The following is a 72,089-nucleotide window of genomic DNA, read 5'->3' on the forward strand; positions in this document are numbered from 1 at the left end:
TGCAGAGAAAAGTAGTGAAAGAAAATTCTTATTGATTTTGGGATTACAATGGAATAGAACCCTCTATTTATAGGGAGAGATTGACTTAGCCACCAAGCAATAAACCCTAGAATCTCTCTAAATATAGACATTTACCTTAAATAGAATTCTATTTATAACACTCCCCCTTGAATGTCTATTCAACAGATAATGTGTCTCATTAAAATCTTAACTAAATAAAACCCAATGGGAAAAAAATTGTAGAAAAGGAAAAAGAGTACACATATCTAACAATACGCCTTTTGGTTGCCTCGTTAAAAACCTTGCAAGGAAAACCCAATGGGAAAAAATCTTGTAAGGGAAAAAGAGTGCAACGCACATTAACTCCCCCTGATGAGAGCATCAATTCACATCTTTAAGCATTTGCATTCCAATCTTGTGCACCATCTTCAAAACGATCTTTGGTATAGACGTGATAAACAAATCAACCACATTAACTAGAATGAATATATTGCATCTTGAAATCATCATTCTTGATAGAGATGTAATGTCTTCATAAACTTCCATAGAATGGCCTTTTCAATATCTCCATAGAGGTATTCTCACTATCACATTATCATGCTTATAGTTATAGCAGGATGCATATGTGCACAAATTGCACTTAGGATGTGGTACTTCAAGACCAAGAATTGTATATGCTTTAAGCTACTTAAATCCTTCATGGATTGTCATATAAGTTAAGTCATATAAGCCATATAATAGACTTTAGATGCATATCAAGTTTTTATGTCATGCTAGACATATAAGATATCAGAAACAGATTGCACATACCATTGACTTTATACTTTCAAGTATTTGAACTACATGTCCAAAACTACATGTCTTTCATATTAAACCAATTCTATTTGAATTGTGTATCGTCTATTTGGCCAATATTTTTGTATTTGTCTCGACAGCCTTAAGATCCCCATCTATACTTAGCGCTATGATAGATGTTGTCGACGAACATTTTATATCGGTTCCAATAATTTTTCATAAAGACATAACATAGAGATCTCTTCATTCATATATTCAGGTACCTGAATCTCTCATGAGATTTTATGAAGTGTTATGTCATGTGATCTTCTAGATCACTTGCCTCCTTATTATGATCAGTTTGATCATTTGCTCATCTTCTTTATCAAGAAGTTTTATTTGAAACCGATTTGTCTATACGTTTTAAGCGTACCATAGACTTTGTCCTTCTAGGACTTAATATGAGCATTTGCAATGAGAATATAGTTACTTTCTTTGGGTCAGCAAATGCGTATGGCATGCTTTGAAATATATTGCAAACGAATTATCTTTTTTATGAACTTCAAGTTCATATTATGATATTTGAGGATCTATATATACAAATGATAATCCGTTCCACGTAACTTTTTCTCAAGTGTTTATCATGTTTGTCCCTCATGTTAGAAAAACTAACTTGTTTCCTCAACTTTGAGAGCCCATCTTTGTGTGTCATGGTGCTAATCAAAATATACACCGCACATCAATAATAATAAGATGGAATTATTTGGTTCCTGACCCCGAACCACTTGTGAGGGGAGAATGTAATATACAAACTGATATAGGAAACTTTGTTCTTATAAACAATAGTTTAGCTATTAAGTGGAGGCACTCAATAAATTATTTTGCTAAACCAACTGTGATGTAAACCAACTTATCAAGATAAACTTTCTTGAGTAGAAAATATGGAAATTATGCTCGAAATTAAATTATTGAGCAAGTTACCTCGCAAAACATCATATTGAGGGTTAATAATAATCGCACATGTAACCATCCCATAGATGCATCTTATGTGGTATACATGACAAGTGAATGAGCCTATATTCACTTTTGATATTTCCAGCGTTTATGGGATTCAATCCCAATTTTAGTTGGTCTACTAATTAATGAGAACAAGCAATCTAGGAGAATTAGTAAAGAGCTTTCTAGTTATTTAATGTTTATTCATTTGAATTCTCTTTTATTTTTGCACATCATACTTAAATTGATATGACTAAACCAGCTATGCCAACTGGATATCAATAAACTCCAAGTTTATTATGATATGAGTTTTATATCAATAAAATTCTACTTTATTGTGGCATTCTTTTATTTGTGTAGTACAAACTGAAGAATAAAACGGGTAACTTTTCACATATATATTACCCCGCTACAAGTTGTAGTAATAGAAGATATTAGATCTTTCCTTTATTTATAGTCTCAATATAATCAACTGCTTTCGTGTGTACTTTGGAAACTGAATAAGTTTCTTTGAGACTTACTACAACACAATACCTTATTGGTAATCAATTGTGTTTCTCCAAAATAGTATAATTGGCTCTTGCAGAGTTCTCAATTAATTTTGTACTACCACATATTCATCAACATCAATATGGTGAATATCTCTTTTAAAGAGAAAGTTATACCATTATGGTTATGGTCAAAATTATATGAAGATATGTTTCTTGCATTAATGTTATTCTTTAATAATCGCATTACCAAAATATTTTGGTGTGCAATAGGTACATGATCAATGACCATTCATGCTATAATAATGACATTATTTTCTTATATCATCTCAAACCTCCTTCTAGAGGTGAGTGTGGTATATTCACTACCACTAGCACGTTCATATTCTTCCAAGAATGAATATATATACATAAATTAGATGTTGTCATATTCACATCATGAATGAACCATAATCATCTATATGTATTTTATAAAATCTCATGTCAAATCGATGACGATTATTACTTTCACAAAGTGAATGATTATTTTGAGAATCCTTATTGTTCTCGTTACCACAATGATGACGATTATATTTTTATCTATTGTCACGTCCACATCCATTGATACATTCATAGTAATAATTTTTTTGTCTTCTTTCAGACTCATCACATACTGCTATCACATTCTCTAAAGGGAATGAGAATGGAGCAAATTCAATGGGACGGATTTTCAATTCTTTGCCCACAATCATACATAAATTTGATCATGGCAAGGCATAGAAATTTTACCAGTTTGGGTGGTTATAATATCTTTCAAACTCCATTAGAGTTGCAATCAAAATTTATCGTCTTTTCTTGTATTTAAAATCAAATTATAGAATGTCAAGAATTTGAAAGAGAAAAGTAAAATACTTACCTTAAATCCAGAATTTAATCATAAATGAAGTTCATAGAATAATTGGCAATCATTATGCTCAATCCCAAATCTTCTACTCAATTGGTTGGAGTCTCGTGCTGATAACGTGTTATGAAACAATAAAAGAAGAAGAAGAGTATTGCAGAGAAAAGTAAGAAAAAAGAATTCTTATTGATTTTGGGATGAATTACAATGGAATAGAACCCTCTATTTATAGGGAGAGATTGATTTAGCCACCAAGTAATAAACCCTAAAATCTCTCTAAATATAAATATTCACCTTAAATAGAATTCTATTTATATCAAACGGAAGATAATAAAACAAAAACAAAGAATTGGTCAAATGCATTACTCCACATGCGCAAATTAAGGGAGAGGAAGAAACATACGCTTTTGGCAATTCTAGATAATCACAACACCTAGTATGAAACATATTTTAACTAGCCAACAGAACGAGAATGATATATGGACAGCTACCCTGAAAGAGAGAGAGGGGAAATAAAAAGTAGAACAAAAACAAGAAAGAAAAGCAGTGCATTGAATTGCATTTGCATTGTTTAGCCCAAAAAAGGCAAAATGGCATGAAAGGGAATTAATCAAGAGAATTTTTCCAAAGCAACATCTTTTAGTCCTAATTATCAATTAATAGAAACCCTTTGCTATATTACGTCCTATAGATATCTTTTATGCAATTATATAATGTATTTAATGTATTTAAGGTAGTGTATTTAATAATACAACAAAAATTAGCGGCGTACAAAAAGGAAATCCGGCAATTTCTGAAATGTATTTACCTGTATTCAAACGTATGTAGCGCTAAATACGTAACGTATCTGCGCAATATCTGGGTCGACGAAGATGTTAAAAACGGAAGGAAATCAAATCAATTCTGATTTCCCTAATTTTACTCAACAAACTTAAAAGTTATCCCATCAATCTGTATTCTTCTCAAAGTCAAAAATACAGAAACGTGAAAGAAGCGAAGAAACAGAGCAGCTTGCTTCTATATTGTGCGATTTTCTTCTCCTCCTTATCGATTGCGACAAATTATATACAGAAGAAGGTATAACTCTTCTATATATATGGCAAGCTTGACAGTTTTGTTGCGTCATTCTGGAAAGTGGAACGATGAGGGCAATTATATCGACTTTTCAATTGAGGGAATACTGATTAAGGAGTATGCTTCCTTTAATGATCTAGTTTGTTCAATTTCTAATCAACTGGGTATAGATTTGAGCACAAATACCATTAAAATACAATACAATGTTGAAGGCAATCGCACGCCAATGGAAATACACAATGATATGGGTTACAGAGTGTATGTAAAATTGAAAAAAGAGAACAGAGAATTTGGGATGTATCCTCTGTGCATTACAACTATGGAAAAAGAGCTTATCTCTGGAGATGGTTTAAATCAAGGCGACATTGTGCAGATAGACGAAGCAGTTCAAATGTACGATTCCAATACAGATTATACACTAGCTATAGAACTTGCCAATTCAGGAGAAGCGATTGGAGTGTTCGAACTCCACAAGGATTTGATAATTTCAAAAACTAATCAAAAGGAGGTTATGGCTGGACAAGTGTATAAGGATAAGGCTACATTGAAAGAGGTGATGAATAATTATGCTATAGCTCAAAGGTTTCAATTCCGTGTTGATCGCTCTAATGTTGTCAGGTTTGATGTTTGTTTAACTTTATTGTATTTAGTTGTAGTTGTGTGTTTCCTCCAGATGATGAACACCTTTGAAAATTTATATTTGTTTAGTGTTCTTAATAATATGTATTCAGGTGTATTTTACTATTGAAAAAATACAACAGTGGCTATGATTATTTTCATATTATGTCTATAATGTTACTAAGTGTTTGATTATTCATACGAATGTATTTAGTTGTATTTATTGTATTTAATCACATCTAAAAATATTGGAATTCGTTAGTATACAAAATTACATATACACAGATATCAATTTGGTACTTTATGAATAGGAAGTATATATGTCAGATTCGTTAAGTTGTCTGATGTATGAACTTTTCTGTCCAGCTATGCATTAATATGTATTTCAGAAGATTGTGATTGGAGGTTTAAGGCTTCAAGCATTAACAAATCGGAATTATTCAAGGTGAGAGAATTCAATGACAACCATACATGTCCGCTGAAGGATAAAGTGTACGAGCAGCAGCAAGCTAGTAGCAGCCTTATAAGTGGTATTATAAGGACAAAGCTTACAAACCATAAGAGGAAATACACTCTGAGGGACATTATTGATGACGTGAAATCAGATCTAGGTGTTGATGTTAGCTATATGTTGGCGTGGAGGGCTAAAGAAAAGGCAATGAATTTTCTTAGAGGTGAACCGGCTGATTCATACAAAAAATTACCAGGATACTTATATACAATGGATAAGACATATCCAGGTTCTCACATAAGAATGGAAAAATCGTCAAAGAATGAATTCATGTACGTGTATATATCATTGTATGCATTTATAAGGGGGTTTGATCATTGTAGACCAATTGTTGTAGTGGACGGAAGTCATCTAAAATCCTACTACACCGGGACATTCGTTTCTGCAAGCACGTTGGATGGGGCAGGTGAGTACCTCAATAATAATACAATTTGTTAATATTTAAAGCATTGGAAAACATGTATTTAAAAACAATTATATTCAATTGTATTAAACAGGTCATATATTGCCACTAGCATACGGTGTTATTGATTCAGAGAACGATGCTGCTTGGACGTGGTTCTTTGAGCAATTCAAGATAGCGTACGATGTAAGGGAAAACATGTGCATTGTTTCGGATAGAAATGAGAGCATCATTAAATCTGTATCGAGAGTATATCCGGATTTACCGCATTGTGCTTGCATATGGTATCTATGGAATAACGTATACAAGAAATTCAAAAAGAGTCATGCCAAGTTGAGTGAGATATACTTCTCGATGGCAAAAACATACACACAAACTGAATTTGATAGTCTGATGGAGAAGGTTGAGAAGGTAGATATTAGGGTAAAAGAATACTTAGAGTTAGCTGGTTACAAAAAGTGGGCTAGGTTGTATGCACCTGGTAACAGGGGATGGACAATGACGTCAAATATCGCTGAGTCAATCAATGCAGCACTAGTTTCAGCAAGGGAATTGCCAATATATGACTTCCTCGAAGAAGTTAGGAAGATGTTTGGTTGTTGGAATTGTAGTAACCGTAAAGAAGCTACTCAGACATACAAGACGCTTGGGAAAAAATACCAGGAAATGCTGGAGTTGAATGAGACCATGTGTACCCGTATGACTGTAAGTTAATTTTTTATGGCATTGTTGTATACAACTGAATACATTTTTTTTAGGCAGAACTACTGGTATGCATTTTTATGAATAGTTGCTTGAACTAGTAAATAATATAGATGAATACAGGTAAATACATGTTATTATTAAGACTGTATGCATGTGATAATGATTACAATGGAATTCAGGTGATTCATACAATTTAAATTGATTGGAAATAACTGAAAACATCTGCTAAAAAAAGGTTGAATACAAATGCATACAAATGTAGACTGTAGATAAATACAGTTGCATACAGTTGCTGGAATCAGCTGAATTTAATTGAAATTGAATGAAGTTGCAATTTTTGAAGTTGATAGTAACCATTTAACTCAGTAGTATATATTTGTTAATTCATGTAAATGTGTTCAAAACGTATATTTATGTTTTTAAATGTAGGTGGTACCATCAACTGAATACTTACATACTGTTAACGATGGTGGGAGGAATTACACAGTCTGTCTGCTCGAGAGAAAATGTGTTTGTGGGAGATTCCAAATTGATGAATTGCCATGCCCACATGCCTGGGCTGTATTGAAGAGCAAGTTTTTAATGCCTGAAGAATATTGCTCTAGCTATTACAAGCAAGTACAATTGTAATGACATACGATGTGCCAGTGTACCCGCTACCGGACAAAAATGACTGGAATATACCAGAGCATGTTGCAGAGGAGGTTGTACTACCACCCAAATGGAAAAGACCTCCTGGAAGGCCAAAGAAGAAGCGCGACAAAAATTTAAGTGAATTGTTGTTGCCGAAAAATCAACATTCATGTAGCATATGTGGGCAGGGAGGACATAACAAGCGAACTTGTAGGAATGCTCCACGTAATAAATAGTTGTATTCTGACATGTATTGGTGACTCGACATTATCAGCTATAATGAATTCTTTTTTCGAAGTAATATATTGTGGAATGACTTTCGTTAATATTTTATGAATTTATTTAGTTGAAGTATTTTTATATATATAAATATATATGATTTGGCTGTGAGAATATCTTAGTATAGTTGAATACAACTCATTCAATTCCTTAATATAGGTGAATACAACATGTAGAATAGAGTTGAATATAGGTTAATAACACAGTTTAATTCAACTGACTTTGGTGAAATACACTGTAATATAGTTGAATACAGATCTGGACATCTGGTTGAAATAGTTGAATTTAACTGACATTGGATGAATATAGGTAATTCAATTGTTCAATACATTTGAATACAACATGTTCAATAATGTTGACTATAGGTTAATACTACAGTTCAATTAAATTGACTATAGCTGAATACATATGAAATCAGAGAAAAATACAGCTGAATACAGTTGAATAATACAACTAAATACAAGTTAATCAATATAACTTGTATTGTTTCTAGTCAATTCAAAGTTACATCTGAATGGATGCAGCTGAATATACTTGCATACCAACTGTAGACAACTGATAAATACACTTTAATACAACTGAATTGAACTGAATAATATAGATTAATACAATAAGCTAAACAGAATAATACAACTAAATACAACTGCTTAATACTGCAAGATAAAGCTATTCTTATGCAGCTGAATACAATTCAAAAATTGGCATTAACAAAAATCATTCAGCATACATAAAGTTTCAGAAATTTTAACTAACATGTGCGTTAGCTAAAACCTGTTCAAGCAAACTTAACCAAATTTCAGCATGTAAGTAAATAGCATCTACGACCAAAACCACTACAATCAGTATCATTGTTCAAGCTAAACTCAAAAAAAAAATCTAAAGCTATTCTAAAATTATCTGCATCTTTGCCTCCGACTCAGAGATTTGCCTTTCAATCTTTGAAGGTGCTTCCCTCTCGCTTATTGCATCAGCATCTATCTTGCGCATAGCATAGTCCCATAACAGAGCACCATATCTTTGACGGAGAAGAGTGGTATCAAATGGTGTTTTTTGTGTAATCTCTCCAATAGTGCTCAGAAACTTCGCGAAGGCTGCAACATGCACTCCACAATCCCTAAACAATAATTGATTGAAACAGAATATAAATTAATTAATACATATACTGTGTATAAAACATATAAGAATGATGATTGGATACTTACATGCTGCCCTCTTTCTGTTGAGGCAGATTTGGAACGAAGATAACTTCAAAAGGTTCGTTATGATCCTTGTTTATGTATGCGGGATAAGAATACCAGTGAATGCCTTGACTATCTCTGTAAAAGCCACTAATTGACAGATACAGAGGTAATAGCTTAGCTAGCTTTACAATCTCAGAGACTACGTATGCATCATGACCGGAAGACGTGTACGAGTCGTACACTTTGATACATCTATCTTTGAAAGTCACAACAACCAACACCCAATGAAGTTTTTCCTTCAAGTTCACTGGTATCAAGACATTATCCACTGTATGCCAGGGTACATTAGCATGTAATCTGTAGCCCCTAATATACTCACATACAACGTCTTCTTGTTTTGCTACATTAGCATTACTATCTGTATCTTCATACCTGTCATATATTTCATCTATTCTTGTCTTGAATATACAATCAACAGTAGTAAACGTGAAGTCCCTATGCTGATTGTACTTGCCCATCTTTCGCAAATAGTAGAATATGACATCCATATGCTATAAACAAAAGAGGTTGGTAGATAGTGTGAGTTTATTTGCTTGAACTAAGAAATAATATATAAGAATACCTCAATACAGATGCTAAAAAAAGTTGAATACAACTGAATACAGAAAATAGAGGAATATACTGTAATACAGGTGAATACAACTGTATACAGATTATGGACTACAGTTGAATTCAACTGACATTGAATGAATACAACTAATTCAATTCCTTAATATAGGTGAATACAACATGTAGAATAGAGTTGAATATAGGTTAATAATACAGTTCAATTCAACTGACTTTGGTGGAATACACTGTAATACAGTTGAATACAGATCTGGACAGCTGGTTGAAACAGTTGAATTTAACTGCCATTGGATGAATACAGGTAATTCAATTGTTCAATACAGTTGAATACCACAGTATCAATAAAGTTAATTCAACTGTAATACAGGTGAATACAACTGTATTCAGCTTATGGACTACAATTGAATTCAACTAACATTGAATGAATACAACTAATTCAATTCCTTAATATAGGTGAATACAACATGTAGAATAGAGTTAAATATAGGTTAATAACACAGTTCAATTCAACTGACTTGGTGGAATACACTGTAATACAGTTGAATACAGATCTAGACAGCTGGTTGAAACAGTTGAATTTAACTGCCATTGGATGAATACAGGTAATTCAATTGATAAATATGGTTGAATACAACAGTATCAATAAATTTAATTATATGTTAATAATACAGTTCAATTCAAATTGACTATAGCTGAATACATAGGAAATAAGAGAAATATACAGCTTAATAATACAACTAAATACAAGTTAATAAAACAGCATGTTATTATTTAAAGATAAGATTATCATTTTTGGGAAAGACTCACATTGTCATCCCATAACTTCCCGTAAATGGATAGAAGGTAAAACCAGTTTTTGGAATCAACTTGATCAACTCCAAAATCCAATGGAATGTGAAGTATAGACTTGTTTTTCTTGTAATGGTCGTCGAGATTACCTCTACAAGTATGATATAAAACTCATTATGTACATACCTTAAAAAATGAAAACATAATACAATGAACGGGGGAGAACTCACTTCTGATCATGTCTTGCTAGAAGACCTTCACGAACCCACTTGTCATATTCTTGAATGAGTAACATAGGATGTGGACCCGTTATTGGATCTTCCTCAAACGGGTGTCTTTTTTCAAAGATGGGTGTCAACTTTACAGAGGAACATGCTGTAAATAAAACATGCTGTAAATAATCACGATGAATGCTGATTATTACGTTTGTAAAATCACTTACCTCCTGAGTCGAAGTTAGACTGATAAGGCGAAGAGTTCCATCTACTTGGTCGCCTATTTCGTTGAGGTTGCACTGGTGTGGCTTCATCTTTTTTTGCACTTGCGTGAACAACTATTCTAGTTTCTGGAATTTGACTGGGTAGAAACTTATCGTCCAGTTCAAATTGAGAAACATAGAATTCTTTAGATACATCCTCTTGGTTTGTGGTAGATGGTATGATGGACGGTACCTCTGAAATAGTTTTCTGGTAGATGTATGTATCATTGTTAGCATGGTAACTTAATGTTAGAAAAAAGATTAAATACATATAATTAGCTAGTATACATTATAGAAAATGCAGATTAACCAAGCAGAATACATGTAAATACAATTGAAATAAAAATAAATACGGCAGTTTAAAGTGAAATTACAGATTAAGTGTAACACAGTTATGAATACATTTAAAAAAATATGCTCTATATGTTAAGATTTAAAAGTCAGAATACATATATATAGAGCTGAATAACATTTAAATACATCAGTAAAATGGCTAGATTAAAACATATATGAATACAGCTAAATACATATGTTCAATATGATAACTGCTTTTATACCTCATTATTATCTCCGATATCTGTGTCAATGCCACCATCATGTCTCACTATGGGTTCAGTTTGCTGATTTTGTTGAAGTTGGTCTGAAAGCATCTTGAAGTTATCATGATCAATGTCCTTAGAGACTTGAACTCTCCAACAACCTTAACAGTACAAAATAGTTAGAAAAATACTAAAACACATAGCTATCAAACTTTATTGATTAATCGGTGGGTAAATACTCACGTATTCTTTGAATGATTTTAGGTCTTTCCTCAAAGAAGATGGGTCCTCATATTGGCCTTCTGGGAGATGATGGTCATGCACAACTTTATGTCCAATGTCAGAAAGACAAACAGGAGGGACTTTGGGCTGATATTCTGGTTCTTTTGTAGGAATCTTGGGTTGTTCCTTGACCTTCTTATGTGGCGGTGATGAAGATGGACCAACACTTTCAACATGTTTCTTCTTAGATTGAAGATTGTGTGTAGGAGAAAAGTCATCTGTATCCTGTCCCGATTTGTCTAAATGCGCAGGAGTAGGTATTTTCTCAATATCGGCGCACACTTGAGGAATCTGAAAAACAGCAAGCTCTATATCTAGAGGAGTGATGTCCTTGAACACAATCTATGAACAAAAATAAGTTATGACTTACAAAAAACATATTAATGCATAACTGTATAATGTTATATTCAGGTGTATTTAACTCTGTTGTATTCTGAATGTATTAAAATGTATTAATATGTATGCAAGTATTCATGTATATAAGCTTATGAATCCAATGAATACAATAGTAGGCTTCCCCTCTAACTGAATGCAAATATATGCAAATTATAGATGTATTTGTGTTCAATTATCTTCAGAATATTGATAACATTTGTATATTATCGTGTTTCCGGTGTCTTTGAACATGCCGTTCATCAGATAAGAAAATGTTGGTTGATTTCCGGTGGTTCTCCAATTGAGTATTCTGGGGACCACGTCGTAGACTCGGACTGCAATTTTGGAATCAACAGAAGAACAACACTCATAAAACCACACCTGCATAGCTAGGGGCATCCCAGCTATCCTGTAATACTTCTTCAAAGCATCCATCTTCTTGCTAATCGAGTTTATCAACAGCTCAAATGCTTTAATACCCCAATGATATTCAGAATAGCGCCCACTCTCTACTAAGTCAAAATCTAGCCTTGGTATAGTTGCACTATTCTTCTCAGATGAAAATATAAAGGTGTGGATGAAATACAACAAAGATATCTTCAAAGCATCCTCATCATTGTCGGGGCCCCATGCCTTGTCATTGAAGCATTGTCTCAAGTGTTTCTTCTTTACAATATTAGCACTTCCAAAATAAGTCGCAATAAGCCGGTTAGGAGGAGTTTCACTAAACTCAAAATCTTCATCTTTACCTACACATTTGAGGCCAGTCACAAGCGCAAACTCCCTTAATGTGAAATGTAATTCAGTACCATTGACGTATATTACAAATACATTGTTTGGAGTGCCGTTTAACTATCGAGCCATGAAGCATCTGAAGAGTTGATGTTGAACATCAAATCGCTTCATTTGAAGAAATGAGCCAAAGCATGTATTGCCGAATTGTTGGAACTGATCGGGAGTAAGCTTATCTTTTAGCTGGGATACTATATCAGTGTTAGTGTAACTACTAATATGGGGTGCTAATTTTGGCTGGTGTTTCACAAACAAATCAATTCCCTGCAATGAACATTGAAAGATACATGTTAATACAGATGAATACATTGCAAAAATACATATTAAGATTTTTTGGAATACATGTAAGACATGATACAGTGACAAAGCCAAATGCATGTCAGACAACTACAAACACTTACAGAAGACTAGATACAGTGACAAGGCTAAATATATGCTAACATACTTTGTAACATACAGATATAATACAAAATATTTCAGATGAATACAACTGAATACATATGAATGCATATGAATAAATTTGAGGTCAAACTGGATAATTGAATTATCACAAATATATATTAGCAAATGCTAAATACACATGAATACATATGAATACAGGTAAGATTACATTAAAAATGAACTGTTGGAAACAACCAAATACATATGAATACATAAACATACTGTAGAAGAAACAGACTACACTATACAAAAAGGTACAAAAATACAAAAAGATAGATATGAATACAACAGAATACATGTAACAAATACCAATTACCTTTTGGTTTCTTGAATCTTTCATAGGTTTTTTCCTCTTTGAGCCAACTTGATTTTTGGTTTCTTTTGAAGCTTCATCAACTTGGACTTCTTTAAACTTGTCCTTGTGTATTTTACTTCTTCTTTCATCAACTTTGGATGCTGATAAACCTGCAAAATCTTTCTCCACTTGAGTCAGTTGCAACGAGAAAGAGTGCCCATCAAAATAGAGAATTTTGGTGGGTATACCTCTGGGTAGTCTGTTGAGTGGCGTTGCATCCGACATTAGAGAGAAAACTCAAAGAATCCAGGTGATTAACAATACAAATGGAAGATATATCAGAAAATTGTGTAAATTCGCTAAAAAACTTATAGAAACAAACTAATGAAAAAGAAACCCTTTGCGAAGAAGAATTACCTACGGGGAGAAAATTTCCAAAATATAACTGTGAAGCTTGCGAAGAAGAATAGCCTTTGGGGCGATAATGGCGGAGGAGGGTTTTGGAAATTGGAAGTGTATGGAACGTGTGTTTGTGGGAGAAGAGGGAAAAGTGTATTGAATAAGAGAGAGAAAAGCTGATGAGAGGAGATATACGCAAATTAGGTGGGAGAAAATAAAAAAAATGAGATTAGAAAAATATTTTGTAGCATATATTAAGCCTTAATTTTAGGATGGAACTGAATTTAGATTTTTTGCTATAAACTAAAAAGGGTATTTATAGAATGTAATATTTTAAAAGGGTATTTATAGAATATAAATAGGGTACTAACCTATTCTATAGATGGTAAAATTTCCAAAATATATCTCTTCCAAAAAACGCAATCTGTTGGCCCATATCAGTCCATGAAATGCATCAAATATTACTATCACAAATTTTCAATAATTACTTTGATAATATCAAATCTATAATTGTTATAAAATATAACCCGAAATAACAATATAGAACAAGCAAAACAAACTGAGAGATATAGATAGAAAGAGAGGAAGAGAGATTCTTATTTCTTCTTCAATTGTGTGTATTTTCATATCTATTACAAGGCTTTTATATAGGCATAAAAAGTGAAGAAAATATGTCATGGAATATGTCATTAAACATACAAAATATGTCATTGAATATGTCATTAAGCATTTGAGATGAAGATCATGGAAGAAGAGTAGACATCACCATAATGTGATATTTATCAGAACACTCCCCCTTGGATGTCCAAAGATAATGTGCCTCGTTAAAACCTCATTAGGAAAAAAAAATTCTATGAAAGAAAATCCTAGTGAAGGAAAAAGTGTACACATGTTTAAAAATACGTCTTTTGGTTGCCTCGTTAAAAACCTTGCAAGGAAAACCTAGTGGGACAAAACCTTGAAAGGGAAAAAGAGTACAACGCGTATTAACTCCCCCTGATGAGAGCATCAACTCACATCCTTGAGTCTTCGCATCCCAATTTTGTACACCAGTTTCTTGAAGGTTGATGTTGGTAGAGATTTGGTGAACAAATCAGCCATATTATCACTTGAACGAATTTGTTGCACATTGATATCACCATTCTTTTGAAGATCATGTGTAAAAAATAACTTTGGTGAAATGTGCTTTGCCCTATCTCCTTTTATGAATCCTCCATTCAATTGGGCTATGCATGTTGCATTATCTTCATACAAAATTGTGCGTAGTTTTTCACACTTCAAACCACATTTGTCTCGGATAAGATGTATTATAGACCTCAACCAAATACATTCTCGACTTGCTTCATGAATAGCAATTATCTCAGCATGATTAGAAGAAGTAGCCACAATTGATTGCTTAGTCGATCGCCAAGTTATGGCAGTGCCGCCACATGTAAACACATAACTTGTTTGAGATCGAGCCTTATGCGGGTCATATAAATACCCAGCATCGGCATAACCAACAAGATCGGGATTGCAATCATTGCCATAAAATAAGCCCATATCGGTAGTCACTTTTAGATATCCAATATGTGTTTGATCTCATTCCAGTGTCTCCTTGTAGGAGCAGAGCTATATCTTGCTATGACATTAACTGAAAAAGTTATGTCAGGCCTTGTAGTGTTAGCAAGATACATTAGTGCACCAATTGCACTAAGATATGGTACTTCAGGACCAAGAAGCTCTTCATTCTTTTCTTGAGGTCGAAATGGGTCCTTATTCACATCAAGTGATCGAACAATCATCGGAGTACTTAATGGATGTGCTCCATCCATGTAAAACCGTTTCAATACCTTTTTAATGTAGGCAGATTGATGAACAAAAATCCCATTTGTCAAATGTTCAATTTGCAAACCGAGACATAATTTTCTCTTTCCGAGATCTTTCATCTCGAATTCCTTCTTTAAATAATCAGTTGCCTTTTGGAGTTCTGTAGGAGTTCCAATAAGGTTTATGTCATCAACATATACGGCAAGTACAACAAATTCCGATGTTGTTTTCTTTATAAAAACACATGGACAAATGGCATCATTTATATAACCCTCCTTTAATAAATACTCACTAAGACGGTTATACCACATTCTTCCTGATTGTCTTAAACCATACAAAGATCTTTGCAATTTGATTGAAAATGTTTCCCGGGAATTTGAATTCTGTGCGTTAGGCATTTTAAATCCCTCGGGAATTTTCATGTATATCTCATTATCAAGTGAGCCGTAAAGGTAAGCTGTAACTACATCCATTAAATGCATGTCAAGCTTTTCATGGACAGCAAAACTAATGAGATAACGGAATGTTATTGCACCCATAACAGGAGAATATGTCTCTTCATAATCGACACCAGGCCTTTGTGAAAATTCTTGTGCAACAAGGCGTGCCTTATATCTTTGTACCTCATTTTTCTCATTCCTTTTGCATACAAAGACCCATTTGTAGCCAACAGGCTTAACACCATTAGGTGTTTGGACTACAGGCCCAAAAACTTCACGTTTTGCAAGTGAACTTAACTCTAATTGGATTGCTTCTTGCCATTTTGGCCAATCAAGTCTTTGTCGACATTCTCCAACAGATTGAGGTTCAAGATCCTCACTTTCTTGCATAATACTAGATGCAACATTATATGCAAAGATGTAATCTGCCACTATATCCATTCGATTCAAATTTGTCTCAATATCGATTGGATTTATTGATAGTTCCTTATTTTCTTGAGTCTCAGGCTCATTGATTTCCTCATGAATCTCAGGATTGGTTAAATCGTGAATTTCTTTATGAGACTCTTTCGTAGTGTCATCTTGATCATTTGTTTTTCTTTTTCTAGGATTTCGATCTTTAGAACCTAATGGTCTGCCATGTTTTAGGCATACTATTGACTCATTAGCTATGACACTAGAAGATTTTCCAATAGGGACATCAATACGGATTGGAACATTCTCTGCAGGGATATGTGATTTTGTTATCCTTTTCAAATCCGTAAATGCATCTGGCATTTGATTTGCTATTTTCTGCAAATGGATAATCTTTTGCACCTCTGTGTCACAAATAGATGCACGTGGATCAAGATGAGACAATGATGTATTTTTCCACAAAATTTCACGTTTTGTTTCACTAATTTCTCCCCCTAATTTTGGGAAAAATGCCTCATCGAATCGACAATCTGCAAAATGAGCAGTGAACAAATCTCCCGTTAATGTTTCAAGGTAACGAATAATGGAGGGTGATTCAAACCCAACATATATTCCTAACCTTCTTTGGGGACCCATCTTGGTGCGATATGGGGGTGCTACAGGCACATATACAGCGCATCCAGAAATTCTTAGATGAGATATATTAGGTTCATGACCCAAAACTAATTGCAACGGGGAATATTTGTGATAATTTGTCGGTCTGAGATGAATTAGCATTGCTGCATGTAAAATGGCGTGACCCCAAACAGAAGTGGGCAACTTCGTTTTCATGAGTAACGGTCTTGCTATCAATTGCACACGTTTAATTAAAGACTCTGGAAGGCCATTTTGAGTGTGAACATGAGCTACAAGATGTTCCACTTTTATCCCAATTGATAAGCAATAATCATTAAATTCTTGGGATGAAAACTCAGCAGCATTATCAAGTCTAATAGACTTAATTGGATTATCGGGAAATTGTGCCCGTAATCGGATTATTTGTGCCATTAATTTTGCAAACGCGAGGTTGCGAGATGACAATAGGCATACATGAGACCATTTAGAGGTTGCATCTATTAAGACCATAAAATATTTAAAAGACCCACTAGGTGGGTGAATAGGTCCACAAATGTCCCCTTGTATACGTTCTAAAAACGCAGGGGACTCAATCCCAACCTTTGTTGGTGATAGTCTTATAATTAACTTGCCTTGATAACAAGAAGTGCAAATAAATTCATTATTTAAAAGAATTTTCAAATTCTTTAATGGATGCCCATTTGAGTTTTCTATGATTCGTCTCATCATAATTGATCCAGGATGGCCCAATCGATCATGCCAAAGTACAAAAGTATTGTAAGCAGTAACCTTTTGGTTTAAGGTAGAATGTGCCTCAATTGCACTAATTTTTGTCCAATACAGGCCACAAGATAAAGATGGGAACTTCTCAATAATTCTTTTCTGGCCAGAGACATTCTTGGTAACGATGAGATATTCCATATTATTCTCATCTATTGTCTCAATATGAAATCCATTTTTGCGGATATCTTTAAAACTCAACAAGTTCCTCTTGGACTTGGAGGAGAACATTGCATTCTCAATGATAATTATTGTTCCCATAGGCAGAGTTATAGTAGCTCTTCCAGAGCCTTCAATTAGATTACTACTACCAGAAATTGTAGTAATATCTGCCTTACACATACTTAAATGAGAGAAATATTTCTTCTATTTGAATATTGTATGTGTCGTACATGAATCAATTAAGCAAATATTTTTATAATTGAACTTTGATCCAAGTTTGCTTTGAAATATATCCATATTTGCTTCCCATAGTTTGACATACAAAAGAAGTATATGAATAAATATTAGTATTTTTAGAGAAAAATGGAAAAGAAATAAAGTTAAACCAATAATTCAATATTAGCCTTTAATGCATTTTCTGGCAAATTCTAATTATTATACAAATAATTACGCAAAAATAATACAAGTACACATATGATTAATACAACTACAACAAATTTATTTACAAGTATAATTATTTGCATTTTCCTACACATTGTATGAAACATAATTGATGCGTGTAAGAAAAGAACATACTCATAAAAAAATTGAGGGTGAAGTAACAAAAGTTGTTTCAGGGTTCTTGTAAACCTTATCTTAAAGAGAATTAAAGCAATGTATAGGAAAGTTAAAATTGTTAAAAGATCATTGAGACTAGAATACTAATTAATAGGATATTACTCATTGTTTGTGAAATTTATAAAATTTCGAAAAAAATATTCTTAAAAACTACATAAGAAGAATTATAGAGTGCAATAAAATTGATTTCTTATTTGCAATTCATTGTTTCGTTCAGCCACAAGTAGAAGAGAAATCAACTGAGAGTACTTTGTGAAGCCTTTCTCTCGGTACTGCTGTTGTAAGACCATATTGGAAGCATGAAACGTTGTAAATGTTTTTTCAAGCATATCATAGTCACTGATATTATCTCCACAGAGTTTCAATTTGGAAGTAATTCTAAACATAGCAGAATTATATTCAGAAACAGACTTAAAGTCTTGGAGCCTAAGATGAGCCCAATCATATCGTGTTTGTGGAAGAGTGACCAACTTTAAGTTGTCATATCTTTCCTTTAAACCATTCCACAAAACAAATGGATCTTTCACTGTGAGATATTCAATTTTCAACCCTTCATCAAGGTGATGGCGCAAGAAAATCAAGGCCTTAGCACAGTCTTGTGTAGATGCTTTATCTTTATCTTTAATGGCGTCTCCAAGACCCATTGCATCTAAATGGATTTCAGCATCCAATACCCATGTCATATAGTTCTTGCCCGAAATTTCAAGGGCAACGAACTTTCTTTTCATAATATCAGACATTTAAAAAAATATAAATTTGAGAAAAATTATACCTTAATTTTCTCAAAGATCTTCTTGAGATGGTAGAGCCTCGTGCTGATAACATGTTATAAAATATAACCCAAAATAACAATATAGAACAAGCAAAACAAACTAAGAGATATAGATAGAAAGAGAGGAACAGAGAGTCTTATTTCTTCTTCAATTGTGCGTATTTTCCTATCTATTACAAGGCCTTTATATAGGCATAAAAAGTGAAGAAAATATGTCATAGAATATGTCATTGAACATACAAAATATGTCATTGAATATGTCATTAAGCATTTGAGATGAAGATCATGGAAGAAGAGTAGACATCCACCATAATGTGATATTTATCATAACAATAATACTGTTTTAGAGAAGCCAATCAATAGAAGTGTATAACGTTTCTTTCAAAAATTTAAATTTATTAAGAGTGTGTTTGGTACGAATGAAAATATTTTTTAATTTTTTCATGTTTAGTTGGCTGAAATGTTTTGGAAAATATTTTTCCCATGAACTTATTAATTGGATGAAAATATTTTCCCTATCAAGAGAAGGAAAAATATTTTCCAAAACTCTTTTTCAACATTCCTCACCATATTTCTCATTCACACCAATCCACTCATCCCAACTCCCGCCCCCACCCCTACCCTTGCCCCAACCCCCACCCTAAATAGAAATATTATTTTTTTTGGCCAAAATTAAAAATTTATTTCAACCAAATAGAACTATTTACGTCCACTAGTTACATTTGGACTCTATGACTAGTCTCCCAAAATCTCCCTACCTATGTAATGGTACAAAATCCTTTTTCAATGCCTAACTACCTTTACTTAGGATAACTATTCAAAGACTCTAGGACTCTCCTCTACTTGCTAAAGTGTTGTCCTCTTGTATGCAACTGCATTGTAATCTCTTTAAGAATCTGTTGACCCTCTTTCTTTTTATCTTGGAATCTTATTGCATTTCCTTTTCCTGCTAAGCCAGTCAGTTTCTTCTTCCCAATTATTCATTCTCCTTGTCTCTCCTAGCCAACTGAGTATTGAATTCCAGATGTAGGACGAGTAACTGCATTGAAAAAACAAGTGCTGCAGGTTCTCCTCAACTCCTGTGATGCATAATACACATTTTGTTTGTACATTTACACCCCATTTCTGCAGTCGATCCATAGTAGTTAAACGACCTATAAGTGCCAACCATAGAATAAACTTGTGTTTTGGAATAGTCTTTGATCCCAGTACTAGTACTCTCCATTGAACCTTCTGATACTGTGGTAAGAATGCTTGATATGTTTTTTTGATTCTGAATTTACCTTTGTCACAACAGTCCTGTAAAGCCACATTCAACTCCTTGTTCAGGTACCATTTCTTTGCATCTAATATTTTTCGTACTATCCAGCAGGCTCAAGAAGGAGTAGTCAGATGTTGTATGTCTTTCCCTTTGATATAAAACGTATGAATCCATTTTATCCAAAGAGTGTATTTCTTCGTTGCTACAACCCATAATAATCTGCTAAGTGCTGCTTTGTTCCAAGTATGAAAATCTAGAAATTTTAGACCCCCTGCTGAGCATGGATTACATACAGTATCCCATGCAACCAGTGCTCTCCTTGAGCTCTCATGACTGCCCGTCCATAGGAAAATTCTGCAAATTCTTGTCATAAGCTAGATGGCCTTCTTTGGGATTAAAAACACCTGGGCCGAATAAGTTTGCATCTTGAACAGTACACTCTTCATAAGCTGCACCCTTCCACTATATGCTAAGTACTTAGTAGACCAACATCTTATTCTTGCAATCATTCTCTCAACTAATGGTAAGCATTATTGAACTGTGATCTTCTTTGATGACAGAAGAACCCTCAAATATCCGAATGGTATCTCCCCCTATGAAAACTACATCTCATTTAATATCTGCCTCTTTAGTCTTGAGCTAACCCCTGCCACATACAAAAAATGTCTCTCTAAGTTAGACTTTAGTCCAGATACTGCTGATAAATGGTTGAACTGCTTCATCATCAACTGTACTGAGATTAAATCAGCTCTACAACACATTATTAAGTCATTCGCAAAGCATATATGAACTATCTCCATCTTGTTACATCTTGGGTGATAGTTGAAGTCTGGAATATGTCTCAATTTCTTAGTGATCTATTCAAATACTCCATCACCAGAACAAATAAGTATGGAGACATTGGATCTCCTTTGGCTATCAGTTTGTATAGAATAGTACAGCAGGCTATGGGTTTGTTCCTTTACAAAGGAGGGTTTTTTACCTTTGGGACTAGTGTTACAGTAATAAAGTTCACCTCTTTTAACAGCTTACCATTTTGAAAGAACTGTATTGTTGCCTTTGTCTCCTCCTTCCCTATCAAGTTCCAGTATTGCTTAAAACATTCTACTGGAAAACCATCAATGACAGGTGCTTTCTCAGCTCGTAGGTCCTTCAAAGCCTGAACTACTTCAGTTTATGTTACTTCCTGAATGAGAAGTAACTTTTGTTCAGCAGTAAAACAAGGGCCATCTCTTGCAATTGTTGGATCTAAACATGGCATTTCTCCTTCACTTGTGCCCAGCAACTTCTGGAAAAAGCTTACAAACTCATTTTGGATCAGAATAGGATTATGCAGTTGAATACCACCTTCTGTACAGATTAATGAAACTCTGTTTATCGCTTGCCTTGCTTTCAATGTTTGCATGGAAGTATTTTGTGTTTGAATCTCCATATCTAAGCCATGTTGCTCTTGACTTCTGTCGGAGCACTTGTTCATGTATTATTGCCCATTTCTCTAGTTGTACTAGGAGCTCTTTCTCAGTTGTGAGAAATTGCTCATTGAACAAGTCTGCATTTAGGTCTAGCTGTACTTGTTTTAGTTTTTCTTCTAGTACACTTATCTTCCTCTCCAATGTTGACATTTCTTTATTCATCTGGGATGTCTCCATTTCTATTATCTTCCACTTCCTCCAAATTGTGTACATGGTGTGTCCATGTACAGTTGTTCCCACCCTTTATGTACTGCCTCTTTGAAATTCTCCTGGGATAGCAGTACATTGACCAATATGAATGGCTTTGGCAGTTTCTGCTAAGCCACTTTTGTTCTGATTATAATTGGAGAGTGGTCTGAACATTCCGGAATATGATAGTATGCTTCTAGTTTTCTATGAAAGTACAAGAGGGGGGAGGGTGAATTGTATATTTTTAAACTTAATCTCTTATTAGTTGACTAGTTTGTCATTTAGTCGACTAGATGCAATGACCTAACAATTATAATAGCAGAATGTAAAATACAGAAAGTAAGTGCAGGAATTAAAGACACCAGAATTTTATACTGGTTCGGATTCAATGTGAATCCTAGTCCAGTCCTCTTGGGTTGCAAGGGAGTTCTCTTTAGTAAATGTGTTTCTCCGAGTACTATGAAAATGACTTGGTAGCTCTGTTCCTATAATACTCGTCTCTTTTGATACAATGCCTCACCAGTATTGTACTCTTTTTTTTCCCTGACTTGTTACACAACAAATCTTAGATAACTACAGTGTTTGTTTGCAGTAGAACAAAGAGAGATTTTTTTTGGTTCGATCAAATTATGTTTGTCTAAGGCTTGAAGCTGAGTATAAATACTTTGGTGAAGATCGTTTGTTGACGGAGGCTTGACAACCCAAGAGATTTGATCCTTGGAAAAAGATTGATTTTTTCCAAGAATAAGATTGCTTGTCGTTGCTCTTCCTTGACAGCTTTCCTTCTACAGTTGTTTATGATGAAGGTTTACTCCTTGATTGTTGGTCCTTCCAAAATTAGCTGCTCAGCTACTCTTCACAGAATCTTCGATCTTCCGGATTTGAATGTGTTGGTCTTGATTAATGCCTTAAGTTTAGGCTTGCTTGATTCTTTCCATCGCAGCTTCCGTAAACTTTACTAATTGATTTCTTTTCTTAAGCATCCAGATTTACTGATTGATTCGTAATCTTTGCTGATTGATTTCTTTCCTTAAGCATCAAGATTGACTTCAGCGATCTTGTAGTAGCTCCTTGATTCCTTGTTCTTCTGTAATTGATTTTCTACACAGATATATTATTTGCATCATTAAAACTAGATCTAACAACTTTCTCCTTCTTATCTCCAAACTAATATATAGGTGTAAATACCAGTTGACTTCCCTGTGTTTTACTCTCGCTCAATGTATGCAGTTGACTAGCCCATGGTTAGAGGTGACTCCTGCCATAAAGGACGCTACTTTTTCCACGGTCAACTATACCTGTACAGATATAAGATATACTTTTCTCCCCCTTTTTGGCATCGGCAAAGAGGTAACAAACCAAGAACTAAATAGAATATATATCACCAAACAGTAGAGTTATAGTACAAAAAAAAGAAGCAGAAATTATCCAATGGCTGAGATAACAGCCCAAAAATAGCACAACAAAATATTTTCTTAAACAACCACATTAACGGCGCAGAAAATAAGTCAGGGTGTTGCAGATGGCCTCCTTCAATTGTTCAAAGCTAGCATTGGCTGAGATGCTCTCTCCATCCAACCTGTCATAAATTTCCCTGAAGGCTTTGACAACATTCCCCCTAACTCTAAGAACAACAACTTGAATCTTGGACACATCAGACCCTATTTCTTTGGAGATGGCATGAACGTCACCAACGGTAGACTGAGTGGCTGTGAGAAGATTTTTGATTTCAGAGAGTTGAGAGTCAATAGCACGAAGCTTTTCACCAAGATCAGGATCACCAGGGCTGGGATGAGGTACATAAGGTTTAGATTTGGGCTCTATAAGAGCATGCTTTGCTTCACCTTCGTGCTTCTTAACCCAGGAGCCCTTCACACTCACATATCTCATACTAGCAAAAGGTCTAGAATTGTAAGACTTCGAAACAGTGATGAAGGGATAGTTGGATAGGGAAATTTGATGAGCTTCCAGAATATGAGTGATTTCCATGCCATAGGGTAGACTGGTGGGCTCTTCAGCACTTTCAATCATGAAATTAATAACCCAGGAGGACAACTTGATTTTGAGTTTGATCACAAGGCAGTATACTAAGAAAGTGTCTCTTTGAGAGAAAGTTGAAAAGGAACCAGTGCAGGGAAGCAGAGTAGTTGCTACAATGTGGGCCAAAACTCGAGTTTCAAAAGTAACATCATTGGGACCTAACTGGTTGGGAAGGGAATCAGAGGGACACTCAGCAACACACTGTTTGGCTTGGTCAAAAGAAATTTCAAAATCATCAGGCCATGTGTTTTTGAAAAGCATAGGAAAACCAGAACATCGACGCTGAAAGAGCAAATCAAATAGGGCACAATCAAGAACAATGCACTTACCTAACACTAAGGATTCCAACCTGTCAGGCTTACTAGAACGAAGATTAGCATAAAACATCTTTACCAGGGGTTCATAGACCTTAGGCGGAGGAGTAAAGAGGAACTTAAACCACCCTTGATGAATAAAGAGATTTTTGACCTTACAATTGAGGGCTTCCATGTCGTCAAGGTTGACTACCCTTCCATGATCAATGGGCTTGTCCTTCAAAGCAATGAAAAGATCCCTATTGGAGAATCCCAGAAATTTAGGTCAGATTTGAGATAGCCATAAAGATCAACTTTTGATTTCTTTGGGGTAGAGGAAACATGGGGTTCTTCCATGGGTCGTTTTCCTAGGGCTTTTTCTCCTAAGGGTTGAGAGTGATTAGAGAAATCTCCACGAGAAGAGGAGAAACCCTCAGAGTGGTCGGACCCTAGGTCTACTTGTTCTGGGGGCATAGAAGGGGGTTTTGCTTTGGAGCGGGTACTTTTTCTAGTAGAAGTAGAGGGATTCCTGGGATATTTGGCCATTGAAGAGAAGTAGTTTGATCGGAGCTTTGGAGAGGGGATAACGATAAAAGTGACTGAAAGGGTTTCTCCGCCTTAAGAAGAAATCTTCTGACGGCTGAGTACAGAAAAGGAAAAGGCATCAGTTGAAAGGACGCGATGATTGGCTTTACATCTTTGAATGACGAACTGATATGAAAGAAGAAAAAAGAGAGGGAAAAATGGAGGCGTAATTAATGCATGAGTAAAGGACAATCATTACACATGTAAAAGTATCAGCAGTACACATAGGTCCTATAGGTTATTAGTTAAGCAAGTAATGCCAAGTAATTTTCTTAAAGCACAAAATCTATCCTCTAATAAAGGCTTAGTAAAAATATCTGCTAACTGATCAGTAATTCCAACAAAAGATATTTCTATGTTTCCCTTAAGAACATGATCTCTAATAAAGTGATGCTTGGTATCTATATGCTTTGCTCTAGAATGATGCACATGATTTTTTGAAAGACAAATAGCACTCGAATTATCACACAAAATTTGTATAGGTTTAAAAGAAAGTTCATAGTCACCCATTAGATGGGACATCCATAGTAATTGTGCGCAGCATTGTCCAGTGGCAATGTATTCAACTTCAGTAGTAGATAATGCAACTGATGCTTGTTTTTTACTATTCCAGGATATCAATGCCTTCCTAAGTAATTGACATGTACCGCTTGTACTTTTTCTATCTTTCTTATCACCCGCAAGTTTAGCATCTGAAAAACTTTCTAATTTAAAGGAGTTGGAGCGAGGATACCATAGTCCATGAGATACAGTCCCAATGAGATATAGAATGATTCTTTTTACTGCTGTTATATGTGATTCCTTAGGAGCTGACTGAAACCTGGCACATTTACATACACTGAACATAATCTCCGGTCAACTTACCGTCAGATACAGTAATGATCCAATCATTCCACGATATTTAGTTTCATCAACAGGAATTCCCTGTTCATCTTTGTCTAGATTTGTGGAAAGACTCATTGGTGTGCCAATGGATTTTGCATTGCTCATGCTAAACTTTTGAATTAGTTCTTTTGTGTACTTGGTCTGACATATAAAGGTTTCTTCTTCAGATTGTTGAATTTGTAGTCCAAGGAAGAATGTTAGCTCTCCCATCATGCTCATTTTGAATTCGCTTTGCATAAGATTTGAAAATTCCTTGCACATAAGAGGGTTAGCACTACCAAATATAATATCATCAACATAAATCTGAATAATGAGATTACCTTCTGATGATCTTTTAATAAACAAGGTAGTGTCTATTTTAGCTTTTGTGAAGCCCTGATCAACAAGAAAAGAACTAAGTCTATCATACCAAGCACATGGAGCTTGCTTTAGTCCATAAAACGCCTTAGTGAGCTTGTATACATGGTAAGGAAACTTTGAATCTACAAACACAGGCGGTTGTTTCACATATACTTCTTCCTCAATAAATCCGTTCAAAAAGGCACTTTTGACATCCATCTGAAACAACCTAAATCCTTTAAATGATGCGTATGCCAGAAGAATTCGTATGGATTTCAAACGAGCTACCGGAGCGAAGGTTTCATCATAGTCGACTCCTTCCTGTTGTGAGTAACCATGAACAAATAGTCTGGCTTTATTTCTTACGACCTTTCCATCCTCGTTCAATTTGTTTTTGAAAACCCACTTTGTTCCGATTACAGAAACATTTTCAGGTTTGGGTATCAGATTCCACACTTGATTCTTACTAAACTGATCTAACTCTTCCTGCATTGCTTGAACCCAACTTGAATCTTTTAGCACTTTCTCTATCTTCTTTGGTTCAACCTGAGAGATTAATGCAACATTTTCTTTCTTTTTGAGAGCTCCCTTGGTTTTCATTCTTTCATTTGGATCCCTTATGATGAATTTTTAAGGATATTCAGGCTCGCTTCTCCATTCATTTGGATGCACTACATTAGCAGTTGATTCAATTGGTTGATCTAGTACACTACTGCTGATTTCACTAGTTGACTCTATTGTAGCAGCTATATTAGTTGACTCTTGAGACTTGCTTGTCTCCTGAATTTATTGAGCTTGATCTTCATCACCTGTAGTAATTCCTTTCTCAACCAAGAAATTATTTTCATCGAATATAACATGTACCGATTCTTCCACACATAATGTGCATTTATTATAGACTCTAAAAGACCTACTATTTAATGAGTAACCCAGAAAAATACCTTCATCACTTCTTAGATCGAATTTTCCAAGGTTATCCTTACCATTATTGTGAATAAAACACTTACTTCTGAAGGGATGAAAGTAACTGATATTGGGACGTTTACCTTTCCATAATTCATATGGAGTCTTCTTCAAAATAGGCCTTATAAGACATCGGTTGAGATGTAACACACTGTACTTACACCTTCTGCCCAAAAGTGATTTGGTAGTGAATGATCTAGTAACATGGTTCTTGCCATATCTTGGAGGGTTCTATTTTTTCTTTCTGCGACCCATTCTATTGTGGTGAGCGTGGTGCAGAGAAATTATGAGTGTATCCCTGATCATTACAGAAATCTTCAAATGCTCTACTTTCAAATTCTCCTCCATGATCACTCTGAATTGTTGAGATCAGATATTCCTTTTCTCTTTCAACCTTTTTGCAGAAAACTTCAAAATTTCTTAATGTTTCATCCTTATGAGATAAGAAAATTACCCAAGTGAAACGTGAAAAATCATCAACAATAACAAAAGCATACATTTTTCCTCCTATACTAGTAGTTCTAGTAGGCCCAAATAAATCCATATAAAGTAATTGCAGAGGTTTGGAGTAGATACTATATCTTTATTTTTGAAAGAGTTTCTGGTCTGCTTACCAATTTGACATGCATCACAGATATGAGTTCTAGAAAAATTCAGTTTGGGTATGCCAACAACTAACTCATGTTTGGATAATTTTTCTATCAAATACATGCTAGCATGACCAAGTTTCCTATGTCATAACCATGGATCATCAGACATATAAGTTAAGCAAATATGACCATCTATCTTTTCAAAACCATCAAGGATATAAACATTTCCATACCTTTTTCCAGGAAGGACTATTTTACCTGATTCGTCTTCAATATCACAACCTGTTTTCTTAAAATTTACCTCATATCCTGAGTCGCATAGTTGACTTATGCTCAGGAGGTTGTAGTTGAGTCCATCGATGAGATAAACTTCAGTGATGTCATAGTTATTATTGAAGGGAATTATTCCAGTACCAATTATTTGACCTTTTGAGTCATCCCCAAACTTAACACTTCCTCCATCAATTTTTATAAATTCTTTGAACAGGTTTTTGTCCCCTGTCATATGAATGGAACACCCACTGTCTAGATACCATTTTCTTTTGCGGCTTATTCTGTGGTGTTCCTGCAAAATAAAATGATTACTTTCTTTTAGGTACCCAAGCTTGCTTGGGTCCTAGAGGGTTAGTATTACCAAATTTAGAATTATTTTTTGGTTTCCAAACCCATCCCAAAACGTTTACTTTACGAAAACGACAAAAAGAATATTTATATCCACTTTTATTATAGTAGTGACACGTAACTTCTGACCCACCTTTAGGTCTTTCATTAGTGTTAGTACTAGTGGACTTAGTTCTAGGTGGTCATTTTCTAGTTGACTTGTAAGTTGTCTGGTTTGACCTGACAGAACTGTGACTGGTGGATTTACGCATGCCATTAAGTTGCATTTGCAATTCCTCAAACTCTTCTTGAAGTACTTTTTTTTTCAATTTCACATATTTCATGTTTGAGTTTCCAGTCTTTAACCTCTTTAGTTAGTCTCTTAAGTTCATTCATCATTTTTTGAGACTCTTTCAAGGTTAAATCAAGAATACCCTGCAATTCATTGCATCTTTCACAATTATAAGATCTTACCTCACTTGTTTCACCTCGTGCCATGAAACACTTTTCATTTTCTTTATCTGAAGTGTCCTCATCTGTCCAGCATCCTGAGGATTTGTTCATTTAGTTTTCCAGAATCATCATGGAGCAAAGATTTGCTATCTCTTCGTGGTCTGAATTGTCCTCATCATTCTAGCTTTCAAAAGATTTGTTCTTGTTAAAGCCTTTAGAGATCTTCCTTTTTAGTTCTGGGCACTCAACTTGAATATGCCCAAATCTTCCACACTCATAGCACTTTCCATTATTCTTGTCCTGCTCGTTGTATTGTCTGGATTGTCTTGGTAGAATTCTTCCTTTTTTTTGTATTTCTGAATCTTCTCATTAATTCATCCATGTTTCTTGAAAGCATAGCAATCTCTTCTTTTAGAGCTTCAAGATCATCGTCAAGTTCGTTTTCAGCTGTTTCAGTTGAAGTCTTGAATGCAACTATTTTCTTTTTTTTTCTTCTTGACTAGTCTTCCTGAGATGCATCTTTTCAAAAGCTATGAGTTCTCCTCGTAGTTCATCAAAAGATAATTTGTTTAGATCCTGAGATTCCAGTGTGACTACTTTGGTCTGCCAAGTGGTTGGAAGGCTTCTGAGAATTTTTCTAACTTGATCACCACTGGTATAAGGCTTGCCAAATGCCTTTAGATCGCTAATTATTTTGCTAAACCTAGCAAACATCTCTTCAATAAATTCTCCTTCTTTCATTGAGAAGAGTTCGTAATCATGAACCAACATGTTAATATGTGTTTCCTTTACTTTGCTGGTTTCTTCATATGTGACCTCAAGCTTGTCCCATATTTCTTTGGCTGTGTCACAGCTAGAGATGTTCTCATATTCTTCATCACTTATAGCATTGTGAAACAGACTTCTCGCTTTATTGTTAACTTGTACCACTTCCATTTACTCTTTTGTATATGAATCTATATCTTCAGGATCAGCAAGTGGTGGAGTAGCAGCTGGTAAGGGATAGTTCCCCTTTTTGATGACTTTCCAGACTTTAACGTCATAAGTCTTGGCAAAGATCTCCATCCGCACTTTCTAATGAGAGAAATGTTGTCCATTGAAGTATGGTGGTCTAACTTGTGAATTTCCTTCCTGGAAGAGAGCTCCTATGATAACTTGATTTGCCATGATCTTTTCTCACAAACTGTTAAGCAAAAGTAAAATGTAAGTCTTGCTCTGATACCAATTGAAATGACAAGAGGGGGGGTGGTGAATTGTATATTTTTAAACTTAATCTCTTATTAGTTGACTAGTTTGTCAATTAGTCAACTAGATGCAATGACCTAACAGTTATAATAGCAGAATGTAAAATATAGAAAGTAAGTGCAGGAATTAAAGACACCAGAATTTTATACTGGTTCAGATTCAATGTGAATCCTAGTCTAGTCCCCTTGGGTTGCAAGGGAGTTCTCTTTAGTAAATGTGTTTCTCCGAGCACTATGAAAATGACTTGGTAGCTCTGTTCCTATAATACTCGTCTCTTTTGATACAATGCCTCACCAGTATTGTACTCTTTTTTTCCCTGACTTGTTACACAACAGATCTTAGAGAACTACAGTGTTTGTTTGCAGTAGAACAAAGAGAGAATTTTTTTGGTTCGATCAAAGTATGTTTGTCTAAGGCTTGAAGCTGAGTATAAATACTTTGGTGAAGATCGTTTGTTGACGGAGGCTTGACAACCCAAGAGATTTGATCATTGGAAAGAGATTGATTCTTTCCAAGAAATAAGATTGCTTGCCAGTTGCTCTTCCTTGACAGCTTTCCTTCTACAGTTGTTTATGATGAAGGTTTACTCCTTGATTGTTGGTCCTTCCAAAAATAGCTGCTCAGCTACTCTTCACAGAATCTTCGATCTTCCGGATTTGAATGTGCTGGTCTTGATTAATGTCTTAAGTTAAGCTTGCTTGATTCTTTCCATCACAGCTCTCCGTAACCTTTGCTGATTGATTTCTTTCCTTAAGCATCCAGATTTGCTGATTGAATCGTAATCTTTGCTAATTGATTTCTTTCCTTAAGCATCAAGATTGACTTTAGCAATCTTGTAGTAGCTCCTTGATTCCTTGTTCTTTTGTAATTGATTTCCTGCACAAATATATTATTTGCATCATTAAAACTAGATCTAACATTCCATACTTCATAAACCATAGATCAATCCTAAATGCCCAATCAATCAATCTGTAGATTCTCTCATTTGCCTCTCTTTTGTTACTCCATGAGTAGGTACAACCTTTTCTTAAATAAATAAAAATATTATTATAGTACTTTTTTTAATGTTATAGATAGAGTATTTTTTTTCATTTTAACAAATGAGAATTTTTTCTTGTCATAAAATAAATAAAGTATTTTTTTTATATTTTAACAAAAAAAGTACTTTCTTTTTATGATGTTGAAAAAGTATTTCCTTTCATTTCAATAAAATGAGTACTTTATTTTCATGTTGTAGAAAGAGTATTTTCTTTTTCAACCAAAAAAAGGTTTTTTTCATTTTAGTTATGGAGCACAAATTTCAACATTATTTTTGTAGAAAAAAGTAAAGCAACACATTAGTTCTTTCGGGTGTATTTGAATTTTTTTAAAAATAATTAAATTCTTAAAGAAAATACATTCCTGATAATTAACGTTGGGTATTTCGGAGGTGGGGGGAAATGACAAAAAACATGGGAACTTGGGAGAAGAAGGGTGAGGAATGTAACATAATAAATTATTTTCCTAAAAAATATTTTCTACTTCCTAACCAAACACTAGAAAATATTTCCCGAAAAAGTTTCACTTACCAACCAAACAAGAGAAAACATTTTCCTTCATAACAAACACACCCTAAATTTAATAAGACATAGGTGTTAACCTTGAAGATTAGGTTTAAAATACGATATAGAGATAAAAAATTACTACGTATTTCTTTTTATCTACTTAAATTATATATGATGAACATAATTACACATTATTTTCACCGATGAAAATGACAGATATCCAGTAAAATATTCGAAATAAAGACTTATGTAGTAATTACTAATTACTAGCGTGAGTCTTTTGCAATGCAGAAGATCATGTCCCCTCCAACATATAATATTACTATTTCTGTTTTTAATGAACAGTAGTGGTCCGTACGTCTAACCCTACTCTGAGAGTGATTTTTTATATTTATTTTTTTTAAATAAAGAAGACATGTTATAAAAGCACACTTCTAACAGTAAAATAGTGGCCTTTTTAATTCCCATCCTCTTATTTTTTCTGAACCAGATGCCATTCCAAAAACATTAGCTAGTATATATACTGAATCTTTTGACTCGGACAAAGAAAGCATACAATTGCATTATCCCATATCAGTCCACAAACCAATCGACAACTCGAACAACTTTTATCCTGATATGAACAATCAGTACTACTCTATCATGTATGTTCAGAATCAAGAAAAATTAATCCATATATATATATACATACATTGATTACTACCATATTTCGTCATATTCCATTTTTGACATCCACCCTCTTCTTGTAAATTGTTCTATGTACCACTTACTACAGAGCTATAGTCCCATCAAAGGTCAAACTTGACTAAATTGGAAATAAGCATCAGTATCAATTCATTAGCATCAATGAACCCCAATATAGAAAATTATAGGCGAGACAAGGATTTGAAGTTTATAGAGTTAAAATTTGTCACAGAATTCATAATAACAACAACCCAGTATAATCCCACTTAGTGGGGTTTGGGGAGGGTAGTGTGTACGCAGACCTTACCTCTACCCTGGGGTAGGGAGGTTGTTTCCAAATAAATCATCGGCATCCTTCTCTCCAAGAACTTCCCACCTTGCTCTTGGGGAGACTCGAACTCACAACCTCTTGGTTGGAAGTGGAGGTTGGTTACCATCAAAGCAACCCCTCTTGTTTAAATATTAACAACATATACCCAGTGTAATCTCAGGAAGTAGGGTTTTGGGCATGGTAGCATGTACGCTGACCTAATCCTGACCTTTGTAAAGGTAGAAAGTTGTTATCAATAGACGCACCCTCGACTCAAAGAAAAGTTAAAAAGAGACAGATCAACAATAAATAATAACAACAACAAAATAATGAATTTTTTAATAACAAATACAAAAACTACTAAGTTTGTCCGAACCTGCAAATAATCGTCTAGCTTAATTCGTCTATGTATGGGATAAAGATAAGCGAATTAAGCTGTGGGGTTTTGACACGTTCTGTGGAATTTAAAAGGATGAGTATATCATTCATCAACGGTCCACCGTCCCACTTACATATCTGTTCCTTCCCCTACTGATCACTGCTTTTTGTGAAAGCAGAAAAACGGCTTTATTTGGATGGATAAGACTTGTGTGTTGAGGATTGCTTTGGCATAATTCCGGCTCAGCTTCTCCATGTTTCTTGGCAAGTTGCAGTTTGTTTTGACTTTATTGTAAGGCTAATTTTGTCATTTCACAAGTCAGTCTCCGTATTTACGCAGGGTTTAGAGAAGGGTGTACCCAAGGGGTGTGATGCACGCTTATCGAAGCGGTGTCACGTGGTACTGCTTCGTCGGAAAATTGTACTAAATATGTGTATTATTACTGTACGGAAACGGATAAGTAAAAAATAATAATACCACTTGACATAAATTGTGTCTTGGTGTGTTGGTTTTGCTCTAGAAGGTCAGAGGTTCAAACCTCAACTTGCGCATTTTTCTTTTGCAAATATTTGAGAGAGCCGTTATGATTAAAAATTGTGATGAAGTGAAATTGAACTTAGGATCTTTTCCAACTTAAGACTCAACAAAACCAATGAACTAAGGCTATTTCTTCTCTAAAAGTATGATACTCAAAGTTATATCTCAATTCTTCTATAAATTTCGACACCGCTTACAAAAATTCCTGCGTACACCCATAGTGATGCAGACAACCTAACCTAATGCAAGTATTAGTAGCTGCTTTCACGGCTCAAACACGTAACCTATATGACATACGAAGACAAAAAATTAGCCGAAACTATATCATGAAGAAACAACCTCTCTAACTTCACAAGGTAAAGAGTACGATTAAGTTTGCATACACACTACCCTTCTAGACCCCACAAGAGTTTGTATACACATTATCTTTCTCAAACTACGCTTATGAAATTACATTGGAATCGTTCTTGTTGTTGTATTTGTTTCTGGTTCGAATTCCTGTGGAGCAATGACGTTAGGTTATCTAAATTCCATATATTGGTACTTGTTGATTTTCAATGGAGCCTCATGGGACATTTAATCATTTGTTTAATTAATAAAAACCATCTAAGGTGGCTAAATTAAATTTATTAAACTAAAAGAAAATAATATGACATCGCAGGAAACTAATAGCCTGTTTGGCCAAGCTTCTCAAGAGGCTAAAAGTGCTTTTTTTCCCAAAAACATTTTTTTTCCCTAACTTGAGGTGTTTGACCAAGTTTATTTGGAGAAAAAAGTGTTTTTGGGAAGAAGTAGAAGCAGTTTCAGAGAAGCAAAAAAAAGTAGTTTCTTTCCAAAAGCAGAAGCAGTTTTGGCTTTTCTTCTTACCTAAAATACCCTTAACAAAATATAGTATATACCAAAATAACCCTTAAACATAATACTTAGGATATTAATTTATAAATATTTCTTCTTATTTTTAGGAAAACTTTTTAATATATAATGACTTTAGGGATGAATGCTTTATATTTGTTGAAGGAATTTTAATATATTTAACTTTAATATTTTTTTTCGGAAAATATTTTCTAGGGATGAGATTATTTATTTACTTATAATATTAATTATTAAGTAAATCTATTCATGTCCTTATTCGTAATTTGACACTTAAAAGCACTTTCTAAAAAGCTTGGCCAAACACAAATTATTTCTCATAGTACTATTCAGACTGATTAGCCAAACACAAACTGCTTCTCTATAAAAATACCTTTTTCAAAAGCACTTTTGAAAAAAACACTTCTCAAAATAAGATGATTTTTCCAGCTTGGCCAAACAGGCTATTAGTCGAAACCCCTAAACATCAATCTTTGAACAAGGCGGGAGACCCTTAATTCTCTTTAAATTGACTTATACCAAACACCAAGCTCATATTTTCTAGTGCTTCCTCTATTTGGGACATCAAATGTCATATCAAAATGTGGAACGTTGACTGCAATATTTTTTTAATTATCTTATAGTATATACTAACAATGTCTCAGGTTACTAATTCCACTTAATTAACTTAATTATTTTGGACAGTTACATATAATTATTTTTAAGTGACCCGGTGATATAAACATTCCATTGCAAGTACATATATGTTAAACTCTAAAAAGTTGAACTAATTATTCGTATTACTAGGAGCTCGTTATGTTAAATTGTGGCAAACGTGCCAAGTGACCTCCCTATCACCCTTAACTTAGAAAATCCAAGGTTTTCACAAGTAACTGTCATTAGATTCAAATTGCAGAAAATCAACTAGCAGATACCCTAACAAAAAGAAGCCTAAATTGTAACGTGGATAGAAAATTTCCTGCCTCTTTTCTGTGAAAATATATGTAGACACCTAAATGGGGTAATTGTGAAATTGACATTTGCTTGCAACCCCAGTATTTCCAAAGTTAACTGCTACTACTTGATAGAGAAAAAAGCATATGACATATAATATTTATGTATCGCCAAAAGATAGAAATGCATGTCAGAATTGTTATTGAAGTCATAACATCATGTAGGTCAATACCATAGAAAGCACATGCTTTGTTGCAGGCTATATAGTCAGAGGCGAATGTAGAGTTGTAACGCTGGGTTCAACTGAGTCCAGTACTTCCGGAAGCATAAATTTATGTGTAAAAAAATCATTAAAATTGTGATAAATAGTAGGTTTGAACCATAATTTTAAAAATACAATGGGTTCATGACAAAATCTTTTTAGGATTGAACCCATGGAGCTTAAATACTGCATTTGCCCCTGTATATAGCTCCCACTTGCCAAGTTGCTTGCTTTCAAGATCTTAACACATGATACTACTATCTAGTGATGGCAAAACGGATAAAAATAATAATTATCCATTTATGCTATTCTCTAAAAAACAGATTGGATAATAAATTTTTTAAAATGGTTCAATATTAATAAGATCCGTATTAACCACTTAAAAAAATAGATACTTAACGGATAACCAATGTGTGTGGCTTTTTAAATAAATTTTCGCTTTGTGGATAATTAATGTGTTTAATTTTTACATTTGTAAAAACTTAAATAGGGGGTTCCTCTAATTTGGAAGACTAAAAATTCTCTCAAAAGTGATCTCGTATGTTCCCCTCCAATGTACTAATCTCATATTAATATAGGAGGTAAGGGATAATGCCAAAACCCCATCACCACAGGTCAACAAGCCTGGGTGACGTGAATGGCTTCCAAAAAAAAAGTGATCTACAAGAAGCTAGGGATAATATAGATACCCATATTATCCACCGGTTAGCCCATTTTCTATCCGCATCAAATAAGGACGCGTCAGATATTTTATTCGTTTTTATATTACCCATTTTAAACTCGCCCATATCCTACCTGACCCGCCAGTTTACCACCCCTGCTACTACCTACCAACTGCACCTTATCTCCATCTTTATAAAGAGAATTGAGGCTCCATTATTTCTCTCAATTTTGAGTCATAGATGTTTTGGACTAAGAGGGGAAGGCAGCAGTATTGAACTTACTATGGACCACTTGGTTTACCAGATTTGATCACAATACCTGTATGCTGGCAGATATAGCTCGCTAGAGTCTCATGACCTTCATAATGTTTAGCACTCCTAATTTTTAAAGGATTTAAGTTATATATATACACAAATATAAAAAATCTGTATACTATCATTTGCAATTTAATGACATATCGAAGGTTATTATTCTTATTTTTAGATTATATATCATGTCAAGAATGGAGCTTGAAGATTAGTTATGGGTTCGACCAATCAATCCCAGTAGCATTAGTCCAAACTCTATATTTCTAACTTCAAAACCGAGGAATCGATCCATATTCTTTTGCATAAATAATTCGACATTCAATCAGGTGTACCATCTAATCATTTTGAAGTATAGGAGCCACCAGATAATATTAGATGAATTTTTACACAAAGTATACCTAGTTTGGTGGAAGGACTAACACCTGAAACCATTATCCTAAAGTTTAAAACTCATAAAGCATGTGCATCAAGTTTATTATGAAGAATCACTTATTAATGCTGTGAACTTTACCTAATGGTGTAAATCTTTTTACTTTTTCAAGTATAAATTCGCTCTTTAAGTGGCATAGGCCTTCTATATCACTGTAAGGGGTCGTTTGGTTAGGAAATGATTAATTATTTCAAGATTAGTTATACTATGATTTTATCTCAATCAAGCATGAGATAAATTCGTTATAAATTTAATTCCGCAATTAATTATCCTTTATCTCTCGTACCAAACTAGCCATAAAAGTTTTATGTGCAATCAGAATTTGTACTCATTTTCTAATGCATGAAAAACTAAACGCAGCCTGAGAAAAGAATGGGTGGCTAAAAAAAGGAAAAACCATAAATAAAGAGAAGTGTGATAAAAATCTTGAAAGATATGGAGAATTTTGCCCACGAGCTCATGGTCAAGAGTACAAATCAAATAAAGCTGCAGTAGGATCTTTTAGAAGGAGAACTGTGGGCGGTAAAATGAATGATATGCAGATGAATGGTTCAACTTGTAGGATCCAGGCCAGACAGTACTTACCAATTAAAATCACGCGCAGAAGATACTGATAACCACCAAGATCTTGAATGATTGGAAAAAATCATATCCTCCATTCATGTCAGTCTAAAAGTTAACTCCCCATTTACTGTAGTAAATATATTACTGCGCCGTACATCTTTTCTAACTCCACTCTTGAATGGTTAAAGAAAATTTAATACAAGTTCTATATAGTATATACTATTGATTTTACGATTATAAGTTCTATATCCATATACAGAGGCGGATTTACAGTATAAAATATGGTTCACGTGAACCCGTGGTTCTCGGGTTAAACTATAGATATGATGTATATAATTTGACAAAAATAGGTATATATATTTGATGGAATCCATGGTAAAAAAGATGAAGTAGTTCACTAGTTTTGGTCTCTTATTTCCAATAGCCTTTAGGGGATCAAATTCCCAACCAACTTTTTTGTTTAATTTTTTTTAAAAAAGTAATGGTGAACCTATCCTCTGGAAATTCTAGATCCGTCTCTGTCCATATACATACAAAAAACATTTTACACCGTCAGATCATGAAAAAATAATTGCGGGTATTTATTTATAAAACATTAAATGATAATCTTTAAGAAAAAAGGAAGTTATCTTCTTAAAAGGGTCTAAAATATTTACATTTTTAGTACATATCCAAATATCAAATATTTCTCGTAACATGAAAGTAAAGAGTACCCATAGAGTAGAAGACAATTAGTTGATTTTACCTAATGATTGAAAAGCAGGGGAACCCTCTTTTCTCTATTTAGTGAAGAGATATTTTTCCCATTTTTTGCTTTTAAGGATATGTCCTAACGATTAATGAAAAACAATTATCAATCTGCCTAAATCTTAATAGGAAATTATCAGTGAACGCATAAACTAATCTAAATAGCACTAGTTGAATTTTATCTCAACCAAACATAAAATAAATTTATCTCAAATTTAATTTTAAAATTAATTATTATTTATCCCTGCAAAGTTAAGAGTGTATCTTTGGCTGTCCTTTTACCTAAACTCAACTCGTGAAAAACTGTTATAACAAATTAAAGTAGAGAGTACACATATAGTAGGGACAGGTGTACTGGGTTAACCCTTTTTACCAAGAATACCTTTCCCTCAATCTTCTCTCACTTCCTATTTTCCTATAAATGGAGCCTTCTGCACTCCTACTCTTCAATAGGTTAACTCCTTCAAATATCTATTTCTCACATAGCCCTAGCACCATTGTCTTCCTTCAACAACAACCCCCCCCCCCAACCAAACCCCCCTCCCCCCAAACCCTAATTTTTTTATTTTTCTTGGTCCTGTCTGAGAAATTAAATGGGTACTGGAAAACGTAAATTTAGGGTAAGGAGTATAGAGGAAGTGGGCAAAAAAGGGTGACAATTGTTGACAGAAGATAGAGAGCACTAATGATGATATGCTAAGTAAATGTAGGGGCAAAAGCATCTCAATTCATTTGTGCTCTCTATGCTTCTGTCATCACCTTCGGCCAACTATCCCTCTCTTCTCTTAACTTCATTTAATTTTCATCTTTTCATTCTATTATTTTCTTGAAATTTATTTCATATTTTGTATATGTATTTTATGTACATAGTCAAATTCTATATGTTTCTCATCCCATGACATATTTCTTTGATCTGCTAGTATATAGGTTCTCATTTTCTGGAATTTCTCTAAGATGAAAGCAAAAATTCTATAAAAATGAAAGATTTTGAAATCTATTTGCATGATTTACATAATTGAAGAGTCCTTTTGTTAGAAGTAAGATCTGAAAGTGAAAGTTATTGCTCATGATTTACCATAATTCAATTGTTTATATATTTTTCTCTCTATATTTCACCAGATTATTGACTTTCTAACTGTTTGATTAATTCTTGAATTCTATACTTGCTCTATCTTGTGAGTTCACCTATGCTTTTGCAGCTATTTCTAGATCCAAAAATCCTCCTTTGCCAAGCTATCAAAGGACACTTCTGAGGAATAAGATGTTAATTAAGCTACATTTACATGTAAACCCTCTACTCTTTCTCACTTTTGTAATAGTTCAAGTTATAATCAAAATCTAATGTTATATATATGTGTGTGTGAGAGAGAGAGATAAGCCAGGAAGTTCATCAAATAGACTTAACAAACTATTGTCTATTAAATTAAGCTTTTTACTTATCTGCATTTAGAGTTTAATTAGAGAGACTAATTATCCACTACCTATCGACTCTATTAAAGTACTACTTTTTTATGTCTTTGATAGATATGTTTCCTAAAGTAATAGGCACTACTGGTCCTATGGCATATGATAATGGACTTTGTAAGGCTAAAACATCATGTGATGTTTAAGGATTTAATGTATTCACATGTTTGTTATAGGCATCCAAACATTAAAGGTTTAACCAAACAAAAATCTGGTGAGACAAATGAAAAGCCGATCAATCAGAGGATTTGTTAAATATATAGTCTTTAGAAAAGCATGAAAGTAACAAAATTAAATGGAAAACAATAAGGCTTAATATCTGGACAATTAGTAAATAGAGTAGAAGTAAAAGAAGCTAGGTACGTACACATGATAATTTTATGCTTAATTATCATCACATGTAAACTATTTTCTTCATATTTTACAGCAAGTTACTTGTGTGTTGTTGAAATAAAAAAGTACTCCTAAAGAAAATTAAACTGAAGTAAGAAATTAAAGAGCATAAGACATCAACATATTTCCATCCAGAAGTTAAAAACAATGACAAATTTTCCCTTTCTGTCTATTCAGATAGTAATGTCAAAGAAAACTGTGACTTATAGAGTGGTTTATTTAGCAAAATAGATGGGAAAAAGCTAACTATTTGAACTTCTTTACCACTCATATAAGTGGAGCTAACACAGAAACTGGTTTGAGTTCTTTACTACTCATATAATTGGGAGCTAATAGAAGCTGGTTGGAGTTCTTTTACTACTCGTATAATTGGAGCTGAAATACAAGTTGGTTTGACAGAAAGCATATATAATACTAAATGTTTGATTCTTGGGCAAAATAGAAGCTGGTTCGAGTTCTTTACCACGCATGAAGGTGTCCCGTGCAGCTAAACTAGTTATACTCTTGGGCAAAGTTTACATACAAATTCCATCCTTAAACCTGTGTTTTAGTTTAGTTTCTATTGTTGCTTTTCATTTTCTTGAGCTGATGGTCTATTGGAAACAGCCTCTTTACCCGTACAAGATAGGGGTAAGGTCTGTGTACACACTACTCCTCTCCAAGTCTCTTTTTTCATTTTATTGGGATAAAAGATAGGTTAGTTGTTTTATTTCTCATCATTCTAATCAACACTAAAGTTGTGATATTATGTACCTTTGTTCATCTTTCCAACAAACCCCCATAATATACATAGGGGAGCTGTACATTATTGGAGCTATATATAGTAAGGGACTCCTGATGAAGTGAATATTATTTCTGAAAGAATACTTGGATGGAGCATTTCAATTGATAATCCAATTTTGACAAATGAAGAACCCTCATTACATATTGTCTTAAAACAGTTCAGCTCTTGCTGAAATCCAGTGTTCAATGTTTTTAGGGTTCATTAAATTCAACTCAATATTCAACCAAGTGCACCATTCAATCTTTTTGGAGCAGAGATCCCAACAGATAATATTAGACTAATTCTAGAAAATACGTGTATAAAATACCCAATTTAAGGTTGAGACTATGGTTCACGTGTCCCATTTTCTGTTGGAGCAGGAGTCCCAATAGATAATATTAGACTATCCCACTTTATAGATGTGTGCAAAGATAGCTATGAGATAAATAAGGTAAATGCAGAATTAAGCTGAGAGTCCTATTACATACATATATATGGTCAAAGCTAAATGAATTTGAAGCATTTACTTTTCAATATCTATATATACTATTGGTGATGAGTCTCTTGTGTACATTTGGATTGCACGTCACAAGCCGATGTACTCTCACACTCTATGTCAATTATTAATTAGACAAAGATAATATATATGTTTAAGAAAGCATGAAAACTCAAGATATTCCAATTGAATGATTAAAAAACTAGGGGGGAAATTCTCCCATGGAGAATGAAGGAGAAGGTTAAAATTGTAACAAAAAAACTAATGTTTGCTATACACCCTATTGGGTAAAGATTTGTTTTTGCACAGTGGCATAGGAAAAAATTTCATTACACTATTACTAGTATTATATAACTTAAATCCTATTGAATTCAGCCCACATCATCATTGAGTGGATATTAATTCTTTATTAATAAGATGTGGAAAAAATGCATGTGTGTATTAGAAAAAGAATTCTTATCGGCTATTGGCCAAACATTTGGGAGCAACTAGACAAAATGGTCTTTCCAAGATTAATTAGAAGACTAAATTTGACATATTCCTAAAGTTATTATTACCTCCCAACACATAGCTTATGATTGGCTTGCTCTCCATATATATTGGAGAACAAAGTTTTGTCAAATTGAATTGTGTCACTTTATTTTATTTATCTATAATAAAAGGGCAAAAGAGTCGTAATCCTGTTAACCCTGCATAAGTACCCCATTCACATATCTAGTGATTTCCATTCTAAATTCAGATCCTTTATGCTATATGGACAATCGGATGGTTTTGTGCTGCCAATTGATTAGGATTTATTCATCACATTCTAATACCACGAGCTAGGTTCTTTAACTTTTTATTTTATTTTATTTTTTATTTTATGGAGTAATATTTCCTTTCAACTTGTGTTGCTGTTTCTTTTTATATCTTTTTTAAGACGATGGTCTATTAAAAATAGTCTCTTTACCCTGTACAATATAGGAATAAAGTCTGTGTGCCCACTACCCTCTCGATATCCCACTTGTGGAATTATTTTGAGATGTTGTTGTTGTTGGAGTAATATTTCCTTGTTTTGATAGTAGTATTAGATTTGGGAATATTGTTGTCTGGTTTTGGTAAAATTTTTAAAATTTCTCCATATTTGAAAAGACATGAGTACAATATGCGCCGACACAGCAAATCAAACTAGTACAAGAGGGAGAATTTCATGTCCATGTCATGTGGTTAGCCAATCAGTAGCCGAAAGCTGTAACCATGGATTATGACATCTCATCGAATAACATTATCACTAACCTTCATTTGTAATTGTCTCTAAATAACGTACATCTCCCTACTTATCTTATTAATGATCTCATTTGAGGATGAATATCAGATACTCCATGATTCAATTTATATAAACCTATTTCTTTTTTGGTTCGTTTAATTAGAAAAAAATTCCTTTTTAAAATTGGATACAATTTAACTTTAACTTTTCATTTTATCTTTGATATAGCCCAAACTTTACCGGGAATGTTATGAAAATATTCCCTTAGTAAGAAGCTTTTATAATCAAATAGATATTAGTATATATGACATATTTAAAAAATCACAAGTTTCAAATTTTTTTATTTTTTATTTCTCCATCGGTATTTGGTACCCACATTGGGCCTCGACTAATCCGGATTGGAAGTCCCACATTGGGGGTAAAGCGCTCCCTAAAAAAGGTGACTACATACCCAAAGGTTCGAACTCGAGACCTCTGGTTAAGGAGGAAGGAGTACTTACCACTCCACCACAACCCTTGTAGGTAAGCTTCAAAATTCTTACAGCTACATATGTTATGACACATTTAATATTACAAGTTTTAAAGCTTTGAAAATTTCTGGTGAAAGAAGGATCGTGCATCTGTCTCTCTTAACCACGTTTTGTTTGATGGCCGTCAATGAATATATTTTGCTTCAAGATTTATATCTTACTTTAGTATCTTATTACATCTTCCTAAACTGGATGCATGCATATGTTAAGTGTAGCCGTAATAACTAGATTCAAGATTATCACAATTTTGATCTAGATTCACTTCTACTGTGTAAGTGTAGCCAGAGAAGTTTGTACTAATATCCTGTTAACGGCTGTGATGTGACAGTAAGAATATATAATCTTGTCAAAACTTTAGCATCGAGTCTTTGATATATTAAAATTAGAACTCGAGAAAAAAAGCTGTACCCATTTCAAGGAAACAACTAAACACACAACACACGCATACAGATAAAGAAAAAAAAAATGGAGGAAGAATCTGCATAATTATTTCAAGGAAGGGAAAGTTTCTTACCAGATGAAGAGTGGTGAAATTAACCTTCAGAAGGGAGAAAAAGCTTGGTTTGCTTATTTTCAGTCAACATTTACCATTCATCTTTTTTGTTCTTTTTCATCTCCGCAATGACAGCTGCTGAACATATTCTTGATAATATTTGAGGTTAGAGCAGGCCGGTGAAGACGGAAAAAAGCAAAAGCCAAGTGAAAGTCTGAAAAACTCAATTGAAATGTCAGAATCTAAAAAATTGGCGGAATGTTAGTCGGTCCATTTGTGTGGACAGGAATTTATGTAGTGGCTGTCTTACTTTCAAGCTGTAACTAGTGATTAATAAAGTGATAAAATTTATGAGATTAATTCAAACTTTAACAGAAATAAAGAAAGTTAATGCACTGATTTCTTTTTCGCGTATGCCCACTTAAATTCTGATAGGCGGAATTATTGAGTAATTGGATATTTTAAAACGGACTAAATCGATCGAATCGTACAGTATCAAATTGATTTTTAGGCTTCTTTTAATAAAATAGTAAGTTAGCATATAAATTTATAACCGTACCGATAATCAGGGTAGTTTTTTATTTTATGAAAATAAACTGAAAAAATACTGAACCATGCCGAATAAATTTACATAAAAAATATATTTATGCATTAAATTTTCCTTGGGCCTTGGAATTATGAAAATGGTTATAAGCAAAGAAGTAATTAAACTCAAAATCCTAAATTCCAAAACCATTATACTACTCCTATTGAAACTAAATTATTTCTAATATTTTTACTAGCAAGACACAAGGTATTGCAGCGATTATGAGTAGCAAACTACAATATATTGAATATGTTTCCTTTCGTATGATTTAAATTTATCTTTTCAAATTTTAATCTTGTATAGACTTTATTCTTGACTTCTAGCTTGCTTAATATCTTTCCACTCGTATGATTTTTAGTTTCTTTGTCTTTGCTTAGTTTTCTTTACGATGTTATAGAATAGTTGATGGATCTGTATTCTGGTCATATTTCACGTTTTCTTAATTCATCACCCTTTAAATAGTAAAAATGTCTAAAGAGTTTTGTTAAGTCCTATAAAAGTACATATGTTATTGCATTCTGGTTCTACAGCTGACTTTTAAACGACATTTAAAAACATACCGAAAATTAACCGAACCGAACCGATTCCGAAGAGAAACCGATATGATTGGTGTGGTTTCTAAAAGTCTAATTTTAGCTATACATAATATAGAATAACCGAAAAATTGGTATGGCATAAATTTTATAAAATAACTGTCCGAAGCGAACCATTGACTCCCCTACTTGTACCGATAACAATTACTCCCTCTGTCTTATATTAGCTGTCGTATTTTTCTTTTACACTCGTTAAGAAACATTAATTAGGAAATAGATTAGACTATTTTATCAATATTTATGTTTTAAGATAAAATCTCTTTTCATTGAATATTTATGTATTATTTCCATTTTTAAGAATAATTATTACTAAAGATAAAAAATAAAAAAAATAATTAATTTTATTTTAAACTTCTAAAATGACAAATAATATGAAACAATTAATTTTAGTAATTACGACTATTAAGATGCGATGGAGGGAGTAACATATACTTAATAAAATAAGCGAAATGTCCCGAATAAACTGAAGATTATATTAACAAAATGACAAATACTTATTAAATAACCGAAATGCACCCAAACTAACCTAACACCAAATTAATAAAAGAAATTCAGAATTAGTGTTAACATGTTAGGGAAGAGAGATCATGGAGATTTGTGCGAAAGGAAAAGAAAAAAGCAAAAAGGAGGATCTCGACTTGTCAAAAGTCATAATAATACACAGCAAGCTTATCCAATTAAATAGTTGCAGATTCTGCTATTGGCTATATTCCACGGTCCAATACATGCTATATGTAGGGCTCCCTACAGTCAGCTTTGAGTTCTTACGTGTGCACTAAGCTCCAGTTGTGTATAAAGTCCGGGGAAAAGTTAGATCATAAAGGTTTATTATACACAGTTTTATCCTATATTTCTACAAGAAGCTGTTTCCACGGCTTGAACCCGTAACCTTCAGATCACATGATATCAACTTTACCCGTCAGCTGGAGTTCTATTATCAAAGATTTTCAACGCTTTCTTAGCTAAACTATAAAAAAAGATAGTGTTAATGGTGAATGGAAAGGTGATTAATTAAATAAATTTCAGTTCTTGTTAAATAAATACTCCCCTCCATTTGCAACATTATCTAATGCAGTCTCGCAAGCAGAGTTTGAAAGAGTAATGTGTATTCAAATCTTATTACTCTTTTATAAAGGTAAAAAAAAAACTGATAAACTTTCAGCTCAAAAAAGACATTTAAAAATACTTCATTTCTATGCAGGTGCAATGTTTTTTTTTAGTTTGTTCAAGAATAATAACTTTTAAAATATGAAATGATTCAACTTAACTTTTACTCCTGCATTTTATGTTTAACAAAAAGTTTTTTCGATCATACAAATGTTATGAAAGGTTAATATCATATATTTAAATATTTTACAGTTATATAACTATTATACTACAATATATTTATGATCATAATATATAAAAGTTTTATTATGATATGTACCTATTTAAAATTTTGCCACATAAATATTGAAGCGAAGAAGATATACTGAGTGGTCCAGTCCTTTAACCTATTTTACTCCCTCTCTCTCATATTGTCAGATTAGGGCGACCAATAGTCAAAATCAGTTGTAGGGTGGGGTATAAATTTCCATTATCTCTATCATGTTGTTATTATAGGTGATTGGTTTTTAGTAAGTGTTGCAGCGATAAAACAGTTGTATTCTCCCAAAAACTTGCTCCGATCCCCTACCGACCGAAGTCGGTCGAAAATGTTCAATTGATTTTCCAAAAATTTAATTTACCGACCGATTACGGTCGGAATTGAACAATTTTTAAAAAGATGAATAATTAAAATTCCATCTGAAGTCGGTCACTAATTTAAATATTATTTTCAAGAATACCGATCGAATTCGATCGGTAAGTTTATTTTGTGTCAGATTATTTAGTTAAAGTGCGTTGAAAATTACCGACCGATTTCGGTCGGAAATATCTATCGTCTGCGGTCGCTCCCCATTAGCGACCATTTCTTTTTTTAAAAATCGAAAATGATCGAAAATTAGTCGGTTTTTGTTCGATTCCGACTGATTTTAGTTTTTTTTGGATGTTTTTTGCCAGTTTTTTAGTAGTGTTTTTCCAAAAATGCCTTTAATATGATCATCTCTAATATGATCTTCTCGACGATAGAGGAAAATTTTCATTTTTAGAGGAGGGGTGATTACAACTTCTTTTCATGTGAGTTTCCGAGTCTATGAAAACAAAAGGTGATTGTAGATCGATCGGTAATCAATTAATGGTTATGCACTACATGAAAAAAGCTATAAAATTAAAGATGCTGGTACATGAGGTGTGAAAATTAGAATAACCAGTAAATAAAAATAATAGACTTGTAATCATGCAATTTTAAGAGTAATGTTGCATTTCTTTTTTCTTGAATGGAGTTCTCCACTTGGAAAAGTTGTAATGCCTATTGCATAACGAAGGGAAGTTAAAAAGTGACAACGCAGCTAAACCAATTCTTCGAGCTTTTGAACACTGCAGGAAAGATTTAAAAATTTACCTTCTATTTTAAAAACCTTAAAATTAGAAATAGCGCTCCTCTAATTGTCAATACATGCCATGGTCACTTATTTCACTCTATATTTTAATGTCCGTACGTAATAAAATATAAAAACAATAGGTTACAATAATTGAACTACACATGTATCACAATAGATAAATACGATCAAAAAGATATAATGAAAGCAAACAATAAAATTTGAAGTGTTCCGAAAGGTGACCCAACCCAAATTTATGGAACTAAGCAAGGTGATGGTAGAGGTGGGGTCATATTAAGTAGGACCCATGCATGCATAAAGGCCCTACGTTGAAATTTCTTCCTAAGCTTTTTATTCATGATTTTCAGGGATATACAATTGAAATATCTAGTGAAACATCTCCCCAAGTGCTATTAGGTGCATGTTAATCTGTTGATAATACGGAAGATGCAAAGGCGAATATAACATGGTCATCTATGTGCATTCTTTTTTCTTCTCACTATTTCTAATTTCTTGGAACAATCTGCCTTGCTCTCAAAAACTCTATCCCTTATTCTGTAAGCTACTTAGGAGGGAACATTCATGGCTAATTCAGTCCATTTTTCATTCCTTTCTATTATCATCTCTACTACTTATGGACCAAAGGATATGTTCAACTGAAATGTTCTTGTGTAGCTGAAATTATATTTCTGCATTTGCTTTCTTGCTTCTGCTTCTCTATTAGTAGTGTTGACCTTGCTAATGAACATCTACTCCCTCCGTTCCAATTTATGTGAACCTGTTTGACAGGGCACGAAGTTTAAGTAAAAAATGAAGACTTTTGGACTTTGTGGTCCTAAACAAGTCCAAATGGGGCCCAAAGTATTTGTGTGGTTATAAAAGCTTTTCATTAAGGGTAAAGTTGTAACTTTAAGCTAAATTGTTACCAAATTTAGAAAGGGTTCATTCTTTTTGGAACGGACCAAAAAGGAAATAGGTTCACATAAACTGGAACAGAGGGAGTATTTATTGAATCTATTACTTAAATGGTCACTCAACTATCCAAAATTATCTAGATGATCGTTTGTAACAAAAAAGTCACTTAACTACGAGGGTGTTTAGCTATAAGCTGATCAAACTGGCTTATAAGCTGTCACGACCCGAAATTCATTAAATGTTGTGATGGCGTCGGACACCACAGCCAGGCAAGCCAACACCAAATAATTAGTAAATTCTCATTTTAATATTTCTGAAATCATGAATTTCCTTCAATTTAACTGGTAAAGATGAACTTTACAAAATAATAATAACGTTTTCCAATTTCAATATTAAGTATCCCATAATCATCCCAGAACCCGGTATCACAAGTGCATGAGCATTTTCTAAGGAGTAAAATAAAATACAACAACTGTCCGGAATACAATTTTGGACAGAAAAGAAAATACCAATACTCTGAAGGAGACTCTACTGGCTGTGGATTATACATAAGATGTAGCTCGCCTAAGTTCCCGTGTCAACCACGCCACTGCATCCTCAAGGCCACTAAATGTATATATGCATGTACAACAAAATTTACAGCAAGTGTAATATGAGTACGAAAACAACGCGTACTCAGTAAGTATCCAGTCTAACCTCGAAGAAGTAGTGACGAGAGCCCAACTCTGACACTTACTAGTGGTCCAACGATATGATAATATGAAATTCTAATTAAGCATGATTTATAGAGATAACAACAAAACTTAGAACAGGAAAATAGCTGAACAATTCTTTCATTTATATTAAAGAACCCCAAAACACTTCCTTCATTTAAAACAAATGAACTCTCAACAATGAATTTATACAAATACTAAAAAAAAAGGTTTCCGGTTGTATTATCACACATAATTTCCACCGAGGACCTTCGGCCCGATCCAACATAAATGTAAATTGTGCACTGCCGAGGGTCGAACGGCGCGAGCCATAGATGCATCTATTTTCCCGTCCGTGAATCATACATGCGACGCGGTTAAATATAAATTTAAGAAATTACCTTGCTCGCAAATCATACTTACGACGCGGTCAAATATAAACTTAACATTTAAATCATATCTCTTTCTTGATTCTTTTCAAAATAATGAAAATTCAACTTGAAACTTTTTAAGGAAGTTACCCCGCTCACAGAACATACATACAACGCGGTTATATATAGATTTGTTAAGCTATTATAATATTCCTAAATTCTTTTCAAAATTACGAAGTTCAAATAGAACATTTTAAATCTTAAATTATTCAAATTTAAATTCTTTCAAGACAATTATTGCTCAACCTAAATCTTGCTTCTTCTCAAGGCGAACAATAAACAAAAATCGACAGTAATATCAACAAGGCATGATGTAAACCTAGACTACCTGGAAATAGGCATAACTAGCAGCTACGTACGGACTCTCGTCATCTTGTGCGTACGTAGCCCCCATAATTAGAAGCACCTATTAGTTTATTTCACCTATAGGGTTAATTCCCTCTTACAAGGTTAGAAAGGAGACTTACCTTGCTCCGAAGTTCCATAGCCGACTCCCCAAGCCTTTTCAACAATTCAACTGATGTCCAACACTCTAAAACTAGTCAAACAATATGCAAATCATTAAAGAACACTCTAATACTCACAACAATTCATTTTAAACAAATTCCCAACTTCGCTTGAAAAGTTGATAAAATCACCTCGGGCCCACATGCCCAAATTTTGAAAATTTTCGAAGATAAACTCTACCCATAACCTTACGAACTCAAATATATAGTTTATTCTAAACTTCATGTCCAACTTCGTGGTCTAAATCTGAAAATACAAAATTCTAGGTTTTCTTCCAAAACCCCACAATTTCTACTAATTTTCATGTTTAAATCCTTATACAAATCATTTATTTAACTTATAACAAGTAGGAACAACTTACCTTGTGATGCTTGAAGAAAAACTCCCCTTGAAGCTCTCCAAAATCGCCCAAATCAAATGAAAATGGGAGAAAAATGGGCCAAGTCTTGCTTATATAAATCCTCCTCTACCCAGCGATCCTCGTACCTGTGGTCACTTGACCACTTCTGCGGTTCCGCAGGTGCGCAAATGTTCTGCTTTTGCGGTCAATCCCCCAGCTGCCCATTTCCGCTTCTGCGCCTTCCTTTCCGTAGGTGCGGTCTCGCTTCTACGGCGAGATAGCCGCATCTGCAGTCTCAGCACTTCTCCACTAAAATCGCATCTGCGCCATTTTGGTCGATTCTGCGGCTCCGCACATGCGTCCAAGACCTCGCAGGTGCGGTTACACTAGATGAGAACAAGCTTAGCAAATCTTCATTAGGCCGAATTTAATCCGTTAACCATCTGGAATCCACCCGAGGCCCCCGGGACCCCGTCCAATCACACCAACCATTTCCCAAACACATTACAAACTTAGTCGAGCCTTCAACTCACAACAAACAACGCTAATACCATGAATCACACTCCAATTCAAGCTTAATGAACTTTTGAACTTGAAACTTCCACATTCAATGCCGAAACCTATCAAATCATGTCCGATTGGCCTCAAATTTTGCACATAAGTTATATTTGATATTACGGACCTACTCTAATTTTCAGAATCAGAATCCGACCCCGATATCAAAAGGTCAAACTCCTCATAAACCTTCAAACTTCTAACTTTCGCCAAACGACTCCAAAATGACCTACGAACATCCGAATCCACTTTTGGACACGCTTCCAATACCAGAATCACCATATAGAGCTATTCCCAGACTCGAAATCCCAAATAGACATTGATAACACCGAAATACATTGCAACTCAAATTTATGAAATTCTTCCCAAAATGCTATCTTCCACAATAGGCGCCGAAATGCTCCCGGACCATCCAAAACCCGATCCGGACATACGCCCTAGTCCAAATCATCACACGAACCCGTTGGAACCTTCAAATCCTGATTCTAAGGCTGTTTATGCAAAACTCCAATCTTAGCCAATTCTTCCAACTTAAAACTTCTGAAATGAGGATTTCTTCCCAAATCAACTCCGAACTTTCCGAGATTCAATTCCAAAAATGCGTACAAGTCATAATACCTGAAGTGAAGCTGCTCATGGCCTCAAACCGCTGAATGACGTGCTAGAGCTTAAAACGACCGATCGAGTCATTACATAAGCACCTTTTGGTTTATCTACGCGTTTGGTAAGCTCCCAAAGTGCTTATAAGGTAATAGCAATCATAAGTCATAAGTTGGTCACCCCCAACTTATGGCTTTTCAACTTATAAGCATTTTTAGTTTGACCAAAGTTTTTACTAGTTTATCCTTAATAATATTTTTTAATTAACAAAATGATTTTCCAAAATAAACTTCCTAACTTTCTCTTCATTCCATATTCGTTGTTCATCCTTTTCATTACAAAGAAACTATTTAATTCATAATCTCTTGTAAACTTTTTAAGGATATTTTAGTCATTTTAATAAACCTTCTATTGTTGGTACTGATATACTATTTTTTCGTCTGCTTGAGCTGAGGGTCTATCGAAAAAAATCTCTCTACCCTTTGGGGTAGAGGTAAGGTCTGCGTACACTCTACCCTCCCCAGACCGCACTTGTGGGATTTTACTTGGTTGTTGTTGTTGTTTGTTGTTTAGTTATTTTAATAAAAGATCAGCTTATCAGCATGTTTCTACCAAATACATCAAATGTTTATTATTAGTTTCAGCACGTCTATCCAAACACGTAAATATTTATTTTGAAAAATCAGTTTCAACACTTAAAAATGCTTTTCAGCACTTCAAGCTTCTCAGCTATTTACAATCAGCCAATCCAAACGGGATCTATACCTATATCACTCAGAAGGTCACTCAACCAGATTTCTCAAACTTTTGAGTCAAATAGTACCTATTTACTCTCTAAATTATCAACTTCTTATTACCTTGTTAATATTATGATTTTTTTTTCTCTTTTTAATCTACATTATGGACTTACCTATAGAATAAATAGATTTTATTATAAAATAAAAAAGTAGTTTTTATCATATATAATATCGAAATAATAAAATATTTGAGCACAATTTTCAAGAATATATAATGCATATTACAAAATATCTTTATTTTAAATAAATTTTTTTATATTACATGCATATATATATATATATATTAAAAATTTTATTTTATTTCATTTTCAATTGTGTAAATGAATTTTTAGTTTTTTTTGTTAATATTAAAATTATTATTACGAACAAATTGTTCTAATTAATTTTTTTTACTATGCTCAATATTTTATTATTCTAATAATATATATGCTTAAATATTATTTTATTTTTATCTTTATAGATCAAATACATTTATTCTATAGGCAAGTCCATAATATAAATTAAAAAGAGAAAAAAATTATAATATTAAAACGTTAAAAAAAGGACAAAAAATTATAATTTAGAGGGTAAAATAGGTACTTGGTAATAAAAAGTTTGAGAGATCTAGTTAAGTGACCTTTTGAGTGCTATAGACATAGTTAAGTGACTTTGTTGTTAAAAACAAAAGAAAAATGACTTTATTAAGTAATTTTGGTTAGTTGAATAACCATTTGAGTAATGGACTCTCTATTTATCGAATACTTCTTGTTATCTATTGATAGATTGGGTAACAATGGGGAAAGTATAGCACATATAGAAAATTTATTTATAAAGAATTTCATATTGTGGGAAATACAAAATGATATTGCTATATATATGTATATCATTAGACAACCATGACCAGTCTTGGTCACTAATGATAGGCCAGAGGTTTCACCTATTAATTTTGATGATAACAAACCAATATTAGCTTTAATGAAACAATATTTACTTGTGGTAAATTTATTTTGATACAGGTTTATTTGATGAAGAAGGATTTGGTGAATATCCAAACAAATATAAAAAGGAAGATATTGTGTGATAAAATTACGGGAGAAACTATGAAAAGAAAATATAGAAGATCCGTAGAAGATTGGTACAAGGAATACAAAAGAGGAAGAATATATAATAAAAAAGAGTATTGACCTACTAAAGGAATATTGGTTAGTTCAAGAAAGAAGGAGTTGGTGTCAATCCAATCAAATATGAAAATAAAGATTATTTCCAAAGTTTTTGGTTTACTAAAGTTCTCGAAGTATTTACTAGGAAAATTATGGAAGAATGCTCCCTAAAGTTTTGGACAAGATCTACTACGTACGGAAGAAAGGACTATTCTTACTACAATATTATAGTAAGAAATTATATTCCAAGAACAAAGAAGAAAATCACAGAGAATGAAATGAGGTTAAATATGGGACAAAATCTGCTAAGGAAAGGGCAAGAACCCAAAAGGAGTTGTTTAATAAAGAGAATTCTTTTTATAGGCAACATGATTAGACGTGGAATATTACAATTTCCATTATGTGACTCAAGGAGAGATTATTTATTTATGAAAAATAATTAAGGCTAAATCTTGTCAAGAAGAATATATGAACATGGACAAACATTCTAGTCCCATTCAACAAAAGAAGGTCAGCAGCACCGAGGTACGTCATTCAAAAAGGAAAGTTCAATAAAGAAAAGATTATTTGTAAAATAGAAGCCAAGATTCAAAGAGATAAAAAATGAGTCTAAAGCCTGCAAAGAAAATCACTCATGAGCAAATCATGGAATAATTGGAAGGCTTATTAATATACAAGCACCGGGATTATGAAAGAACAAGGAAAGACAATCAAAATTACTCAAGGATCTTTGACTGCACCCCTTTGTACATTTAGATGGAAAGTCGTTCAATGGTCAAGAAATCAAGAAAAAATATTGTTCCAAGATTCAAGGAAGAAATCAGAAAACGGCTACAAGAAAGATTGAAAGGATATTCAAAACTCTCTTGGATTATGCAATAGCCAGGACAAGTTGAAAGGGCTATAAAAAGGAGCTCCACAAAAGAAGAAAAGGCACCAGCTTCGTAGACAACTTTTCTACTCTTTATACACCTTAGTCAAGCATTGTATTCTTAAGTTTGCAAGTGTCATAAAAGATAGAGAAAAGTATAAATACTGAGAGGTTGTGTCATTGTTCGTTTCTTTGGTGAGCGAGTAAAAACCAAAGTGTCGTTGTTGGTGAACGAGTGAAAATCAACCTTGTCAACGTTGGTGGTGATTAATGAAAACCACAAAGGTTGTACTCAATTTAATTTATAAAGAGCTCTAAAAGGTAACACTCTTGCAAGCCAAGAGGACTGGATTAGGATACCACATTAGTTCTGAACTAATATAAAAATTCCTAGAGTCATTTACTTTATCGCTCTCATACTATATTATGTGCCTTTACTGGTTGTGATTTACACTTGTTTAAATAGAAAGGACTAACAGTTATTTGCAGGATGTCTCCGTATCAGTCGACTAAGCATGTACCATAGTCGACCAATTTTTTAATAAGCGTAACTTTCACTCTTCCCCTTTTGTACTTTCAATTGGTATCAGAGCAGGTCTCACATCTTTATTTTTTTTATTTAACAGCAAATGAGAAAAGATCCATGGCAGGTCATCAAATTATTGGAACCGTACTTTAAGAGGGATACTCAACAAGAAGGCCACCGTACTTTAATAGTCAATATTATAAACATTAAAACGAAAGAATGAAGGTTTATGTTTAATAAATAGATTATCGAGCCTGGCTAGTTATTCAGAATGGACCAAGACATATTCCAAATAACAGTGATGGAAAGAAGCTTGCAAAAGGGGCATCCATATTTGACTACACAAAAGAACAGTTGGATATTTTGCAAACAAATGCTAGAGCAATCAACATGCTCTATTGTGCGATTAGTGAAGAAGAATATAAGAAAATATCCACCTGTGAGACTGCTAAAGATATATAGGACAGATTGGAAGATATTCACGAGACACCAACAAAGTTAAGAAAATTGAATCCACGTCAACTCTTGAAGAATCCGAAAATGGTGAAGATCGAGAAGACTTGGCCGTGATACCCAGAACGAGAAAAAGTAGGAGTAGAAAGAAGTAGAATAGAAAATCTCAATTCATCCAGAATCATCAAAAGAATCGCAAGAATGAGGTTCAACAACAAGAGAACATATACTGCTACAAATGTGGTAAACCGGTACATATGAAATTAAAATGCCCTAGACTCAAGAAGAAAAATTATAGAATCTCAACTTGGAGCGACGATGATGATCAAGAAGAAATGACAAACATATGTCTCAAGAAAAGAGGAGAAACTGACGAGTTGTGCTTTAATGATATTCTGGATTGTGATCTCAAGAAAAAAAATCACAAATCTTGGAGTGATGAAGATGAATCTGAAGAAGAAAACAATCACAAAAGAATGGAGAGTCAATATTTCATGGCAATAGGAGAAATTAACAAGGCATGTCCTACTCCTATTACGTATTGTGATAAATGTGATGAATTGTAGGAAAATATTGAATTGATTCTCAATGACCTTGAGAAGTTATCAATAAATATAATAAGTTGAGGAAAGAGAAGAAGAATTGGGAGATCCAACTTGAAAAATATAACAAGTGATACATGAGAAGAAATATTGGGAGATCTAACTTGAAGAATATAACAAGTTGAGAAATGAAAAGAATGACTGGGATATTCAGCTTGAAGAATATCTGGTGGAGAACAACTTACTTCAAGAAGAAAATTTTGAGCTTCGCAAACAAATAAGTAGCTTGCCCAAATCCCCCATCCACTACTTTAATCGATCAAAGTCGTCTCCTTGGCTTAACAACTATAAGTCGAGTGAAAAAGGATCTACTAGTAAACGTGCTACTTTAAACAAGTTGACTGAGGAAAGTTTCAAGATAACTAATAAGGTAGCTGTAGGTTGATAAGTAGGGTTTTTGACTGCTTATTTGCTCTCTTTTACTTGCATTTTAGCTCAAAAATGCTTAAAGGTATTCCCAAGAACTAATGAAATGTGCTTTTGTATAGGAATATTGGGAAATAAGCCAAAGGAGTCAAAATAAACTCATAAAAGACTCAAAAGTGAATAAGAACCAAAACAGGGCAAAAAGGCCTACAATGCGGACTGCACAATTATTGTGCAACCGCAGACAAGGAGATTCACAGAGTTGGGTTTTTAGGAAGCCTGAAGGCATGAAGAACACACCATAATTGTGCGGTAGCAGAGAGACAAGTGCGGCCGCACTAAAATTATGCGGTCCGCAGAAGACATGAATAAGAGAGAAGGGATTTTAGAATCAAGAAGAAATGCGGACAACACCATTTTTGTGTGGTCGCATAATTAAGAGCGTGGCTGCACCCAGAATAGTGCGGTCCGCAGAAGTCCCGCAAAAGCCTGAGCTCAAGTTCAAGGAGTGCGGACCGCACTATAATTGTGCGGCCGCAGAAGCAAAAGTGTGGGCGCACTCAGAAATGTGTGGTCCGCACAACTTCTGCAGGGGCAGTTTTGTTAGATATTTTCAGCTTAGTATAAATAGAACTTTTTTTCATTTTTAGGTTAAGTTTAGTTTTTGAGAGAGCACCCGAGCCATTTTCTTTACTGTTTTGAACCCGAAGGGTGGGAATAATATGGGACATGCTATGGCTGTTACTACTAGAAGTGGAAAAGGTGGAAATGCAACCACATCAAATTAAAGAAGGATTGTTGATAAAGATGGTGTGGTACAAGAAGATGAAATCCCAAACAATGTGGTTCAAGCTAATGAAGAAGTAAGAATTGATATTGATGAAAGTGTGGAGGAGACGCAAGAAGAAGTGAACCCTTCTAGGGAACCTGTGATTGACATGCTGGAACCGGTAGTGCCAAAGGCTAAGTCACCAATACCAAGGCCTCCTCCTCCATACCCTCAAAGGATTGAAAAACAAAATAGTGAGAACCAATTCAAAAAGTTTATTGATATGATGAAGAGTTTGTCGATTAATGTACCGTTTGTTGAGGCATTGGTACAAATGTCGGGATATGCAAAATTCATGAAGGATTTGGTAACAAAGAAGATATTGATGAATTGTGAGACAATCAAGATGGCTCATAAAGTGAGTGCTATTGTGAACTCAATGGCTCCTAAGTTGGAAGATCCGGGCGCATTCACAATCCCTTGCATTATTGGGAGTGCCGACTTTGCCAAAGCATTATGTGATCTTGGGGCAAGTATTAACTTGATGCCCTATTCGATGTTCAAAACTTTGGGAATTGGGCAACCAAGACCCACATCCATGAGGTTTCAAATGGCGGATCGAAAAATGAAGAGGACCTAGGTATTATTGATGATGTGTTGGTTCGTGTTGACAAGTTCATCCTCCTGGCGGACTTTGTGATCCTTGATTGTGATGTGGACTATGAGGTGCCTATCATTTTGGGTAGACCATTCTTTGCTACAAGGAATGCTCTTATTGATGTAAAAGATGGTGAGCTCACTTTTCGGGTGGGTGACAAAAAGGTGGTCTTCCATGTGTGCAAATCTATGAGGAAACCGAATAGTAATGAAGTGTGTTCATTCGTGGATTTGGTCACTGACGTAATTGTTGACGATGCTAGTGCCACAATGAATGTTGAGGATAATTTGGAAGTCGTTTTGCTCAATCTTGATGATGTTGAGGAGAAAGAAGGCTATGTGGAATGTATGAATGCATTGCAAGGCATGTGGTCGTACACTTATGAGCTCCGAAAGCTATCTTTGGATCTTGAAAACCGAAAGAGTCCTCCAACAAAACCCTCAATCGAGGAGCCTCCCACTTTGGAGTTAAAGTCATTGCCTCAACATCTCAGGTATGAATTCTTTGGCCCTTCTTCTACTTTGCTGGTTATCCTTTCTTCTTGCTTAACTAACATGCAGGTAGAGTCCATATTGGAGGTGCTACAAAGGAGGAAAAGAGAAATTGGATGGACCTTGGCGGATATCCGGGGCATAAACCCTCTCTTTTGCATGCACAAGATGATTTTGGAGGAGGGGGCCAAACCCTCCGTTAAACATCAAAGGAGACTAAATGAAGCAATGCAAGAGGTGGTGAATAAGGAGATAATCAAGTGGTTGGATGCCGGGGTTGTTTACCCCATTTCTGATAGCTCGTGAACCTCTCCGGTGCAATGTGTCCTAAAGAAAGGGGGCATGATTGTGGTAACAAATGACAAGAATGAATTGATCCCAACATGAACTGTCACCGGGTGGAGAGTATGCATGGACTATATGAAGCTCAACAAATTCACTCAGAAAGATCATTTCCCGCTTCCATTTTTTGATCAAATGCTTGATAGGTTGGCCAGACATGTTTTTTATTGCTTCCTTAATGGATACTCCAGCTACAATCAAATCCTTATTGCTCATAAAGACCAAGAGAAGACCATTTTCACTTGTCCCTATGGCAGTTTTGCATTCTCGCGAATGCCATTTGGGTTGTGTAATGCACCGGTGACGTTTCAACGGTGTATGATGGTTAATTTCACCGACATGGTGGAGGATATTCTTGAGGCCTTTATGGATGATTTTTCTGTGGTTAGGAATTCGTTTGAACAATTTGGATAGGGTATTGGCTAGATGTGAGAAGACAAATTTGTGTTAAACTGGGAGAAGTGTCACTTCATGGTCGAGGAAGGCATTATCCTCGGCCACAAAATTTCAAAGCATGGTATTGAGGTCGACAAGGCTAAGATTGAAGTGATCTCCAAACTCCCTCCCCCTACACCCGTTAAGGGAGTGAGGAGCTTCTTGGGTCATGCGGGTTTCTATAGCCGATTCATCAAGGACTTTTCCAAGGTGGTGAACCCGTTGTGCAAAATATTGGAGAAGGATGCCAAGTTCCATTTCAATGAAGATTGTATGAAGGAATTCGAATTTGCAATCAATAGCTGAAAGTAGAAGTAAAAACAACCAACAAGAATGTGGAAGTGTAATTTGAGGCACATCATAAAATTGCACTAAATATATACCTAATCTCAATTCTAACTCCCTAGGATTCGACCCCGACTCACGATGGGTTTTATTATTGCTTCGAACGCCTCACTACCTATATTTGTGGTGTGAGTTTGGACGACATCACCGGTAAACACTCTTTTTCTCATATTTCATGCCACTATTGTGGCAATTCTGTACATAAAGTATTTGCATGCAATTATGCCAAAAGTTATGTTAGATCAAAATATGTTTGGAGACCTAAACAGTTACATGCATCTCGAATTACACAATATACTAACTATGAAGGACCCAAAATGATTTGGGTACCAAAAATAAATTAATTTGTTTTGATGGAATTCTAAGTTTATCCATAAAAAGGGATAAAGAATATTTGCATAATGGCTGGTCAAGGCACATGCTTAAAGATGCTTCAAAGTTCATACATACTCTATAAATGATGAAGGAACTATTACACGTGATGGTAAAGCTTAAGTGATTGGTATCACTAAAGGTTATTCAAGTTCCTTCGGATGCTTTATAAGGTGATACGTATCTAGTAACTTTTTTAAGTATAGTATGACATTTACAACTACATATTGCTTGAGTCGACTAGCTGCAACATACTACTATTATGTATGGTGTTAATCTTATCCTTGACTTGGAGATTTTGAAAAGAACGAATCTATATCTTGCATGAACCATGTCATTTGTATAAGCATTAGGATAAGCAAGCATTCCTTTTATGTAGTTTTGAGCTTAAGATAATTTGTGAAGAGAATTACTTCTTATATCCATTCTCTTGGTGAAAGTTGCAATACTTCATTTAAATATGAGAAGGTTGTTTAACCTTGAAGCCTTGGTAACTTGTGCATGTGGAGATACTCGACTATTCTTAAGACTCAAAAGTTTGGAAGGTACATATATATATTTCTATTGATGATTATCCTTACTTTTGCATAGGTCATATCTTCTAATAAGAAAATGTTGCATTTGCAATGATTATCGATGTGAGTTTTAATAGTATTTGTTTTCTTGCAACAAGTATGATCTTTCATATTTTTAGTTTGATGGACTTAGTTGAAAGCAGACTTGAAAAGAAAGTATCATTTTTGCATAAATTGTCATCATTGACTTATATGTGCTTTAATATTTTTCAGTGGATCTTATCTTGAATGAAATTCCGTCTGAGCTATGGGGAGGAAGAAAAATCAATTTTTGGTTATCTTATTTCCTTTGTTGTAACTGTCTTGGTAAGACTCTTGACATATTCCTTATTCATTACTGCTAACGATTTTATGAAATTGAGAATATTAGTTGTAGAGAAATCTCAACATGCGTATTTTTCTTTATACTAATTTTTTTTCTAAGCAAATTGTGAATAAGGATGGAGAAATTGCAGTGGATAGCTTGCAAAAAATTGCTAGTAACACATCTATACTAGTTGAACTAGACAGTCATGAAGAAGCATTAAACGATGAATGTTGGATTCTAGCAATGCAAGATTGTTGAGCAAAACTGAAAGAATCAAAAGTATGAAAATCCAGTACCAAGCAAAGGAGCTGCAATCATGGATATCTAAAGCCTGATAAGATTGGTAAGGTTGTGAAAATTATGTGTAAACTTGTAGCCCAAGATTTCACTACAAGAAGGTTTGTTTCTTCCTAGAGAGTTTTATTAGAACATCATTTTTCATGTGCATATTACAAAGTTTGTAAACTATTTCTGTATGGATGTTGAAATATTTTTTTAAATGGTTTAAAAATTGCATAACATTATTCTCCATCCTCTCTCTGGAATTGAATATTTTTTGAATCATATTCTTGTTACTAAGACTAGTTATTCTTTCCAAAATTGAATTTACTAGAGCATATTTTTTGATAATACTAACCAAAAGCATGTCAAGAATTTTTTAAGCCTCTGGAAGATGATCGGTTTGGAAATGAGTATGATGGAGAATTAACCTTCATCTTCACATTCCTAATAACGCGAAGCAAGAAAAAAGTTGGTAAGTACACCGATCAAATAAAGTACCAAGGTATGACTGACTCTCTATTGCATTTTGATTGCAATGGATACTTTTGTATGCCTGATCCTATCAAGTCACTCTATATTGCCACAAAAGAGTAATGTGATACTTGGTTGACATTCAAAATTATGGTTTACTATGATGACCTTTTAGGTCATCACTTGTTTTACAAGTCAATTCTGTGTTCCGAGGCCTTAAAAACCTCTTTTTGTCTCACTTCGATTTGCGTACACAGTCCGGGCATATTTCCGAAAAACTTTTATGTGAAATCTAAGCAAAATAAGGAAATTTGCCTTTAAAATTGATTAAAGTTGACTTTGGTTAATATTCTTGATAAACGGACACGGACCTATGATCGGACAGTCCCGTTGGGTCCGTAGTAAAATATGAGACTTGGGCGTATGCTCGGAATTGAATTCCGAGGTCCCAAGCCCGAGAAATGAATTTTTGAAGATAATTGTTCAACTGAAATTATAAGAGTTTCAAAAAATTTAAAGACGATTGAATTTGATGGTTTCGGACCCGTATTTTAGTTCCAGAGCTAGGTACAGGTCTTATATAATAATTAAGTTGAATCTGTGAAGTTTGATAAGAATCAGAGTTCGTTTGGTATAAATCGGACCTTTATTTGAGAAAACAAAAATTTTGATGTTCTTGAGTAATTTTATGAATTTGAGGTTGAATTCATAATTGTTGATGTTATTTGGATGATTTGACCACACGATGAAGTCCGTATGATATTTTTAGACTTGCATGCATGTTTGGTTTGGAGCCCCGAGGGCTCGGGTGAGTTTTGGATAGGCCGCAGAGTGTTTTGAATTTAGGAGCAGCAGCTAATGTGTTGCAACTCTGCAGGCTTCGCATTTTCGAATCCTGGATCGAAAATGCAAGCTCGCATTAGCGACTAACCATCGCATTTGCGATGACTGGGCGGGGGGGGACCTTCGCATTTGCGAAGCTCCATGTCGCAAAAGCGACTCCAACAGTGATCGCAATTGCGAACGATGGTTCGCATTTGCAAAGTTAACAGGGCAGGCCTACCTTCGCATTTGCGAAGCCTGGGCCACATTTGTGAACCTGACATCGCAAATGCGATATCTGCGCCTGTGTAAAATCAAACTTAGACGAAATTTTCTTCATTTTTCAAACTTCCTCCAACCCTAAGCTCTCTTGGGCGATTTTCCAAAGAAAGGTTCTTCTTCAAATCATAGGTAAACAACTTCTAACTTATTTTCTTCAATCTATAACATCTCTTTATATGATTTCAATTCGAAATCAAGGGTTTTTCATGGGAAATTGGGTGACTTTGGGTAGAACTTAAGATCTTCAAATTTTGGGGATTTGGACCTCTATTTCAGGTCCGATTTCAAAACAAATTATATACTTGAGTTTAGGGGTGAATGGGTGATCGGGTTTTGACCAAGCGAGCCCGGGGTCAATTTTAGACTTTTTGGGAAAATCATTGGAAAACATATTTTCATGCATTAGAATTTGTTCATTTAGCATTTATTGATATCGTTAAGTAAATTGTGACTAGATACGAGCGAATTGGAAGTGGAATCAAGAGGTAAAGCGGTAGTTGAGGCTTGATTGTATTCGTGGCATTGAGGTAAGTGTTTGGTCTAACATTGGCTTGAGGGAATAGGTATTGTGCCTTATTTGCTATGTGATAGTATAGTGTATGACGTATAGGTGTGGTGACGACTATCTATACATTGGTGTTGAGCATACTCGTGAGTTTTAAATTGTGATAGTTGTGTTTCTTAATAAGTACTACAAATGCCTAAATTGTTGATTATCCATGTTGAGCAAGACTTATGATTATCTTCTTGGTATTTGTTTATTGTTGAGCATTGGCTCTAGTTGAGATTCAATTGTGAAGTTAATTGTTGGTACAAGTTTGGTTATAGCTAATTCCTTGCTAAGACGTATTCACTTTTATTGTTGATTCCCTTACCGGGATGTACTTATTCTCATTGTTGATTCCCTTGTAGGGATTTTGTTGTTGCTATTTTTTGGGTGAGGAAAGAGAGATAAAGCACGAAGGGTGATGTCGTGCACATTCATATTTATGCATATGGTGAGGAAAGAGTGTAAAGCACGAAGGGTGATGCCGTGTCGATATTGTGAGTGATAATGCACGAAGGGTGATGTCGTGCCATATTATTGAGAATAAAAGCACGAAGGGTGATGTTGTGTCATTTCTTTGATTTATATGGTGAGGATGATAGTAAAAGCACGAAGGGTGATGTCGTGCACATTTTCATTACTTAATTGCATGAGTGAGAATTGAGAGTAAAAGCACGAAGGGTGATGTCGTGCACTTATTGCCTGTTTGTTATGATTTTTTGTTGTTTACGGTACCAATACCTTAATTATTTTATTCTATTTTTAATGTGATTCTTTATGTTGGTATTGTCGCCACAGCATGTTACCCTTCTCCCAATACTTTTGAATTACTTCTATTACTGTTATTCTGCTAGTTACTATTTAATTGCAAGTTATTATTTGTTGTGTCCTAGCCTCGTAACTACTTCGCCGAGGTTAGGCTCGACACTTACTTAGTACATAGGGTCGGTTGTACTGATACTACACACTGCACTCTTTTGTGCAGATCCCAGTACTGGAGCATACAAACCTTAGCTACGGGTTACTGCCTTCAGTCCATCAGGAGACCCGAGGTAGTCCTACAGGCGTTCGCAGGCCTTGACGTCCCCTTCCTATCTTGTTTCTTTCTGTTCTTTACTATTTCAGAGACAAACATGTATTTATTTCGTTCAAACCCTATTTGTAGTATTCTTAGATAGTCCGTGAGATTGTGACACCAGTTCTAGGTGGTTTATATTTATGGATTTGTATTGGTATTAGCTTAATTGTTAAATCTCTTTCTTCCGCATTATTATTTTCGCTGTTTATAATATGTTAACTTGCAATTGTTAAGAGGTTAAAAAAATGAAAAGGGTAAATTAATCAGAATTGTTGGCTTGCCTAGCTTTCACTAGTAGGCGCCATCACGACTCCCGAGGGTGGGAAATCCGGGTCGTGACAAGTTAGTATCAGAGCTCTAGGTTGCTTAGGCCTCACAATTCATGGAAAATCTTGGTAGAGTCTGAGGGATCAGTATGGAGACGTCTGTGCTTATCTTCCAGAGGCTACTAAGTTAGGAATAGTTTCACTTCTGTTCTTCTCTGTCGTGTGATTTGGTTCCTCAATGCTAATTGAACTTCTACTCTATTTTCTCGCAGATGGTGAGAACACGTGCTTCTTCATCCACCAATCAGCAGCCCGAGCCCCCAACAACAACTCCCACGAGGGGTAGAGGATGAGGCCGAGGCCGTGCTATAGATCGAGGCAGGGGCAGAGCTCGGCCTAGAACGGCAGCACCAGCGGTGGAGCCTCATGTAGAGTTTGATAATAAGGTTCTGGCCCAGGCAGTTTTGGTGGGCCCAGCTCAGGTCCCAAAGGGGTTCATTGCTACCCCAGTACTCCAGGATGCTCTGGTCCATCTAGTGGGCCTTATGGAGAGTGTTACCCAGGCAGGCTTACTTCATGTAGTACCAGCCATCTCTCAGGCTGGGGGAGGAGCACAAACTCCCGCTACCTGCACTCTAGAGTAGATGACTACCTAGTTTCAGACTCCAGCAGCTCACCCAGTTAGAGCAGTTCAGTCGGGTGTAGTAGCTCAGGCCGGTGATGGGGCAACAATGTATGCCGATGCTTTGTGGAGTTTGGATAGGTTCACCAAGTTGTTCACTACTACGTATGGCGGTACATCTTCAGAGGATCCCCAAGATTATTTAGACATTTGTCATGAGGTTCTTCGAAAGATGGGTATAGTGGAGACCAATGGGGTCGACTTTGCTGCTTTCCGTCTGTCAGGTTCCTCCAAGGCTTGGTGGCGGGATTATTGTTTGGATAGGTCAGCTGGGTCGCCTGCTTTGACTTGGGATTAGTTCTCTCATCTATTTATGGAAGTTTCTTCCTATCTCTCCAATGAAAGACTATCGGAGGCAGTTTTAGCGTCTCCAATAGGGTTCTATGACCGTCACTCAGTACGAGACCAGATTCATTGTTTTAGCCCATCATGATCTTATAATACTTCCCACCGAGAGAGATAGGGTGAGGAGGTTTATTGAAGGACTAGCTCAGCATATCAGATTGCAGATGGTTAAGGAGACAGAGAGTGAGATTTCTTTCCAGGATGCGGCCAATGTGGCCAGGCGAGTTGAGATGGTTCTATTGCAGGGGAGTGGTCAGGGGTCTTACAATAGGCCTCGCCATTCGGTCAGGTTCAGTGGTGACTCATCTGGAGGCAGGGATTTTTTCGGTAGGGGCCATCCTCACAGGTAGTTTCATTCAGCACTTCAGACTTATCATGGTACCCCAGGTGGTCGTAGTCCTTATGTGTAGTATTCTGATCAGCAGTCCTACCGTGCACCATAAATTCCTAGCAGTGAGCCCCTGCTCCAGAGTTATCATGGTGGTTACTCAGGTCTCCAGGGTTAGTTTCAGGGTTAGCAGCCTCAGTAGCCGAAGTCTTGTTATACATATGATGATCTGGGGCACATTACTATGTTTTTGCCCTCGAGCCTCGAGCAGTTCTCAGCATCAGAGTTCTCGTGCTATAGTTCCATCACTAGGTGTACCACCGCCCGTTCAGCCAGCTAAAGGTAGGGGTCGAGGTGTTAGAGGTGGAGGCTAGGCCGTTAGGGGTGGGCCGTTAGAGGTGGAGGTGAGGCAGCTAGAGGTGGAGGCCAGCCAGCAAGAGGCCATCCTAGGGATGCAGTTCAGAGTGGTGGGGCCCAGCCCTGATGTTATGTTATTCCAGCTAGACCTAAGGCTGAGGCCTCCGATGCAGTTATCACAGGTATGATTTCAGTGTGCAGTAGAGATGCCTCAGTTCTATTTGATCCAGGGTCCACATATTCTTATGTATCATCTTATTTTGCCCCTTATCTAGTTGTTCCCCATGATTCTTTAAGTGTTCTTGTATATGTGTCTACACCAATGAGTGATTCTATTGTGGTAGATCGTGTTTATCATGCTTGCGTGGTCGTTATTCGGGGTCTTGAGACCCAAGTAGATCTCTTACTTCTCGATATGGTGCATTTTGATATCATTCTGGGGATGGATTGGTTATCTCCTTATCATGTTGTATTGGATTGTCATGTCGTATTGGATTGTCATGCCAAGACCGTGACCTTAGCATTGTCGGGGTTGCCTCATTTGGAGTGAAGAGGGACTCCTGGTCATTCTACCGGCAGGGTTATCTCATATATGAAGGCTCGTCATATGGTTGATAAAGGATGTTTGGCCTATTTGGCGTATGTTCGTGATTCTAGTGCTGAGGTTCCTTCTATGGATTCTGTGCCCGTTGTTTGTGAGTTTCCAGAGGTATTTCCTGCAGACCTGCCGGGTATGCCGCCCGACAAGGATATTGACTTTTGCATTGATTTGGATCCAGGAACTTAGACCATTTCTATTACGTCGTATCACATGGCTCCGCCAAAATTGAAATAATTGAAAAAACAGTTGCAAGACTTGCTTGATAAAGGCTTTATTAGACCTAGTGTCTCGCCTTGGGGTGTGCCGGTGTTGTTTGTTAAGAAGAAGGATAGATCGATGAGGATGTGCATAGATTATCGGCAGTTGAACAAAGCCACCATCAAGAACAAGTATCCAATGCCGAGGATTGATGATTTATTTGACCAGCTTCAGGGTGCCAAAGTGTTTTTGAAGATTAATTTGAGATTTGGCTACCATCAGTTGAGGATTAGGGCATCCTATGTCCCCAAGACAACTTTTCACACTTGGTACGGGCATTATGAGTTCTTAGTAATGTCATTTGGGTTGACAAATGCCCCAACGGCATTCGTGGAGTTGATGAACCGAGTGTTCAAGACTTATTTGGATTCTTTCGTGATTGTCTTCATTGATGATATTTTGATCTATTCCCGCAGTCGGGAGAAGCATGAGCAGCATCTTCGAGTCATTCTTTAGACTTTGAGGGACAATCAGTTATATGCTAAATTTTTGAAATGTGAGTTTTGGTTGAGTTCAGTTACATTCTTGGGTCATGTTGTATCAGCAGAGGGTATTCAGGTGGATCCTAAGAAGATTGCGGTAGTCAAGGACTGGCCTAGATCCATGTCAACCATAGAGATCCGGAGTTTCTTGGTTTTGGCGGGATACTACCGTCAGTTTGTAGAGGGGTTTTCATCTATTGCAGCCCCGATGACCAGGTTGACCCAAAGGGTGCCCAGTTGAGGTGGTCGGACGAGTGTAAGGTGATCTTTCAGAAGCTCAAGACAGCTTTGGCTACGGCACCAGTGTTGGTATTTCCCACAGGTTCAGGGCCATATACAGTATATTGTGATGCATCTCGTATTGGACTTGGTGCAGTGTTGATGCAGAATGGAAAGGTTATTGTATATGCTTCGCGACAGTTGAAGATCCACGAGAAGAATTATCTAGTTCATAATTTGGAGCTAGCAACCATTGTACACGCGCTGAAGATTTGGAGGCATTATTAGTATGGCATGTCGTGTGAGGTGTTCACGGATCACAAGTGTTTGCAATACTTGTTCAAGCAAAAGGAGATAAATTTGAGGCAGAGGAGGTGGTTGGAGCTATTAAAAGACTATGATATCACCATCTTGTATCATCGAGGAAGGCCAATGTAGTGGTCGATGCTTTGAGTAGGAAGTCAACCAGTATGGGCAGCCTTGCATATATTCCAGTCGGTGAGAGACCGCTTGCTTTGGATGTTCAGGCTTTGGCCAATCAGTTCATGAGGTTGGATGTTTCTGAGCCCAGCCATGTGCTAGCTTGCACAGTCACTCGTTCTTCATTATTTGAGCGTATCAGAGATCGGCAGTATGATGATTCTCATTTGCTTGTCCTTAGGGACAAGGTGCGGCACGAGGGTGCCAAGCCGGTTATAGTTGGAGATGATGGAGCTCTGAGGATGCAGGGTCGCATTTGTATGCCTAATGTGGATGGACTTCGTAAGTTGATTCTAGAAGAGGCCCATAGTTCCCGGTACTCTATTCATCCGGGCATCGCTAAGATGTATTAGAATTTGCGGCAGCATTATTAGTGGAGAAGGATGAAGAAGGATATTGTTGCATATGTAGCTCGGTGTTTGAATTGTCAGCAGGTAAAGTACGAGCATCAGAGGCCTTGTGGTTTATTTCAAAATATTGAGATTACTGAGTGGAAGTGGGAGCGTATCACTATGGATTTCGTTGTTGGACTCCCACGGACTCAGAAGAAGTTCGATGCAGTATGGGTTATTGTTGATAGGCTGATCAAGTCAGTGCATTTTATTCCTGTGGCAGTTTCCTATTCTTCGGAGCGGTTGGCTGAGATCTATATTCGGGAGATCGTTCGTCTTCATGGTGTGCCCGTGTCTATCATTTCTGACCGAGGTACGCATTTTACCTCACATTTCTGGAGGGCAGTATAGCGTGAGTTGGGTACACGGGTCGAGTTGAGCACAACATTTCATCCTCAGATGGACGGACAGTCCGAGCGTACCATTCAGCTTTTGGAGGATATGCTCCGAGCTTGTGTTATTGACTTTGGAGGTACTTGGGATCAGTTCTTGCCATTAGCAGAGTTTGCCTACAACAACAGTTATCAGTCGAGCATTCAGATGGCTCCCTGTGAGGCATTATATGGTAGGCGGGGTCGGTCGCCGGTTGGGTGGTTTGAACTTGGAAAGGCTTGGTTGTTGGGTACATACTTAGTCCACAATGCCTTGGATAACGTTAAGATCATTCCGGATAGACTTTGTACAGCTCAGTCCAGGCAGAAGAGTTATTGATAACTAGGGATTTTGACGCATTTTATACTCCTTCTTGCTTACGCTTTGATTTTAAATACATACAAAATAGTCCCAAAAGGCTCATAAGTTGTGTTTGATTGCAGGTTTGATCAATAAAGTGAAAAGATGTCAAATATCAGCTCAAAAGGAGTGAAACTTGCACAAGTACCAAAGACAAGACAAACTCAGGAAAAACAGGCCTAGTGCGGCGACACTACACTTTGTGTTGACCACGCTAGGGAGATTCAGAGAGCTGGTACTTCAGGCATTAAGGTAGTGCGGCCGCAGAAGGTTTTGTGCGGTCCGCCTGAAGGCAGTGCAGCCGCACTACCATTCTGTGCGGTCCGCAGAGCCAAGGTTCAGAGAGGGTGAAATTGGAGCTTTCAAGCCTGTGCGGTTCGTGGCCTAGTTTGTGCGGACCGCACTAGAAGCCTCCGCGGCCACAGTCCATTCTGTGCAGTCCGCGGAACCTGAGTTCAGAGAGCCAAGTTTTCAAGTTCAAGAGCCTAGTGTGGCCGCACACCATTTTGGGCAGTCCGCACTGACCCCGCAGGGGCATTTTTGTCCAGTTTTTCTAGCTTAGTATAAATAGAATCTTTTTTCATTTTTAGGGTATCAGACATTTTAGAATAGCTGCTGCGCTCGTGGGAACGTATCTTGTAGCCATTTTGGGCATTTTTACTTACTTTTTATTATTGAATCTTTGTACTTAGCTTAGCAATTAATTAATATGTGTTCATCTTCATCTATTTCTCTATTTTTCTCTTCAAGTATGAGTAGCTAGACCCTTTAGCTAGGGTTATGGCTCAACCCTAGTGTGAGTAATTGATGGGGGTTGCAATTTAGGGCTAGATTGACTATGGATGTTTGCTATTTGGGTCAATTTCATGGTTTAATTACTGAATTGGTGGTTGCAAACACTAGTTTGTGCTAAGTTGACTTGGGCTCTTCTTGAGAAATAAAGCCTAAGTCTTCAAAATTGATCCAACAAGGAATTGGGATGGACTCAAGAGAATTGATAGTCCCGACTAAAGAGTTAAACAAAATAGTCCCGACTAAAGAGTTAAACCTCGAGAGAGTAATACCCGACTTGAACCCTAGTTGTTTGAGCAAATATGCATACCCAATTGGCCTTGAGAAAGTCAATTAGGCAATATTATTCTTTTTGTCGTGAGGTGTGAGAGTGGGTAATATCAAACAACGGTCATAACATATTCCCCAATCATGTCAATCGTGTCTTAGATGCAATTACCCGTCAATTGGCCACCTAGGTGAAAGTCACTACCCTAGCGCCTTTTAGAATATTTGAACAACTTGAAGCAATTTACTCTTAGCTTAATCTAGTTGCAATTATAAATTTGTAGTTTGATAATAGTAGAATTATAAAAGAAAACCCGAAAATGAAGAGAAGTGCAATTTGGAACCAATATGCAATCCCAGCCTAAATAGATACTCAACTCCCTTTCTAGCTCTCTGTGGAAATCGATCCCGACCCAAAATCGGGTAAAAGCTATTGTGACCCTCTCTCGCTACTTTTTAGTGGTGCGGAGTAGGGTGAGATAAGTTATGCTGACCGCAAGGTTCGTGATGTGGCGTTCATGTTCGTAGAGCGAGTGTTGCTTCGGGTGTTGCCCATGAAGGGTGTGATGAGGTTTGGGAAGAAGGGCAAGCTAAGCCCTAGATTCATTGGACCTTTTGAGATTCTTCGGAGAGTGGTAGAAGTGGCTTACGAGCTTGTGTTGCCGCCGGGTTTATCAGATACATCTAGTGTTTCATGTGTCCATGCTTCGGAAGTATCACGACGATCCATCCCACGTGTTAGACTTCAACACTGTCCAGTTGGACTAAGACTTGACCTATGAGGAGGAGCCGGTAGCTATTCTAGACCGGCAAGTTTGTTTGTTGAGATCAAAGAGTTATCCTTCAATTTATGTGCAGTGGAGAGGTCAGCCTGCCGAGGTAGCTACCTAGGAGTTCGAGTCCAATATGCGGAGCCGATATCACCATCTTTTCCCCGACTCAGGTACTTCCTTTCTATGTCTGTTCGAGGACGGACGGTTGTTTTAAAGGTGGAGAATGTGATCACTTGTTTTACAAGTTGATTCTATGTTCCAAGGCCTTAAAACCTCTTTTTGTCTCACCTTGATTTGCGTGCGCAATCCGGGAGCATTTCCGGAAAGCTTTTATGTGAAATCTAAGTAAAATAAGGAAATTTGCCTTTAAAATTTATTAAAGTTGACTTTGGTCAACATTCTTGGTAAACGGACCCGGACCCGTGATCGGACGGTCCTGTAGGGTCTGTAGTAAAATATGGGACCTGGGCGTATGCCCGGAATTGAATTCCGAGGTCCCAAGCCCGAGAAATGAATTTTTGAAGAAAATTGTTTAACTAAAATTATAAGAGCCTCTAAAAATTTAAAAATGATTGAATTTGATGGTATCAGACTCGTATTTTGGTTCCGGATCCAAGTATATGTCTTATATAATAATTAAGTTGAATATGCGAAGTTTGATAAGAATCGGAGTTCGTTTGGTATAAATCGAACATTTATTTGAGAAAACAAAAATTTTAATGTTCTTCAGTAATTTTATGAATTTGAGATTGAAGTCATAGTTATTGATGTTATTTGGATGATTTGATCACACAAGCAAGTCCGTATGATGTTTTTAGACTTGCGTGCATGTTTGGTTTGGAGCCCCGAGGGCTCGGGTGAGATTTGGATAGGCCACAAAGTGTTTTGAACTTAGGAGCAGCAGCTGATGTGTTGCAGGTCTGCAAGCTTCGCATTTGTGAAGCCTGGCTCGCAAATGCGAGCTTGCATTAGCGATGACTGGGCAGGGGGGACCTTCGCATTTGCGAAGCTCCATGTCCCTTGGGCGATTTTCCAAATATAGGTTCTTCTCCAAATCATAGGTAAACAACTTCTAACTTAATTTCTTCAATCTATAACATCTCTTTACATGATTTCAATTCAAAATCAAGAGTTTTTCATGAGAAATTGGGTGACTTTGGGTAGAACCTAGGATCTTCAAATTTTGGGGATTTGGACCTCGATTTGA

At 35.4% G+C, this 72,089-nt stretch overlaps 2 protein-coding genes and 1 long non-coding RNA gene across 3 annotated transcripts; 1 reads left to right on the top strand and 2 right to left on the bottom strand.

Annotated features, from left to right (window-relative positions):
• The first annotated feature begins 4,234 nt into the window (after positions 1-4,234).
• On the top strand, positions 4,235-7,079 carry LOC142162972 (uncharacterized). Its single transcript, XM_075220205.1, has 4 exons — positions 4,235-4,830; positions 5,197-5,747; positions 5,839-6,449; positions 6,879-7,079. The coding sequence occupies exons 1-4, from the start codon at positions 4,235-4,237 to the stop codon at positions 7,077-7,079; spliced, it is 1,959 nt and encodes a 652-aa protein (XP_075076306.1).
• Positions 7,080-29,313: 22,234 nt separating this feature from the next.
• Positions 29,314-29,775, bottom strand: LOC142162973 (uncharacterized). Its single transcript, XM_075220206.1, has one exon. The coding sequence runs from the start codon at positions 29,773-29,775 to the stop codon at positions 29,314-29,316; it is 462 nt and encodes a 153-aa protein (XP_075076307.1).
• A 467-nt stretch (positions 29,776-30,242) lies between these two features.
• Positions 30,243-44,006, bottom strand: LOC107771330 (uncharacterized). Its single transcript, XR_001644808.2, has 2 exons — positions 43,722-44,006; positions 30,243-30,960 (listed from the first exon to the last, which is right to left on the bottom strand). It is a non-coding gene; the product is annotated as an uncharacterized LOC107771330 (long non-coding RNA).
• Between the last annotated feature and the right edge of the window lie 28,083 nt (positions 44,007-72,089).

This window comes from Nicotiana tabacum, chromosome 8 (genome assembly GCF_000715075.1).
Source record: "Nicotiana tabacum cultivar K326 chromosome 8, ASM71507v2, whole genome shotgun sequence".
NCBI lineage: Eukaryota > Viridiplantae > Streptophyta > Magnoliopsida > Solanales > Solanaceae > Nicotiana > Nicotiana tabacum.

Coding starts and splice junctions, on each gene's coding strand:
- LOC142162972 (XM_075220205.1), top strand. CDS start 4,235: ATGGCAAGCTTGACAGTTTTGTTGCGTCATTCTGGAAAGTGGAACGAT. Junction 5,748..5,838: donor AAGCACGTTGGATGGGGCAG/GTGAGTACCTCA, acceptor TGTATTAAACAG/GTCATATATTGCCACTAGCA. Junction 6,450..6,878: donor CCATGTGTACCCGTATGACT/GTAAGTTAATTT, acceptor TTTTAAATGTAG/GTGGTACCATCAACTGAATA.
- LOC142162973 (XM_075220206.1), bottom strand. CDS start 29,775: ATGGAAGTGGTACAAGTTAACAATAAAGCGAGAAGTCTGTTTCACAAT.